The sequence below is a fragment of the Ictidomys tridecemlineatus genome, unplaced genomic scaffold (assembly GCF_052094955.1).
Source record: "Ictidomys tridecemlineatus isolate mIctTri1 unplaced genomic scaffold, mIctTri1.hap1 Scaffold_40, whole genome shotgun sequence".
NCBI lineage: Eukaryota > Metazoa > Chordata > Mammalia > Rodentia > Sciuridae > Ictidomys > Ictidomys tridecemlineatus.
Window position 1 is genome coordinate 770952 of NW_027522604.1, and position 72089 is coordinate 843040.

At 39.0% G+C, this 72089-nt stretch overlaps 3 pseudogenes; 1 reads left to right on the forward strand and 2 right to left on the reverse strand.

Annotated features, from left to right (window-relative positions):
- Nucleotides 1-17181: 17181 nt before the first annotated feature.
- Nucleotides 17182-21164, reverse strand: LOC144373457 (constitutive coactivator of PPAR-gamma-like protein 1 pseudogene; annotated as a pseudogene).
- A 7805-nt stretch (nt 21165-28969) lies between these two features.
- On the forward strand, nt 28970-29916 carry LOC144373462 (transcription factor JunD-like; annotated as a pseudogene).
- A 28366-nt stretch (nt 29917-58282) lies between these two features.
- On the reverse strand, nt 58283-58708 carry LOC101970732 (Golgi apparatus membrane protein TVP23 homolog B pseudogene; annotated as a pseudogene).
- Between the last annotated feature and the right edge of the window lie 13381 nt (nt 58709-72089).

Here is a 72089-nt window from a genome sequence, read left to right on the forward strand (position 1 = left end):
AAAAATAAAGGATTATTGCTGAGATATAAAAATGTACCCCTTTTAAAATAATTTTTAAAATATCTTAATTACTATCCTTGTAACTTTAAATAATTAAAGAAAATTAGTTTTACTCAATAGTAGTATATATAAAACATAACTGTACATTTGTCAATTGATGGAAGAAGTTTCTTTAGTCCAAATTTATTGTCATGGCATTGGTATCTGCATCATTTCTGTATGTCTTTTAACTGAGAAGTATTCTAATGATTTGAAAGTCTACCAGGACCAGTTTTATTCACTGAGAAGTAACACAAAAAAATCACATAATTTTAGTTTTGATTTCACAATTGATAGATCTGACATGCAAATTGTAATTTACATCTGAAATTATTTTAAGTCAAATTATTTTAAAATAACAGTATTTGTGGGTTACTGTGGCCCCATTAGCTTTGGATTAGGACAATGGACATACATATTATTTTGAACCAAATCTATTTTCTACATGAGTAACATTGGACAAGTTATTTACCCTTTCTTGTCTTGCTTTCATTGTCTGTGATGTAGATTATAGTATTGCCTATTATATAGACAATTTGACAATTTAAAAGGGCTAATATTTGTAGCACTATGGAAAGTAGCTAGATTAATATGCCTACTGAATAGAGCAACTGAAGTTCTCATCTATGATTTTGTATTTTATACTGTAAACTTAAATGACAACAAAATATTTTATTGAATAATACCATATGCTTAACAAATTACTTTGTTTTTATGCAAAAATACAATTATAGTTCTATAGAGATTTTCCCCTTTAGTAATAAATAATAATTCTCCAAGTATTACTGTTTGAAGCAGGTGTTTTATGAAGATTCTGAAAAATTTATTTATTATTATCTACCTAAATTATATACAATAACTAGAAATTACATGTTTCATGCAAAATTAAGATATATACTATCTTAAAGATGTTATTTGATATAAATAAATATAACATCAATGTTTATTTTCATTCCCATAAAATAACATTGTTTTGTAAAGCTAATATTTGATCAAAACATGCCAAGTTACAAATAAATTTATCTTCCTGAATGTAATCTTAGATTTTTACTCTAGGTCCATAACTATTTTTCTAGATTCCTTGGGGCAGGATGTGCTCAGCTGCATAAACTGTATATTATGTAACACCTCCAAGGAGGGTCTGAGGCTTGACTTTGCTATCAATTACAGTAGTTTTCTATGTCATTATGTATCAGCATCACCACTGAGTAGGTTAAATAAAGAATCTACAGTGTTCAGATCTGGTTTTGTTGTCATGAGTTATGAAAACCATTTCAGTTTTCTGAGCAGCTTGAATTTCATAATTACAGATAAGGACTTTGAGGAACACATCCGAACACACAATTGATAGGTTCCCAAATGCTGTTGTTAGGTGGGGGCTGAGCCTTGATGAGCCTTGATGAGCCTTGATGCTGGAATTTCAGAAGGCAGAAGTTAAGTCATTGTAGTGACAATGGGAGACATTAAAAGCCTTCTGGTTGACATTGATAAAGGGGGTTTCAACAGGTGGTGGAAATAAAATTTTATTGGGAAAAGATTACAAGTGGAGGGGGATAGTGAATAGAAACTAAGGGCAGTGAGGAGCCTGGCTGTAAGAACAATGAAAATCAGAGCATTGACAGCTGGGGCCAGGGAGGAGGCTTCCTTTTGTAGAAAGGCATCCCATCAGAGTTTTATGCTGATGGGAATGATCTAGCAGAGAGAATAGAGGCAGACACAGAGAATAAGCAGCTTGCACAGTGGCTGAGACTAAGCATCTAGAACCAAGTGAGGGGCTTGCTTTGGGTGGGAGTGTGGGCTGCACCCACTTGGGCACAGATGAGCCAAGCCCACCCATGGTCCTGGGAGGGTGCTTGTGAAGGAAGAGTCTCTGAACCTATTTCCTCCATGAAACAGGAAGCAGCAGCATCAGTAGAGAAGAAGATGAAGAGATGATTTTGGGATTTGAGGAGAGAAGTGAAGACGTGAAATCATTCCTGAGGAAAGTGAATATGTGGATTGTTCAGCCACTGGCAGCAACTTCACCGAGCAGCACTAGTGTGCACCTGCAGTTGGGAGGTCATGAGTTCAGTGATGCCAGCCAGTGGAGCCACAGGTTCTCCAGCCTTTGCTAGTTTCACCACAGAATGAAGAATTGGATTGTTAAAAGGAAATTAAGACAAAGGAAAAGAGGGATGAGTGAGTTGAAGGTATCTTCAAGAGACTGTCTACCATAGTGGGCCATGGACAAAAGCTGAGTAAATAGAAAAACAAGGAACAAGGTGGTGGGTCAAGAACAATGGAAATTTAACACAATCAAAAATTATCAGGATGGAAACTTGGCACACCCAAAAGTTGGGTGTCAAAAAGAATGAACAAGGACAAAGGCCGGCAGAGGGTGAGATACCTAAAATTGACATTAGCAATGGAAGATAATGATAATGAGAGGGTCCAGGATATGATAGAGGGAATGAGTGGGTCAGGCAAGGTGGAATTCAAAACCAATAAAGAAGAGCAGGTGAAGGAAAGGAGGGGCCAGATTTGGGGAAGAATCACTGATGTTTATATTGATTTCACTAGGAAGGTAAGGATTTAGGAAAAGTGCCTAAGTGGGAAAGGGGAAAGACCAGGGGATGGTCAAGCATGGCTTCAAGAACATGTGAATGATGATCCGGCTGAAAACATGGTATTCTGGAAGCCACGATTCTAGGGAGAATTTTTTTTTTGTGGGGTGGGGGTGTGGCAGGTAAAGTGATAGAGCAAAATCTGTAAGCAGCAGAGAAGCAATGACTGGTCCTGCCTCTTCTCTGGCCCCACAGGCTGAAGATCAAAGAAGTAAAAATAGCATAATTATGAGAAAATAGCCTCAAAATAAAAACCTTCTTCTCAGCAAAAGAAACAATCAACGAGGTGAAGAGGGAGCCTACCTTTTGGGAGCAAATTTTTGCCACATGCAAGTTTGATAGAGCACTAATCTCCAGGATCAGAACTCAAAAAAGCAAACAACCCAATCAATAAATGGGCTAAACAGCTGAACTGACACTTCTCAGAAGATAAGATGATACATAATCAATCAATAAATATATAAAAAAAGTTCAACATCTTTAGCAACTAGAGAAATGCAAATCAAAACTACTCTAAGATTTCATCTCATGCCAGTCAGAATGGCAGTTATCAAGAATACAAACAACAGTGTTGGTGAGGATGTGGAGGAAAAGACACACTCATACATTGCTGGTGGGACTGCACATTGGTGCAACCAAACTGGAAAGCAGTTTGGAGATTCCTTAGAAAACTTGGAATGGAACCACCATTTCACCAGGTATCCCACTCTTGGTTTATACCCAAAGGACTTACAAACAGCATACTATGGTAATGTGGCCACATTAATGTTTACAGCAGCTCAATTCACAATAGCTGAAATATGGAACTAACCTAGATTCCCTTCAATAGATGAATGGATAAAGAAACTGTGGTATATATACACAATGGAATATTATTCAGCATTAAAAAATAAAATTATGGCATTTGCAGGTAGAGAATATCATGCTAAGCAAAGTAAGCCAATCCCAAAAATCTAAAGGCCGAATGTTCTCTCTGATAAGTGGATGCTGATGCATAATGGGGGGAAAGAGCATGGGAAAAATGGAGAAAATTTGGGCACAGGGGAAGGTGGGGTAGGTTGGGGGTATGGGGGAAGGAAAGATGTTAGAATGAGATGGACATCACTACCCTAAGTGCATGTATGACTGCATATAAGGTGCAATGCTATATTGTGTACAATTAGAGAAATGAAAAGTTGTGATGCAATTATATACAATGAATCAAAATGTGTTCTGCTATCATATATACCTAATTAAGATTTAATTAAATAATTAATAAGAGAGAGAGAGAGAGAGAGAGAGAGAGAGAGAGAGAGAGAGAGAGAGAGAGAGAGAAACAATGTTGTGGGCAGCCAGAATGCAGAGAGCAGTGCTGAGTGAAATAAAAGGAAGAGAGGACTGAGGTCTTTCTAAGAGCATCTAAGGTTTCTCCAAGCCTTCATCTGGCCCTCCCTTTTCCAGGTCTCAATCCTGGAACTCTTGTGCAGAGAGAGGCTGTAAATTATTTAAGGGCTCAAAATTTGGAGCAAGACAGTCCGGTAACCAACCTTGGAACAGAGAAACAAACACTCTGGGACTTGGTTTCCTCATTGCTGCAATAGGGATAATAATAATGCTTTCATAAAGATAAAGCGAATCTTAGATTTCATCTCACTCCAATCAGAATGGCAGCTATTATGAAGACAAACAACAATAAGTGTTGGTGAGGATGTGGGAAAAATGGTACACTCATACACTGCGGGTGGGACTGCAAACTGGTGCAGCCAATAGGGAAAGTAATATGAAGATTTCTTGGAAAATTGGGAATGGAACCACAATTTGACCCAGCTATCCCTCTCCTCAGTCCTCCAAAGGACTTAAAAACAGCATACTAAAGGGACACAGCCACATCAATGTTACAGCAGCACAATTCACAATAGCTAAACTGTGGAACCAAATTAAATACCCTTCAGTAGATGAATGGATTAAAAAATGTGGCAGACGTACACAATGGAATATTGCTTAGCAATAAAAGAGAATAAAATCATGGCATTTTCAGGTAAATGGATGGAGTTAGAGAAGATTATGCTAAGTGAAGTTAGCCAATCCTAAGAAACGAAATGTTGAATGTTTTCTCTGAATATGCTTTGTATACAGAGAAATGAAAAACTGTGCTCTATATGTGCGATAAGAATTGTAATGCATTCCGCTGTCATATATAAATTAAAAAATTGTTTATAAAAAAGATAGAGTGAATCAAGAGAACACACAGAGCAGTCTCTAAGTGGTAATTTAATAGATCATGTGTTCAAAGAACACCAGGTGGCATCCTGAAGATTTGCATGGCTTCCAAGATAACAAGAAAGGGAACATTTTGGGAGGCCTTATGAAAAAAAGCAGCAGTCAAAATTTTCATTTGGTGTTAATATATATTCAAAGAATCAGTTTGTTTTGGTTTAGAAGGGTAACTTCTAAACTGGAGTTAAATGGAAACATAAAAGTTTAAATTTAGTGGCCAACCTCCCCTACCTCAGCCCCCATGGGCCTAGCTGTCTTGGTGAAACCCCTTCCAACCCCCCACCCATCCCACCTCCTGTCTCCAGTCTCCCCCATGTTTACAACCTTGCTCCACTCTGCTTCATGCTCTGTCCCTGAGCACAGATTGGTAAAATTCATTTAATCTGGCCCAGTGTCTCTGTGTGGTAGAAAACTGGATGATGTCTCTAGAGAACTAAATCCTGAGCTTGTAGAGTGTACCTTCATGGCATTTTAGAAAGAATCTATCTCTTTTCTTAACTACAATTAGAAATTAAGTGGCTCCCTTCATATTAAAGTCCAGGGAGTTGAAGAGATCATAAAGTTTCATACTTAACTGTTGTACTTAGGTTTTTATGTAGAAGAGCTTAAAAAAGCTAAATACTATGCTTTATAATCAATTTAGTGAATGTTCACTTATTAAATGCTTATTATGTGCCTAGCAGTTTGGGAGCTGAATTGCATAAGTAAGACTCTTCTTTTTCTTTTCCTTCTTTTCTTTCCCTCTTTCTTTCTCATTTCCTGAATATTAATGAAGCAAATATTTTGAATGCAGTATTTTTTTCTTTCACATTACTCTTACCAGTATCTAGCACATTATCTGCTATTAATGTTCAATAAATATTTAGCAAGTTGACTTTTTTCTTTTTGAACTACTTTTTTTCCCTCTTACAAACACATTAAATAAATTCAAAATTAACGGGATCCATATGTCTTCAATGTGAGACAGAAGAAAATCCAGGTAAATAGGAAGATTGATAGTAAAAAGAAGAAAAAACCACATAGATAGTAATGTTGAAGATGAAGAATAAAAGTTAGATTATAAATTCATAACTTCTATGCATCAACCTGCAATGATCAAGATGATTTCAGGAGGGTTGAAGCAAGTATTTTTTAAAATCTCTTTAAAACACATGGTGTTGGCATTAATATAGCACAGGTCTGGAAGACCTAGATATGGAGTAAGCCTCAAATGTTGCTTAATACACATGAAGTCTATGGATAACTAGTACTGTGTTTTGCAAAATAATTATTAGATCTGAGATATGTTTTTCTACTCAAATAAATTAATGTATTTCTAAACACCTTAAAATTAAATTTTAAGCCCTATGAAAATAAAATCATTGATATTCTAGAATAAGTGTGTGCTTTATATTTCTAGTTTTAAGAGAAATTTATTAGTCATGAGGTACAAATTTTGTATATTTTGGATATTAAGGCTTCTCTTTTGGATTTCTTTGACAGATTTACCACTATTAATCAATATTTTATACCCTTAAAATTTTCATGTTAGAGTATGTCTAAATTACTTAAGTTTGACTTTTCTTTGTTGTATTTTACATTTTTTGTATGATGTCCACAATAATCAAAATATGACAATATTAGGGCAATTTCTTTGCTCTTGGTCTTTGCATGTAAAAGAGTACCCTCTCTTTGATCTTCTTTGTTCTTCTTATCCTGCTTCATTTCCCATCATATGACCTAATGCCTATTAAATTTAAGTCACACATTTGTAAGTTGCCTGGTCTGTTTCTCTGGAAAGGAAGCATTTCCTAGCTTTATTTACTTGCATATCAGAAGTCATTTTGAACTTTAAAGAAAGGGAAACTTCTTAACAGGAAGTAAATTTAGTTTCTATAGGGACATTTAACCTACATTTTTAAATAATAAGATTTAGATTAATTATATGGCATGTTTAAAATCAAATAGCAATGCTAAGTTACAAAGCCAGTTCACCAGATCTATAATATTTATGGATATTATTCTTGTTTTAGTAAGGTGGTTTAGCTTCAAAGGAGCCTCAGGTTTTCGAGGCTTGATGAGCCTATTTACAAATTCACATTAAGATTTAACAAGTAATTTTAGGAAATTCATTACACAGCTATTGCAATGTCTAATTAAGATGGTTTAAAATAAGATTATATAGGATTATAAAAAATTTTGTTTACATTTATTTTTGTAAACATGTGATTATTTTTTATAACTCTTCATGTGCAGTAGGTATATATGCTTTCCCACTAACTGGCCAGACAAGCTACAGCTTGTCTGTAATAGGTGGTATCTGACAAACACAGGAAATCTTGAAGCATTCCCCAACACATCCCCCTCACTTTTATAAACACCCTTTCTTCTCTTGTTCAGGTGTTTTAATTTCTTTTTAAAAACTCTCTCAATTATGAATTTGAAAGTCAAAGAAAGATTAGGTGGAAAAATGTCCATTCCAACACAAAATACAACATTTTGCATGGAATTTAAGAGGTTTACAGAGCTCTTGATTCCCATCCAGAGACTGGCTAGGGGTCATGGATGTCATTTTAGTGTCTCCTGTTCTTTTATGTTAGTTTCTCCATAGTACCCTTGCAACTGCCTTCACTTTAACCAGCACTGAACCATTAGAGGTGTCAGTTACACATTCCAAAGTTGTTGAACCGTTTTGTACAATGCCATACTTGGAGGGGGGGGGGTTAAGGAAAAAAGTTTAATTGACATACATTATTTTTAAAAAATTCTCTAGGAAAATATTTCAGGTAAGTTTCTACGCATAAGACTCTCAAGTTTAATATAACATCTATTTAATTCTCTTTAAGAGTGACAATTCAGCCTGTCATGTTTCTATCATTCTGCATGAAAGGGAAAGTTGGCTACTTGCTAAAGATGGAGTATTGTAATAACAACAATTCAGAGAAAAATATGAACAATAGATAGTAGGGAAAAGTGTGTAAGTGATACGGGCAACAACTAAACATAGACAATAAGTTAATAAGCTGGCGAATAAGTTTTACCTTGCAGATGTCTAGTAACAGTCCTTACCTCCATCACTCCTTTAACAGATGCATATTGACAACAACCATATAGAAGCCCCAGTGGGAGAAAAAAAAAATGGATGCAGTCAGGCTCGAAAATCAAATTTTCTTTGAGGCATCTAGAATATCATTCAGCCTGCTAATGTTTAAGACTGCTAAATTATTGTACATGTTCATTACTATTTAAGTGGAAAGACTAATATTATAGGTTCAGACCCTACAGCCATTAAAAATTTATCTACAACACATTCTTATTCATCCAAATCAAGCTTAATTCTGTGTGAGCTAGTAGCAAAAACACAGGAAATCCTGTCTTGAATTAGAAAAAGGGAGAAATGTCGTTTCTAACAGAATTTACCACTGTTCTCTACATGTAATTCAGATGTGCACATATTTTTTTCTGCTCTAATGGAACATCAAGGTAGAACTTCACCACTTTCTTATATTCATAGGTATGTCTGAACCCATAACTTAAACACAAAGAAAAATAAAAGTGAAAGCAACTTTCTGAGACAAATATTTGAAAGCTCTTCATAGACTGCATGCCTGTAATCTCAATGACTCAGGAGGCTGAGACAGGAGGGTTGCAAGTTCAAAGCCAGCCTCAGTAACTTAATAAGGCCCTGAGCCACTTCAGGAGACCCTGTCTCAAAATTTTAAAAAATAAATAAATGAAAGAAGAATGGAGATGAGCCTTAGTAGATAAGCACCCTTGGTTTCAATCCCTAATACTACTACTAATAATAATGTTTTTTGAGGAAGGGATTAAATTAGGATTGCAGAAAATGATTCAATTAGAATTCCCCATTATTCAGCATTCCAAAAAGAATAAGAGCCTCCTCACTGAAGCTAGGAAGAACATAGAAGCAGTAAGATAGCCATTATTATGATTAAATAAAAACAAAATGAAAGCTTACATTTCTCTATTTTACATTTAAGAACTAAATATCTGCCAATGAATAAAGATAAAGGTCTAGTGGGTGTTATAAGTCTTATATTAAAAATAAAATTACCCTCATTGATAGGTGAAATTGATCTGGCATTTCACAGAAGAAGATAAATGGATTTTTAAAAATGTTTTTCTCCTTTTTATATAGGACACTTCAACTATTTATATAAAAAATTCATTCAAAAGGCCTAGGTTTATCATATTCAAGTGTTAAAGGCCAAAGACAAAGCATTTTCAAAACAGAACAAGAGAAACAACTTATCACATACACGGGATCCTCGAAAATATTTGTAGCTGATTTCTTATCCAAAACCAGGAGGGTCAAGAGCAAGAAATATTCAAAGTATTTAAAATGTCTGGAAATATCAGGTGTAGCAAAATTATCTTTCAAAAATAAAGATGAAATTAAAACATTCCCATATTTTAAAAAATATCCAAACTGAGAGAATTTACTGCTACCAGACCCAACCTACAAGAATTACCTGTGGTGGTGCATGCCTGTAATCCCAGTGGCTCAGGAGGCTGAGGCAGGAGGATCATGAGTTCAAAGCCAGCCTCAGCAAAAGTGAGGCCCTAAGCAACTCAGTGAGACCCTGTCTCTAAATAAAATACAAATTAGGGCTGGGGATGTGGCTCAGTGGTTGAGTGCTCCTGAGTTCAATCCCTGGTACCCCCTCCTCCAACAAAACAAAACAGTAAACAAATTAAACACTCTGATCAAAAGGCAAGGAGAACAATAATGGATAATAAAAACTATGACCCAGTATACACTACCTACAAGAGGCAGTTTAGATCCCAAGACAATTAAACAGTCACCCAATATGAGACAGAGTATTTTATCATGCAAATGGGTCAATCCATCAGGAAGACATAAAAATTATAAATATATGCACCTAAGAGAGCTTTACAAAATGTAGAGCACAACCTGTCAGAACTGAAGAAAAGAACAGACAATGTAACAATACTACTCTTATTTCCAATGAAAAGCTAGGCAGAAAAACTAAGCAGATGGACAAGGAGAAAGAAGACTTGAACAACAGTATAAGCCAACTAGTTCTAATATACACCCATAGAACTCTCCATCGTACCACAGCAGAAATATTCTTTTAAAATGTACATGGAACAATCTCTAAGATAAGACAATATTTTAGGTCAAAACATAGGTCCAATAAGTATAAAAAGATGGAAATTACACAAAGTATCTTTTTTGATGACAATGGAATGACTTTTAAATCCACAGTCAAGAGAGTATTTGAAAAGCAACTTGTGGAAATTAAGCAGTGCACTTCTGCATAGCAGAGAAGAAGTTACAAGGACACTGGAAGATGCTCTGAGTTGAATGAAAATGATGTGTTTAGTTTTCAAGTCTCCAAAGCTACGCCTAAAATAGTGATCGTGGACTTATTGTTGGAAATGCCTGTATTAAAGAACTTTAGGATTAATAATCCAGTTTTTTAACCCAGAAAAAAAAGAATAAACTACACCCACCACAAGCAGGAAAAAGAAATTAATCATGGTTTGAGCAGAAATGAAAGAAGGAGGACAGGAAAATGAGAAAATCACTGCAAAGCAAAAATTGGTTATTTGAAAATATCAACAAAATTGAAAAAAAACTTTAGCTTGACTAGTAGGCAGGAAGGAAAAACAGAGGGCACAAAAAAGGGCACCCCACTACTGACCTTCTTTCAGCCAAAGGAAAACAGGGAACACTCTAACAACTGTACCCAGCTAACCAGACCACCTGGCTGAAATGACAATCTCCTAAAACTGACTCAAGAAGAAACAAATTCTGGCTCAACACTAAGGAGACACTTTCGAATTTAAGAATTTTTAAATGTAAAATTAAAAAATTCCTATAAAGAAAAACTTAGACTCAAGTGAATTCTTCCAAACATTTAGAGAGAGAACCAATCCAAAACTTCCAAAGCATAGTTTTCCTCTTTCTTTTTTTGGACAAGTAGATGTAAAGAGAATATTTTCCAACTAATTTTATATAACTATTACTCTTAACCACAAACACCTAAGAAAAACATCACACACACGCACGCCAACAACAACCTAGAGAACAATGTCTTTTATAAGTATATATGCAAAAACTTCAGCAAAAATCCCAGCAAACTGAAATGTACAGCACCTAAAAAGAATCACATACTATAATCAAGCTAGGTTGATCCCAGGAAAGCAAGGTTTACCATTCAAAAATCATTGTACTAGACCATTATCAATAAAATAAAACAATCATCTCAGAAACACACACACACATAGAATACACACAAGACAGAATTCAATAGCTTTTTATAATAAAAATATTCAAAGAACTAGGGATAAGAAAGGAACTTATTCAACCTCATAAAGATCATCTTTGAAAAATCCACAATTAATATCACAATTAGCTGGGCTCAATGGCCCGCCCCTGTAATCCCAGCAGTTTGGGAGGCTGAGGCAGGATTAAAGCCAGCCTCAGCAATGGCAAGGCACTAAGCAAGTCAGTGAGACCCTGTCTCTAAATAAAATACAAAATAGGGCTGGGGGTGTGGCTCAGTTGTTAAACACCCCAGGGTTCAATCCATGGTACGTGCCCCCCCCAAAAAAATTATTGTAAATGGAATTCTTTTCTTGTTTGTTTGTTTAGTGCCTCGAAATTGCTGAGGGTGGCTTTGAACTCACAATCCTCCTGACTAAGCCTCCCAAGCTGCTGGAATTATAGGCATGTACCACTGCACCTGGTCCTAAAACTATTTCTAAAAAAATTTTGCATAACTGTCTAGAAACTGAAAAACCACCACCACAATTCACAGACTAGGAAATGTTATTTACAAATCATAGACCCGATGAGGTCTAATATTCTGAATATTCTAATATTCAGAATTGACAACTCATAACAAATATAGAATTATGAATGTGCTAATATTCAGAATTGATAACTCATAACAAAATAGAAAAATGAATAAATGACTTGAGTAGCTATTTTTCCAAAGAAGCACTGCACGATCCAATAAGCATCTAGAAAATTGTTCAACATCATGATTCATTTTGGAAATGTTAAGACTACCATGAGATTCTACTCTGTTCCCACTAGCGAAATCTAAAATAAAAAAGATAGCAAGTGTCCGCGAGCATGAGGAGAAACCAGAATCCCATACATTGCCAGCAGGTGTGTAAAATCCTGAAGCCACTTTGAAAAAAACAGTTTGACAGTTCTTTGGTCACACCTAGAGCTACCACAGGATCCAAAGATTTTATTCCCAGATTCAATTCCAAGAGAAGTCACATAACTAGTGCATGAATGTTCACACCAACATTAATCATAAAATCCCCAAAGTAAGCACCATCAAATATCCGCCATCTGATGCATAGATGAACAAAAACCTATATCCATACAGCAGGATGTCACTCAGTCACAGAAAAGGAACTGATGCTTTAAAACTATGCTCAGGGGTTGGGGCTGGGGCTGGGGCTCAGTGTAGAGCGCTCACCTAGCACGTGTGAGGCACTGGGTTTGATCCTCAGCACCATATTAAAAATAAACAAATAAAATAAAGGTGTTGTGCCCAATTATACCTGAAAAAATATTAAAAATAAAACAAAACTATGCTCATGGGTGGGGGCAGCTCAGGCCCCAGATCCAATCCCCCCACTGGGGGAGAAGACCCGGCAAAGTGAGAAAAGGAGAGTTCCTCAGGCCACAGTACTCATATTAACTGTCCAGAGCAGGCAAGTCACACACACCCATGGACTAGTGACCGCCATGGCTGGAGGCCAGGAGAAGAGGGAATGCCTGCTAAGGCGTGGGGTTGTGGTTTCTTTCAGAAATGATAAAAATGTTATAAATCAGCGATGACACAAATTTTGAAGACTCTAAATCCAAAGTTCACGTTTTTTTTTTTTTTTAATTTTTTTTTTTTAAAGAGAGAGTGAGAGAGGAGAGAGAGAGAGAGAGAATTTTTAATATTTATTTTTTAGTTCTCGGCGGACACAACATCTTTGTTGGTATGTGGTGCTGAGGATCGAACCCGGGCCGCACGCATGCCAGGCGAGCGCGCTACCGCTTGAGCCACATCCCCAGCCCCCAAAGTTCACGTTTTAAAGAGACACATTTTTATGACATGTAAAAATTATATTTATAATAAACACACACCTACACACACACACACACACACACACACACACAGATTTACGGAGCAACAATTCACATATACTTCAGCTTGCCCATTTGAAGTTCACAACTGAATGGCCTGTGGTGCATTCAGGAGTAGGTGTCGTCATGACCACAGTCAATTTTAAGATATCTTTGTCACCTCATGGAGAAGCACTTTGTAGCTACTCCCCTTCTCCCTCCATCTCTCCCCAGGCTGGAGCACCTCCTAGGGCACTTCCTACTACAGATCTCCCTGTCCTGGGACTTCTCTGTGACTGGGTCATAGAATCTGTGGTCCTTTGTCACTGACCACTTTCCCTTAGCTTATCATTTTCAAAGTTCATCCAGGCTGTGGGAGGGAGGGGGCAGGTGGCATTTTATGGCCTGATAATCTTCCAATGTCTAGCTATGCCACTTTCCTCTATTCATTCATCAACTGGTGGGCACTTGGGTGCTCATTTTTCAGCTATTATAAACATGTGTGGAGAGATTTCCATGAGATCTGCATTTGTCCCAGTAGAAGAACTGATCATAACTGTTTAAATGAGGAACTGCTACGGCTTCCTTCCAAAGGAACTGCCCAACTTGTACTGTCCCCCAGCAGTGAGGGGACGTGGGGGTTTCAGGTGAGTTCCCTCATTTGACAGCGCTGGCTCCTACCTGGCTCTACCTGCCATCTTAGAGGGTGTGAGCTGGTCGTGCTTTCATTTTTTTTTAAGGCGTGGGAGAGCGCACAGAGCTGGAAACTCTGATCTCCTGCCAAGTGTTTTCATGATTCCTATTAACACCAGATGGTTGGGGTTTTGATAGAGCGGGGGTGGGGAGAAGCCTGAACTGAATCGAGGGCATGGGCCTGAGAGAGGTGAAATCAACAACCACTCTAATCCAGAGCCTGCCAGTGCCTGAGGTCAGAGGCTGCTGCAGAAGTCCTCCATGGATGGTCCGTGGAAAAGGCTGCCTTGTGGCAGGAGCTGGAGGAAGTGGCAGACAGCTTTGCTCCAGGGAGCTGTGGAAAGAGATTAATGGTCCAGGGCTTCCTGAGCAATGGGCGATGAACCAGGGACTGCACAGCCATTCCGTGCCTAGGGAGCTGGAACTGAGCACAGCCTGGGACCCCGTGCAGAAGGCCCATAATAAGGACCAGCACAGTCTGGAGATCTGCTTCCATGTTTTCCAAGCTTACTTCTCCCTGGTCTGAACCAGGCAGGAGGGAGGCCAGGAGGCCACACTAAGCAGGGGTTTGTCCCAGTGGGGTGAACAGTGAACACATGGACAGAGGACATTCTTCTTTCACTCCTAGCAGGGAAATGGCTACTGTCAGAGCCCAAAAGTAGGTCCCAGACATGGCCCAGCAGAACCCCTGTACTTCTAGGTGGGCTTCCAGTTAGGACTGTCCCAGCCAGGATCTAGCAGCAGGAGAGATGTGCAACTGCCCAGCAGGGTCTGACGGGTGTGGAATCCTGTCCTCTCTCCTGTTCCAAGCAAATGCCAGGAACAACTCAAAATCCATCTTAATCTTTGCCCCCGTGTTCAAAGCCGAGTGGCTGTATCATTCCTGTCTGGGCTAGCCCGTGTATGTATGTGTGTGTGTGTGTGTGTGTGTGTGTGTGTGTGTGTGTCCGCACAAGCGCACGCAGCTGTTCAGCATTTTCTGTACTCTTTGCAACCACACTTGTATCCTGAGCACTCCTGATCAAAAAAAGATGACATTCTAACAACCAGTAGGAAGGAGGCATCTCTAGCTACCCCTGCAGATTTCAGGGGTTTGGCGAAACCGCCAGAGTGCAGGTGAACCTGGAGGGACTGGTTTTACTAGAGCGAATGTTCTCCCGACCCATCCTTCCTGCAGTGAGCCATCATATGGTGCATCAATTCCGAGTGACACCAGGCACCAGATCTCTCCTGAAACACGGGAAACATCTTCCTGTGACTGCTTATTCTGAGTGTCACTGAGCCCCTGCATGCTGCCCTCTGATTAAACGCACATACTCCAAGTGTCACAGGAGGCACCTCGTGGTAAATGCCATGTGTGATTTCAGCGGGAAGTAAACTGCATCCAGGGGCCAATCTGCAGCCATGGGCTGGGGTTTCCTGGGATCACAGCAATGACTTCCACAAGCAGGATGCCCCCCTGGCCCTTTTGGTTTTTTTTCTTTCTTAAATTCAAGTAAAAATGGTTTATTTTCACATTAAATCACTTTTTAAAATAATTTTTAACCATTGTTTAATTTCTTTATTTTTTATACTAAAAGTATAAAGATTTTTATTAAGCATTGTAAGTTGCATTCAATAGCCTCTGTTATGCCACACCAAAATCCATGGATAGTCAATCAGACCCAACAGCAGTTCATACTTCAAAATCTGTGATTTAGGGCTGAACTCCCTTCAATTTGCAGTAAGATCCTACTGAAGCCAGATTTAAAGATAGGTAGTTAGCATAGTTAGGTAAATACAAAATAAAAAATGAAGGCTGTGTTGACAATGGAGCCTGGGAAAGCAGAACAGCAATTGGGGAAATTGAAATGTTTATGTCCCCAAGGCCCAGAGCCCATTCTAAAGAAATGTTAATGAAGCAGCTCCCAGCAAACAAGGAGACGCTAATCAAAAGCAGCCCCAAGCCCTTCTGGCCAGATTACTCCTCCAGCCCATCTGACCCTCAACTTTTTGGTTTCTCCACCCACATTCTATCATTTCAAGGTAACAGAACAAGGGACAGAAATGCGGGAAAGCTGAAAGAAGACCTTAGCTGTAAAAAAGGTAAGATCTCCTCCCTTCCACAGATTCCACCTCTTGGGTCCCCTTCTTCCTCCAGGAGAAGTCTTTTCTGCTTAATAAAGCTTCTACTCTCCACTCTAAACTTGCCTTGGCGTGCTTCTCTGGTGTTATACTTCAGCATTGGGGAAGCAAAGACTCCTCATGGGTAAATAGTGGTGACACTGCTTAGCTCTTGCGGGCAGGTGTTGGGGAATTACACCTCATTTCTAATCACTAATGTGATGAAGAGCATAAGAATTATATGAAAATGATAAGAAGTGATTCTTATTTCCAAGTACATTGTTTGGAAACATTTAAAAAAACAACTTATAGAAGTATACCTGCTTCTACTAAATTCTTGATGGAAAATTTTTCAAGAAAAAGCAATTTGTTTCCTGCTACAGAAGGGGAGTGATTTGTTTTTTTGAGATCAAAGTTTTTGTTTCTTCACAGAATTTCATATTTTGCTAATATGAAGGCATAAAACAATAACAAAAAACAATAATGCATGCAGCAGTGAATACACCAGGGTAATGTTGATACTTGGAAATGACTAGATAATTTTGGGGGGATTTTAGAATAAATGCAACAGAGGTCAATAATCACAAAATTTTAATGTTAGAGCAAGATCAGTCAATGACTAAACAGAGTTAACATCTTTTATAGGCCCATTACTGATTATTAGCATTATTGTTTTGCAAATGGGTAAATACTGGTAAGAATGGAAGAAAGGACAATACCATGCATAATATGAACTACACACTTTAAAAATTATGGACAATGCAGAAGTTTAGCTCAAGTAGTATACTAATGGTCTACATCTGATTAAAAAACCACATAGTTCATTGATCACAGAGGCATGGTATTAATTATGAAGTTTCAGAACACATTGCGCTGATTTTGAAAGGTCATTTGCATGTACATTTAACTTGCTTGTAAAGTATTGTACTTTTTATGTAAAATTAGCAGAACAGCAATATTAATTTATAATTTTTTAGTTTCCATAGTTGCACTTTTTAACACAAAAGAACCACATCAACAATGATAAAATTTAAGTAAGAAAGAAAAACTGTGATTGTGTCTTATTTCTTTCATAATCATAAAAATCAAAGCCTTAAACAAAGCTTCATTGTGAAACAGTAATGCAAAATCAAATATAATGGCATACATATGGTGCCAAATGCTAAAAATTATATTTTAAGCTATATATAAAGACTGCCAAAATTTCTTTTCTTTATAGTTCAAGAAATACATCTATAAGCTTTGTCATAACCAGTTTAAACTTTGTGTGTACTTTATTTTAAATGCAAGAGTCAAATGCTCTTCATTTTCATTCTCTCTTTTTTGTTTTATTGTAGCATTTTGATTACAACTGGTTAAGACTCAACATGTGTTGTTTAAATCTCTGAAATCAAAGAGGGATCTGAATTTCAAAAGTCCTAATTTTTCTTTTACAGAAAGGACAAAATGTACATAACTGCAGGCTCTCTTTCTCTCCAGATATTCCTAAATCTTTACCCTTCCAGCATCCTTCACCCTCTATAAAAAATAAGTTTACTCTTCTTTATTTAAGATATCTGCCTCCAGAGCAGCCTCGCTGCAGCAGGTGCTATCTGTATTTAGTGCATTTCAAAGAGGATGTTTAGTGCCCATTTTAGTCATTGTTCAAGGCACTTTTGAGTGGCTGGGGGCCCTGGTGTCCCCTGCACTTTCATTCATCTGGGGTACTGGCTTGTCCTCGGCCATCACTGCATTTTCAGCCAGGGACCCGTGTGAAGACATGGCAAAGGACTTTGATTCCCCAGATTTTGACTTCAGCTCTTTGGCCACTTCTTCCTCTAAAGCAGCATAACGAGGTCTGCCCTGAATTGCTCCCTGGCTTTTACAACCTCAGCCATAGTGCCTTCCAACTCTACCAAACCTCTGTATTTCTAGGATGGAAATAACTCCTATTGGATGCCCTCTTGCTGTTCCTCCGACAGAGACCACTTGCAATGGGAAGGGCCCTCAGACTCCACAGCCCTGCCTGCTTCCTGCCCAGTGTCCAACCACAGTGCCAGCGATTTCTAGTTTCCCTCCCTGAGAAGGTATAGTTTGGACACCACCCTGGGACTTGCTAGTTTCACTGCTGTCAGTGCCTAAGAAGGCTCCACAGTGTTCTGATGCTGCCTCCACCCAGAAGGCATGGTAAGGGCCAGTTGCTATGGTTTTCCCATAAGGGCTGCCAAAGCCACAGACTCCTGCAAAGCCTCTGCCCCTGCCCTGAGACTTGGTTGGAGGAGATTGCCCCTTGTAAGCTGCCCATTCCTTCATGATCACTAGTGAGAATTCTGGTGGAAGTCTGTTATTTCTTAAAGCAAGTCTCTCAGTTTCCTTTCTGCTTTCTGCCAAACTAAACAGGACTCTGTAAACCTACTGATGAACTGGCCTATTGAAAAGAGAAGCCAGAAGCAGATGTTTGTTGGCTTCATCTTCAATAGAAACAGCAATTTTGATTTCACACTTCATCAGGATTTGGAAGATGTAAGGGTACATCAGCCCCTTCTTGTGCCTGTGCTTGGCCATTTTTAGCACCTCATGTGTAATGGGGGCAGGAGAGGTGTGGTGATGTCCATGTGGTCCATGGTGGGCATTTACAGAAGGCAGGGGATTGGTTGGAATGTGCACATCTGGCTCTCTTTGCCTTCCACTAGCTGGCTTCCTGAAGAGGCAGTGGAGGAACCTTCTACCTTTGCACTACCCTCATTGTCATTGTCTAATAATGATGATGTAGAAGAGCCAGGGAAGTAGGCAGAATCCACGTTTTTGTGGCTGCCACTCTGGGCTGGATTGATGTGCGAGGACCGCTCATAGAGCCGTGTGTGCTTCCCCTCGTGAGAAATGTTACTGTAGTTGTTCTGCTCTGTCAGGTTCTTCCCACTGGTATCCAGAGTGAGGGCCAGCTAAGTGAGAATGTATGGGTATACACCCTGTCCCAGAGCCCCCCAGGGCTGGGCTATTTCTTTATTTTTATTTGGTATCGATGATATAACCCAGAACCTTGCATGTACTAGGCAAGCATTTTCCCACTAAGCCACAAGCCCAGCCCATATTTAATCTTATTTTAATAAAAGTTTTTTTCTTTCTTTCTACCCACCCCCCCTTTTTTATTCACCCTGCAATCTATGTGACTAGAAAGGCCTAGAAAATAATAAAGTCTAATGTTAATTCTGATGTTTGGGGCACTGGGTTTTGACAAGATTCCCACCCCTTGCTCAGTTTTGCAGTATTCTTCTGTATACTTTGAATTCTTTATAAGAGCCTGTAGCATTTTCATTTAAAAAATGTGATCAATTTCCCAACTTACAGCACTATTTTTGAAAGTTTTAGGGAATGAAAGTATGAGAAAAGCATCTGGCATAGTGTGGTTTTGTGATTCTGAGAGGACACAAAACCTTTATGAGGTCACAAATGGTTTTCTTACCTAGAATGTGCTTTTCTTTGCTTTTTAGCAAATTTCTACTCATCCTTCAATACCTAGTTGAATGTGGAGAATTCATATTCCCAGCCAGTACCTATATCCAGCCAACTGGACCTCTTCTTTGAAGACTTAGAATCTGAGCAGCAACAAAGTAACAGCAGAATGACTTACAGTGTGCTCATATAGCAGCAGGCTCCAGGAAGGACTATAAAGGGGTTTTGGGCACTGAGATCACCTGGCAAAACCCAGCTCTAGTTTTATTGAACTTTGCTATCAGGTTCCCTTGACCTCCCCAGTGTTATCTAGTGCATATTTTAAAGCATCCAGATCAGTTTCTGCAGCTTGAAACCCAAGCCTCCAACTGCGCCCTGTCCTTACAGCATTGAGTCAGGCTGTCAGAATAAACCATAGTTATACAGAAGTCAGTATAAGGAGGCAATTTCTTTTGAAACTGAATCTTGAGAAAGATAGCCATGATCAGACACCTATGGTCCCTCATTCTGAGATGCCCAAGGCTGGCTGGAGAAGAGATCACAGATGACTCTTGTTTGCCAAGTGCCCTTCCTGTGCTGAAAGGGTAAGAAAGGGTGCTGAAGGCCACAGAGCTAAAGAAAATCTGAAGGCCATGTCCTTTGCAAACATCCTTTTTTAATTCTGGCTGGGCTGTTTCACATATAGGGCAGGGACCTTGCTAGTTGCTGGCCAATATCTCTCCTGAATCCATAATACACAGATAGTGCTGAAAACATGCTCACATTTATGCAAATAAAGTATTATCATCAGCTACATTTTGTAAATGGAGATAGTCTGACTCAGGTTAGCAAAGTGGTTCAAGGTCATCCACGTTTGGGGTCCAAACGTGACCAGAGCCCAAATGTAATTGTCCCTTAGACTCAGTGGTGTCACAATCATGGGCATCTCTGCAAGATTTCTTTCATTCATTTCAGATGAAGTTTTGGAGGAGCAGTGGAAAGGCCAGGTGACACAGGGTGGCTGGTGTAGGAGTGATCTTGATGGAAAAGCATAGCTAATAAAGAAAATCTGAGTCATTTGGTACACTAGTGGATGTTGGTGGAATTGAGCCAAGCCAGACAGCAAAGCTTCCACAGCTAGAGGAAAAAAACCTGCAATCCCAGAGAGTTAAATATGTCGGCGGAGGATGAGCCATGTGGACAGAATGCAGAGGATCAAATGGGTGGAGTGGGCGTCGCTCTGCAGAACAGTGCAGGTAAGAGGCCAGACGCTGGGTGGAGCCTATGAAGAAAAGTGGAGAGGACTTAGTGGGGCTTAATTGTTTGGCAGAGATGGTGATGCAGAGTCAGGCTGAGTGAGTGGAGCCCATCCCATAAGAACTGTGGGCGGGGAGAAGACAGAGGAAGCACGTGGGTAACAGCATCCCATTCAGGACCCCTTATGTGAGCGTAGCCTAGGAATAAGGTGCACAGTGGTGCGGGAGCAGAAGGCATGGTGGGTGCATCCACAGGAGGCAAAGGGAGTCAGGAGAGGCATCCAGGAATTCTGTTAGGAGTCACTGTTGACCCAGTGAGGAAGAAGGGTCTTTGCACTCTGAGATAGAAATGTGACCTGAGGGTCTGCTCCACAGGGGGCTTCAGTTTTCCCACTTACAACTGAGACAATGGAGGGAGGCTGAAGATTCCACAGCACAGCCTTTCTTGGTTCCTCCCTCTCATGAAATGCTGTGCACTTTCCATATTTTCAGGTTGGTTGGGTTCCATGGGGTTTCTGGGAGGGACCCTGGGGATATTACCTGAGACACTTTGTTTTGGGAGAACAACAATTTTTCCGGAATGTTCACAGAGACTTCTCTTGGTGTCTGCTCTGTACATACTGAGACCTGGAGGTCCCAAGAGGGTAAGCCTGGGATGCAGCCATCACTTGCTGGAGCCTGGCCTGGATTGCACATTCCACTGCACTGGCTCACAGGCAGGGGTTTCCTAGCACCTGGACAATGAAAAAAGCATTGTTGGGGTAGAAGGCCTTGACCCTTTCCAGAAGCGACTTTTAGAAACTCCGTACATCTGTAAAGTAGGACACAAAGTGACACCAGCTTCTCAGGCTGGAGTAAGGCCAAGCCTCAGCTTCATGATTCCCTAAAAGGCAGTTTGCATAGATGGGTAAGAGATCTATTTTTGAAAGTGTTATCATTTAGTTTTTTTAAAAAAATATTTATGTTTTAGTTGTAGATGAACACAGTGCATTTATTTTATTTTTATGTGGTGGTGAGGCTTGAACCCAGTGCCTCATGCATAATAGGCGAACACTCAACCTCTAGGCATAACCATAACCCTCATTTTTTTATTTTTGAGAGAGAGAGAGAGAAAATTTTTTTAATATTTATTTTTTAGTTTTCAGCAGACACAACATCTTTGTTTATATGTGGTGCTGAGGATTGAACCCGGGCCACATGCATGCCAGGTGATCGTGCTACTACTTGAGCCACTTTCCAGCCCTCATTTGGTTTTATACATGGTAACATAACCCCTTGCTTTTTAAAATAAAACTATTAACACCAGGCTTTGTTCTAGGCAAAGAGGACATGGGCATCAACAAAACAGCAAGGAACCTCTACTCCCATTCTTCTGGGGATTACCATTCCCCTGGTCTGACCTAAGAATTCAAGCAATAAAGAAACACGGAGTACTGACCTCTTTTAGGCATCTTATCTAAGGTTATCATCCATAAATGTTTTACCTTCTGAATTATTCTAAGACACTCCTAGCCATGTCATTTACCTGCCCCAATCCTATTCTACCTGTGAGATAAAGCCCTCCCTAAAATATATTCCATTTCTTGCTTCTCCAGTTGAATTTCCTCACCATTTATTGAGGTTTCAAGAATTCCTGTTTCATCTCTACTTGTACTTAGGGCTGTGCTTAACGTGGGTACTTTCATTGTTAGAAGTGTTAGCTTCTTATTAGACACTAGATGGCGCCAGAATTATACTTTTGATTTTTTTTCTAGCGTCCACCAGAGTATCTGCCTACTCATTGGCTGGCTTGGTTACTAATTTTAGAAAGCTCTTCAGTACTTGTTTTACAAGTAGCTTTTAAATTTTTTTAAAACAAATCTTCATTAGTTGTATGTATGAAATTAATCATCCAGCTATGGAAGGGAGGATTACACTGACCATCCAGTGTGTGTGTGTGTGTGTGTGTGTGTGTGTGTGTGTGTGTGTGAACATATACATTTATATACATATTTTGTTTTCAAAATTTTATTCAGAAGTGGGGTAAGAGATGCAATTCAGTCATGGCCTCTTCCTACTTCTGTTGTGCCTAGGATGTTTCAGGAGTCCTTACTAATATTGCAGATATTTCTTTCTCTTTTCTATGCTGTGATTATTGTAAGCCAATAAATAGAATAAATATATTTCAGTGATGCCAATGGTTATCTCACTTGTGGTTATCCATTGGGCATCTGTAGGCCTAAGTGAACAATCAGTGCTTTTTAGCAAAAACAGCTTATAAATCTCTTGATAGGAAGGATTTGTGGCCATTTAGCAGAACTTGTCCACATGGATATGATTTCCAATAGAATATGCATTATATAACATGATGGCATGACTTCATAACAGGAATAAAAGTGGTTAATCTGATTTATTTATTTATAAATATATATTTTATAGATATTTAATATATATAAATTGTATACTTATATGTTTATAATTTTGAATATATGTATCTCTCTCTCTCTCTCTCACACACGCACACACACACACACACAAATGTTTATAATATTGTCTTTAGAATAAGGGTTGGGGGATGAATTGGGGTGAGTGTAATGGTTAAAAGACCAAGGACAATTGCTAAACTTTAGCACTCTAGGGTAGTTGCTGATACCCAGTTCTGAATGGGGCAGAAAGACCACATGAGGCTAGTCTTGAGAAAGGCTTTTGCATTGATGTTTGTGATTTCTCTTAGATATCCACATGAACATGTCTGCAGGTAAGAGAAGAGGACTGGGAATAAAATGGATATTTGGGAGGCAGGGGAATGTGGAAAATACTGCCACGAGACTTATCAAAATCCTGGGTGTGGGTAAAGTTATAGAAGTACAGGGATCATTTCTCTGAGGTGGGGACACACCTATATTTAGCAATGAAAAAGAGAAGTCTATGAAAGAGGTGGAGAGTGAGGGCATCCAGTTAAAGAGATAGAAAACCAGGGAAATGTAATGACATGGATTTCTGGAAGAGATGATTCTAAAAAGTAAGTTTTTGTTAAAAAATCTACTAAAAAGTGAACTACAGGGTGACAAAGGAGGGACCTTTAGATTTGATGCCATTGTGGTTTCTGATGATCAAAGTGGAGCCCTTGTCCTCATGTGGTGAGAACTGAAGCCAAATGTGTGAGGAAAAATTAAGGTCATCATAGTGAAAGCAATAGCTGGAGATTGTTTTTTGAATTGTATACAATGAGACAAAGGGAGACTCAGCCAGGTGTTAACATTTATGGTCTCTGAGATGTGGGGACAGTTCATTTCTGCAAATGCTTGTTTGTGGCTGCGAAAATAATTTTTCTATTACCGTTTTTGCCACCTACATCTTAGAATCGATTTTTTAAAAAGTAATATGGAAGCCCAATAGTAATTTCTTGAGAGTAGGAAGAGTGCTGGTGCAGGACAAGGGATAAAAGTAGATGATAGATAATCAGATATGATCACTGTGTGTCATGCATTTGAAAATATTATGTTTGAATCCATTAACATGTGAAATATATATATTTGTTAATTAAAAACAAATTAAAACTAATTATTCTATTTGATTACTGAAAGATAGGCACTCAACATTGAGGGATAGAGTATCCTTATGGTTTGTTCTCTTCTTGTGAAAATGGTCATTGTCAGTTACCTGTAAAAAGAACTGATTAAATAATTTTTGAAGAAATAGTATGGATTTGAAATGCTTTGTTGCCACATCATAATGATGTTACCTGATGGTCACTGAAATATTTGAAGTGCCACAGTCCATTCATTGTCAAGGTAGTTTGTGTCAGGTTCATCCTTTGGGAATGTAATAATTTCCCTTATTCCTTTACTGTTTGTTGTATTCAAGTCACTGAGTCTGCCCACTCCTAAAAAGGCAAGAATACTAAGCTCCACATGAAGGAGGGGATGCTATTTTCCTGCATTGTTTTGAACTCTTCTATATGAAAGATTTCTCTGTTCCCGTCACATCACTTTTTATCAATAAAGCCAATTATTTTTATCACTAAATACATATTTATTTGTTGCTTTCACTCATATTTTACTATTAAAGTTGTTTATTTTATTGCTCATATTTTTCCAGCTTTCACTATTTCAGGATTTTTTATTTTATTTCATTTGTCGGCATCCACATGTGGAACACCTTGGGAGACTCTAATCCTACTCTTTCTTCTGTTCCTCCTTCTATGTTCATGTTCATTTTAAAATTTATCTTACCAGATCCTAGAATCAGCACTTTCTCCAGTGAAATATGCACCTTTTTACTGATATTGTTAGGGTAACTTGTGTAATTTGTCAGGCCCAATGTAAAATGAAAACTTAGAGTGCCTGTCTAAAAGCAGGTGACCTGTGCTATTGACATCATGCCACAGAAATCTATTTTTTTTCTTCTGTGATATCTTCACATGTCATGGTACATCTTGTCTGTCTTTTAATTGTCCTTCTTATTACAACATTTTAAACATTTATCTTTAAGTATGCCATAAGAATTCTAGATACAAACTTACAAGCAAGTCATACTGTAGAGCTTGCACATCCATGTTTTGTTCATTAATATCAAAGCAGTGAATATGTTACACAGAATCAGTGCAATTGTTTTTACTACACTTTGATAACTGTGGACAGTTTCTCCAACTGGTTTGCAAATGAGTTTGAAAGAACCAGTAGAAATGTGACTATGGATCACCCTGGTTTTCCTTTCCCTTCACATCCTCAGCTGGAGAGGTGGGATAACAAAGAGTACCTTGAGTGACAAGGCTGTTTTCTTTATGTATTTGAATCTAATTCTGGTGGACATTATTGTGTGGCCTCCCTGGGTTTCATCACCCTCCCTTTTTTTACGTACTTGTGGATAGGACATGGTCACATTGTACCCAACTTTCTCTTAGCTCCCATATTTTCTTGGCCCACTGGAATTCTGTGATTATGGGAATGAAAACTCAGTGTGCATGAGGTGGCCAAATGCAGTATACCTGTAGGTTACATTTATGTGCTGTGTTCATATCTGTTGTCGATTGCCTTCTTGGAATTTACTTTTGAAAAATAAGTAGTAAGGTAAAATCAATAAAAATTATGATAGAAGTAGCAGAATATTCAATCAAGTACAGGTCCACTTTGAGCAGGAATCCTGACTGTGTAGGAAGAGCATCATGGGGTTAGTCCCCGATTCCCTGCCTTCTACCTCCTCCTCTGTCTCTCTCCATCATCCTTCTCTCCCTCCCTCCCTTGCTTCTTTTATTCCTCCCTTGCACAATAGTAAGAACACTAAGTAGGATATATGTACTCTGAAAACATACTATTATAAAGTGTAAGTATATAATTATTCTGCAAATATCTAGAAGTTGTTTATCTTATGCAATTGGAATTTTATATCCATTGAAGATCAGCACCCCATTTTACCCTAACCACATTTTTTTTTAAAACAACATGCTACTCTGTGTTTACATTTTTTTTTGCCACTAGGGATTGAATCTACAGCACTTAACCACTAAGGCACATCCCCAGAGTTTAATTAATTTATTTATTTTAAATTTAGAGACAGGATTTTATTCAGTTTCTTTTGGCCTGGATAAGTTGATGAAGCTAGTTTTTAACTTGTGATTATCCTACCTCAGCTTCTGAAACCACTGGCATTAAAGTATGTCCCAATATCCCCAGCTTGCTTACTGGTTTTTTCTCAAGTTTTTTATTTTATTTTAATAGAGTCATAGGAATTTTCTTGTGTGTTTTAGACTTTACACATTTTTCAGGTGATGTGTAGGTAATTTCTCTCATTCCAACATTTGAGTCTTTTTTCTGTTCATGCTTTATTGTGCTGTGTAGAAGCTCTTGGCTTAATGAAATAATACTTGTCTGATTATGGTCCTGTCCCCTGTCCTTTTACTGTCATAGCCAAAGTACCATTTTCTAAAGCAGTGATGTAAAGTGTTTCTTCTGTGTTTTGTTTTTATTGCTCACAAACTTATGCTCTTCTTCCTTTTTATTTTAGATTGAAAAATAGCAACTTCATCTGCTTGTGTGATATACCATGATATTTTAATACATGTAACACTCTGTAGTGATCAAATCAGAGAAAGATCATATCTGTCACCTTAGTAGGATGGGAAGAGATTGGTAAATGGGACCCCAGTATTTTCTTTCTTCCCCATGTAAATATTGAGTGTCCTCAGCACCATCTGTTAAGAGACTATCCTTTATCCATTCTGTATTATTGGCCTCCTTCTCAAATATGAGTGTGAAGTGAGTGTCTGGGTTTATCCTTATTCTCTTTTCTGGGCATTGGTTTGTATGTTGCCTTCTATTTCAGTACAACAGTGTTTTAGTTCCTATAATGTGTAATTTGTTTTATTCTGTCTTTTTTGCATTTGTTACAATTAGCTATATATAACAGTATAATGCATTGACACAGTATATATAAATGAATTATACCTTCACATTTTTCTTGTTGTAGAATTTTATTGATGTAGAATTGCATCAGTCATGTAATTGTATAAGTGTGCAAGGTAATAATATCTGATCCATTCATGATCCTTCAAAATCTCATACCTCTTTTCCTCCCTTCACTTCCCTCTCTCTAATACAAAGTGCATTTTTTTCTTCCCTAGTACCCTCCATTATGAATTAGCATCTGAACACCAGATAAAATATCCAGCCTTTGGAAGTTTGCTATTGGTTTATTTAGCTTAGCATGGTATTCTCAAGTTCCATCCATTTGCCACCAAGTGGCATAATTTTATTCTTTTTAGGGTTGAGTAATATTCCATACACACACACACACACACACACACACACACATACAATATCTATCTATCTATCTATATCTATATCTATATCTATATCTATATCTATATCTATCTATATATATATATATATATATATAGTGATATATATTATCCATTCATCTGTTGAAGGGAAGGGTACCTAGGTTGTTTCCATAGTTTAGCTATTGTGAATTGACCTACTCTACATTGATGTGGCCACTAGCAATGTATGAGTGTACCTTTTCTCCCCCATTCTTATGAAAAAAAAATTATTGCTTGTATTCTTGATAATTGCCACTATGACTGCAGTGAAATGAAATATTGAAATAGCTTTGATTTTCATTTCTTATAATTGCTAAAGATGATGGTCTGTTGAATGTGTTTGTTGATCAATTATATTTCTTCTTCTGTGAAGTGTCTGTTCTGTTTCTTAGTCCATTTGTTGATGGGTTATGTCTCTTTTGGGGGATTGTTTGTTGAGTTCTTTATATATCTTGGAGATTACTGCTGTATTTGATGTGTGGTGGTAAAGATTTATTTTCCCATTCTGTAGGCTCTCCCTTCATGTTATAGATTGTTTCATTTGTGAAAAATAAGCTTCTTTCTTTGAATCCACCCATTTATTAATTCCTATTTTTACTTTTTGTATTTTAGGAATCTTGTTTAAGAAGTCAAGTCCTAAGCTAGCATGATGAGGATGTGGACCTTCTTTTTTTCCCTTAGTCACAGGGTTTCCATTCTCATTTCTAACTCTTTGATCTACTTTGAGTTGATTTTTGAGCACAGTGAGAGATAGAGGTTTAATTTCATCTTTCTACATATGGATTTCCAGTTTTCCCAGCACCAATTGTTGAAGAGGTTATCTTTTCTCCAATTTATGTTTTTGGCATCTTTTTCTAGTATGAGATTGGTCTACATGTCTCTTGGTACCTTGTTTAAATTTTTTTAACTATTTCTCTGTAGTATAGTTCAAGGTCTAGTATTGTGATGCCTACTGATTCACTCATTTTGTTGAGAATTGCTTTGACTATTGTGGCTCTTCTATTTTATTCAAATTAAGTTAATGCTTGCTTTTTCTAGTTTTATGAAGAATGTCATTGGAAGTTTAAAAGGAATTCCACTGAATCTGTATAATTACTTTGTTAGTATGGCTGTTTTGACTGTGATCATTCTGCCTATCCAAGCACCTGGAACATCTTTACATCTTCTAAGATCTTCAATCTGTATCTATAGTGTTCTGTAGTTTTCATTGTAGAGGTATTTTAACTCTTTTTAAGATTGATTCCCAAGTATTTTGTATTATTCTTTTTTTTTGAGGCCATTATTAATGGGGTGATTTTCCTAATTTCATTTTTACAGTGGATTCATTGTTAAAGTATAGAAGTGCATTTGGTTTATGGGTGTTTATTTTGCTAAATTTATTTATTAGTAAAAAAATTTTTCAGGTTATTTTTTTGTTATCTAAATATAGAAGCATGTCATTAGCAATTAGTGATAGTTTGAGTTCCTCTTTTCCTACTCATTTATCTTTAATTCTTTCTTCTAATTGTTTTGGATAGAGTTTCAAGGATGTTGTTGAATAGAAGTGGCAAAAAAGGGCATTTTTTTTTAATTTTAGAGGGAATGCTTTAATTTTTTCTCCCTTAAGAACAATGTTTCTGAGGAGCCACTGTGGGAGGTCCAGGCACAGCGACTCACCACTCCCACCTCCTACCAGTACTTTGAGGTGGGGGGGAGCCAGAGGATGGAAACACCCCTCTAAGGCAATGAGGCCCTGAGCCTGGACGGTAGCACCAGTGGCAATGGCAGCAACTTAGCGTCCCAGGGCTGCTTGTTTCCTGGGGCACCCCAGAAGGACACGCTGACACTGAGCCTGAGAAAGCAGGCATTACCGCTCCAGATAGCGGCTGCGCCACCTCAGCCTCCCTGGGCTGGATGGGCACCCCCAGGGCAGTGGCCCCCGGCCTCTGCCCTCCTCATCAGACCTGGAGCTACTCAAACTCACCTCTCCTGAGCTCGAGAGTCCCATAATCCAGTCCAAAGGGCTGGTCACCACCACAGGACAAGCATGCAGTTCCTCTACCCCAAGGTGGCAGCCAGGGAGGAGTTGGAGTTCACGAGATCTTTGTTAAGGCCCTGGAAGATTTGCACAAGCAGAATCAGCTTGGCGCCGGTCGGGCAGCCTCTGCTGCTGCACTGAAGAAAGACCCTCTGGCATGGCATCCAGCACATAGCCCCCTATTCACCCCACCTCCGTGAGCTGCCCACAAGGAGGCACCGCTCTAAGCTAACCTGAGCAACTAGCGGGTGGCTCGCAGGGGTGCTGGGTGCTGCCACTGTGGCCTTCACCGCCGATCCCATTCCCTTCACACTGCAGCTGCCCCCATAGCACTGGGTCCGCTGCGCCTGCTTCTGTGAGAGCCCGCTGCTGTGGCCCATTGAGGTGGACATGCAAGAGCCAGATCGAAAGCAGCTGGCCAAATGCATGGCAGCTTCCAAGTGACACAAACGCAAGCTGGAGTGCATCTCACACTTGGAGGAGAAAGTGAAGACGCTCAAGAGCCAGATCAGGAGCTGGAGTCCACTGCGAGCCTGCTGAGCCAACAAGTGGTGCAGCTCAAGCAGAAAGTTATCAGCCACGTCAACAGTGGCTGCCAGCTGTTGCCCCAGCACCAGGTGCCAGCATACTGAGCCCGAGCAGGGGGGCAGCGCCCCTGCTTGAGGAGCGGGCTCACAAGGGGCGAGGCATGGGCGCCCCAGACTTGGAGAGCATGTGGCCCTGGAGACCCTCTCCCCTAGAGTGCCCAGGACTTGGAGAGGGCGCGGCCCCAGGTATATCCCAGGGGGTACCCAGATCTCAGAGAGGGCGCCCTGGACTTCAATAAGCTGGACCCCCAGCTCCTTGGGGGCATGACACCACCCCCCTTCATCGAGCTGCCTCTGTCTGTGGCGCTGTGTTGCAGAAACCTGAGAGCCCCGAGAGCTGTCCCTTTATACACACCTTTGTGGAAGGGGCTCTGTTGGACACAGCCAGCAGCCTGCCTTTTCTTTTACTTTTTTTTTTTTTTGCCTTTGGAAGAAAGAAGAACAAAGTGTTCTGTTCTGCCCTATTTATATTTTTACTCGGGAACAAATGGTTGTGTATACGTATGTGTTTCCTTGTGTTTTTTTCAAGAAAGGGGAAGAAGAAGAAAAAAATTACTATGCCTTTTCCTAGCTCTGGCTACCCTCTTCTATCCTTCCGACCACCAGTCCCTTTTTGTTCTTTTGTTTTTGTCTTTATTTTTGTTTTGCTAGGAGTCTAAATTCTTATTTGTAATTCTTTGTTCGCCCTGTTTTTTGTTTTCACTGTCTCCTTATGCAAAAAAAAATATATAATAAATAAATAATACGAAGAAAAGAAAAAATAATGTTTCCCATGTGTTTACCATTGACAGCTTTTATAGTGTTAAGATATATGTCTACTATACATAGTTTTCTAGTGTTTTGATCATGTATGTAGTCAAATGCTTTTCCTGCATTTTTTAAAGATAATTTTCTGATTCTTGTCTTTACGTCTATTTACTTAAAAAATGTTTATTGATTTTCATGTGTTGAACCAACCCTGCATCCCTGGGACAAACCCCACTGATCATATTGCACTATCTTTTTAATATGATTTTGTATGCTGCTTGTCATAATTTTATTGAGAATTATTACATCTCTGTTTATCAGGAATACTGGCCTGAAATGTATTTTCCTCAATGTGTGTGTCTCGTTTGATATTAGTTGATATTAGTTTCGTAGAATGAGGTTATAAGGTTTTGCTATTTTCTATTTTATTAAATAATTTTAGAAGAATTGGTGTTCATTCTTTTTTCTACTTCTTGTAGAACTGGGTGGAGAATTCCTCTGATACTGGGTTTTTCTTAGTTGTTAGGCTTGTGATAAATCCTGGCTTGGGAGAATTAATGTAGTACATTCAAGACTTTGTACTTTGAAGGAGAAATGACTACCCTAACATTAGCCTGCTTTGACAAATGTTAGTCCTCAAATAACAATATTTTTTAAACTTTATTTTTACCCCCAGGAGAGGAGAGACACCTTCAAGACTCCTTTAAAAAAAATGTGTGTGTGTGTGTGTGTGTGTGTGTGTGTGTGTGTGTGTGTGTGTATCCAGAGTTTTGTGGTCACTTGGTAAAAATGCATTAAATAGCACAGCCGTGACTCCATTTTGGGTATGTTATTCAAGCTTTTTAGCTCACATATTAAATTTTGATCCATAAAACACTTAAAGTAGCTATAATTTCTATCAGAGTCTCTATATGGAAGTATGCAAAGATGGGATAAAATATTTAAACACTCTAACTCTCCAATGTTATCAAATTTATTTCTGATGGAATTTAACGTTATTCATACTCTTGACATAATGCTCCTTAAATAAATGTAAAAACCATTGAAATAAATAAAACACAAGAGGATCAGTCAAAGAAAGTGAAGGCCCCATGAGAGCAGGACGAAGATTATGAAATACTTCTGAATTAAAAGCTAAGTTCCATGAAAAGTGGAATCAACATTTTTCATGTGTGTGTATCAGGATAATTACTACACTAAAATATCTAGGTGTTTGTAAAGCAGGAAAATATAAGATGCTATTACAGTGTTAAGAAATAGGGAAATAAGAGGAGCACTAACATAAATATCATGCTGAATATAGCTCGACACCCAAATGTGAAGCCTAGAGGTGTTTTGTAGAAATCAACAAAGTTAAGCAAATATCATCAGTTCTCTTTCTGCTGAGTACAGAGTAGAAGGCAATAGTTTACACACATATTTTTAATAAATTCAATATAATGTTTCATTTCAAGGGAAAGGAATAAACCAGTCTGGGTAGAAGAAACTGTCAAGTTCAACTTGTTAAACTGTCTTTGACACATCTATGACCAAGAAAGAAAAATGACTATTTCCCATGAATAAATTCAGTAATAACAGAAAGTCTTTTCAAGCTACCCTTTGAATAATGCTGCAAAGTTCATTAACTCTGGTGCCTCTCACAGAATAGTTGTTACTGCAGTTTACCTGGAGTCTTTGATTTCCCAGTGCTGAAGTATAACACCAAAGAAGCAGGCCCAGGCAAGTGTAGAATGGAAAGTGGAAGCTTTATTAAGGACAGTAGAAAAGACTTCTCCCCAGAGGAAGAAGGGGACCCAAAAGGTGGAATCCATAGAAGAGCCAGGTCTTCCCTTTTTTATTGCTAAAGTCTTCTTTCAGTTTTACCACACTCATGTGTTTTTTTTTCCAAGGTGGAAAGGCCAAAAAGGTGGGAGATAGCCAGGCTGGAAGAGTAATCTGGTTAGGAAGGGCCTGGAGCAGCTTTGGGATTAGCAACTCCCTGTTTGCTTGGAGCTGTTTCATTAACATTTTCTTAGGATGGGCTCCAGGTCTAGAGGACATTAACATTTCAATTTCCCCAAGGCTGCTCTGGATTCCTGGACTCCATTCTATATAATGGCCTCCAATGAATTTAATCTTACTGGATATGGGAACGGATTTACCTAACTACACTAAGGACATATGTTTAATTCTGGCTTCACAGTCACTCAGTGCCTGAAAGACTCATGGGTTAAAAAAAAGTAGGTTCCCAGGGCTTTGAGTCTTCTTCAAAATAATTTTCCTGTACTTCCAAGTTTGACCATTCTGACATCAATATGTGGATTCAGATATTTGGGGCAAAGCTGTACTCTGATGATCCAATTACCTTTCTCCTTTAAAATTACAAAAACTTCTATAAAAAATACTTACTTTACCTGAACACCCAAAGTCCATTGTCATTCATTCAGTAAATTGAAATTGCCTTTAAAAAACAATTTTTATTTAAAGTTTTAAGTGAATAAAATTATCTTTTGATATTTGTGTGAAAAAAATCTTTGAAAGTTTAAATATTTTTCAGGAAGAAATAAAGTAACTTTCTCTAAATTATTATAAACTTCTTTTATTATAGAAAAGTCAGTAATGTCATAAAAATAATTTAGTTTTTATTGCTATTCTGCCACACCCAAGTCTGTGAGCTCCTCAGAATTTCCAATTCCAGATATATATTCACAGATTTTTTTTTTCCTCTTCTCCTCTCATTGTGTCTTATTTGGGGTGATAGTAATGTCAAGGCATTGTGGTGGATGACAGTGGAAGATTTTTATGTGGTACGTGTTTGCATACATATTAGACTCATTTTCTGTTTTGCCATTTGAAATATTGAATCTCTGAAACTAACCCATAATCTACTTGACTCTGACTACTTATCTTAAAATTGCAGGTAAACATTCCACAAACATGGAACTTTGCTGGCCTAATGACTACTTGACTATCTGCCTCTGACATTTGTGCACTAGAAATATAGCTTTGTGCTTTAGCTTCCTTTGCAGTGAGACCATGAAAGCTTGGTCTCAGTCTATGTGAACAGAGGGACATAGTTCCATATTTTCGAACAGGAGGCAGCAGAGCTGAATCCTCTCTTTGTAGGTAACTGTGGCCATTGGGGTATGAATGCCTCCCTGGGTGGATTGTGAAGCCTTTGGCTCACCCTCCAGTTTTAATGGCATTACTTGCAGATTCCCTAGAAAATTGGTGTTTGCTTTGATATACATAAAGGTCAACCGGAACACAGTGCTGGAGGGAGCTCTGTCACCTGGGGTGAGTAAGGGTCTGAAAAAAAAAAAACACAAACTGGGCTGCTCTGGAGATCACATGCACGCAAGGCTTTTCAAGGAGTGGCGAAAGGTCACAGGAATCCAGGCCCATTGGGGTCTCAAATAGGAGGTTCATGGGAGTCTTGGCTCTCAATTAGAGCTGAAAAGGCTTTAACAGCAAAATCATGTGAAATCCTGGCTGAGATTCACAGTGCTCTGGAGAAAGCCATCCTCAGCCTAGATCTCAGTTTCCAAAGGCTCCTCTAATGCCTGGCCTTAGAAAATCCCAACACAATTCATGGCAAGAGTTCTCTGAGATCAGTTCCAGAACTCAGTCTCTAATGGCATCACACCAGAGTTCAAGCTGAGGTGGACCCAGTCATCTTTTCCAACCACCACACAAAAGACCACTATTCTAACAAAAACACTCCCACATGGCTCTCATCTTCTTCCATACAGACACTCATCATAACATTCTGGCTGGGGGTTTCCATAGGGGGAGCAGTCTAAGATGGTGTGCAAAGTGAGCTCTCATGCCCATCATGTGCCAAATGTCATGGTGGCCTGGACACCCTTCCTGAGAAACAGGATAGATAAAATGGGCCTGTAGTTAATACTGCTCTGCTTCTCAAATTAGAGGCCTCCTGCCTGCCATGGGTAGATTCTTTATGCATACTGGATTCATGAAAGAAAAAAAAACACCTGTGTGCTAGTTACTGGAGGACTTGCAACATCTCATTTGACCCAGAGGATCCCTGTTCTTACTTCATAGGGGTCAGGGACCTGACCAGAGGAAGGCAAGAGACTTCATCCAATATTACACTTCTTTTTCAACATTTAAGATTTGGATGGACACATGGGATTTTTCTTGAGTTTCCTTGGGTGCCTAGAATGTAACTCACAGCCACACATAGGGCCAAGAGTCTGATTCAGACACAGCTTTTACAAAGCACTTTAACTAAAAGGTGCAGATTAGGCCTCTTCATTTTCATTTGAAACTATTTTCTTTTTTTTTAAAGAGAGAGTGAGAGAGGAAAGAGAGGAGAGAGAGAATTTTTAATATTTATTTTTTAGTTCTCAGCGGACACAACATCTTTTGTTGGTATGTGGTGCTGAGGATCAAACCCGGGCCGCACGCATGCCAGGCGAGTGCGCAGCCGCTTGAGCCACATCCCCAGCCCCTCAAACTATTTTCTTGAGGATTCCCAAAGGAGTGCCCAAAGGGAAACTCCTCCCTGACATTCAGGGGAACAGAACAATAGGGAGGAAAGAAGCCTGGAGACAAACTTTTTTTTAATTGAACACTGTGGCACTGACAGATCCTAATCATGCAACTTGGGTGGCTATCTATCCAAGCAGTGATTCTCCAGAGAGATGCTTACCAGTCATGTTAATTTGTGACTTTTCTGAAATGCTTGGCATTCCCTTCAGCAATCCAGTCCATGGCCATGTCACAGAGCTTGATGGTGGTACACATCTTGGACACAAAACCACGAACCCCTTCAGAGAGTGGCCAAAATTCAGGAAGAATACAGGAACTTAGGATCTTGGTAGGTGTTCCCCATCTGGAAGGCAAGCAGCAGTCCATTCATAAATTGGCCATGAGGAGTCCTGCAAAGATTTCCACTAGACAGGACACATTCAGGGCTGCATTCTTCTCTCTACTCTCTTTAACCACAAAACCATTTGGATTCACTGACATAGAAAGACTCACTAGTTAACAGTCCATTTCAAGCCAACAACAACAACAACAACAACAACAACAACAGTTTTTCCTTCATGTTCTCAGAACATGAGACAAAACGACAAATTGAAACACACACCCACTAAGACACACAAACTACCCCTGTATTTGGTCTGCATATATCCACTCTGTGCTCTGACTCGTGAGTGAAAATATGTTCCTCAGAAGTGGCCTGTCCTGTCTCAGCTCTGGTCTCCTTAGCCATCTCTGTGTAGTTGTCAGGAGCCAGCAATGAGCCAACACTTGTTTCTCAGGAAAGGCCCCTGTCCAGACCATTCAAGGCATTTGGCTATTCAACCATCACTAGGTGCCAAGAAAGAATGACTCTGGCCTTGGTACAGACAAACAAGTGAGCCCACTGGGACTGGAACTGCCTCTGGGTGCCTCGCCCCCTGGATCCCAAGTTCAGAGAGTTCCATCACCAAGGAAGTGAGGTGAGGTCACTTCCTTCAGGGAAGTGAATGAGGTCACTGCCTTGGCAACCACTTTGTCCTCACACTTGTTTCTAAGGGTCCCATGAGATGGAGGCTGCCCCACCTTCCTGTGACATTTTCACAAGTCATAAAGGTCTATATACCCGAGGAGTCTGGGATCAGCAACCCACAAAGATCTGATTGTGCCCATCTTCCCTGCATTGAAAAGAGGGAGGCTGATTCAGCCACATCCCTTCATCCTGACTGGGTTGTTGGCCATGGAAGATGACTTTAGACCTCACAGGTCCTACCTAGCTGCCTACATTTGCTCCAAGGATCATTTCTGCATCTACCTTTGAGCTTCTCAGCAGCTGTAGGATTCCCTTCATACCTGTATGACAAGATCAACTCAGGACCTACTGTTATGTGAAAATAGATGGAGGGAACAGAGTATGGTTAAGGGTCATATCAGGTTCGATTTGGGTTAGGAGTCATTCTGCTGGATGAATACGAGTATTGGGTAACTGGGATGTTTATAAGAATGTAAGGCGAAATGTAAGTATGAAAATAGAAAACTAGGTAAGATCTGAAGCACACAAGGGTGTTGGGCCCTTGACTTGGATAAGTGGTTTTGATTTATGTTCTGCAGAGGTGAATCCTCTAAATCCATATACAATGGCATAATATCTTGTACCTGGGACTATTAAATGTAAAAAGAACTTCCAGTGAAATTGAGATAGTAGGCAGGATTCCAGTGTAGGGTAAGGAAGAAGAGTGAGTTTAGGATTTGGACAAAAGGCCCTTTTTGCAATGGAATGAATTTCTATTAGAGTGTAAATGGGAATGTCAGCACACATGAAGAGTCAGTCAAAACAAGGCACTTAGAGAAATAGATATCAATAGGGATGTTAGGAGATCTGGAATGTACCAAATGAGTGACAAGATCAGGGATATTTTCAACAAGGTGGTGGTTGAATTACCCTATCCTAGGTAGACACAAGTGTATACTCACCATAGGATTGAAATTTGAAAAGAGTAGGCAACACAGATATAGATGATTTTAGTAATCCATGCTCTCATTAAAATTAGGCTTTGGTAGAAGAATAAGATAAGTGTGAATTTTGCATTTTGTGTCCAGAAGATGATGTGATGAGAGGAATACATGGAGCAGGTGACATGCGTATTTCTTCCACCATTTCTGGGAGCATGTTCTGAAACCCTATAATTTAGGGTTTCGGGATAAAAATAGGTGTACCCTGGTCTACGTATATAGAAATGATGCAGGAATAGAAGAAACGGTGAATAAAAAATATAACAGGTTACTATTTTAAATAATTGATTGAAATGATATTTCAAAAAATACATGAAATCTGGTATTAACATACAAACATTCAATCCAAGTAGTCATACATTCAGTGGTAATATTAGGGTTACTAATTATACCAAACTGTGTTTGAGTTTTGCTTCGAAAATGATGATGGAATTCAAAAGTAATGTGTTATAAAAGAACTCTCATGAAAAAGCAAGTAAAGCAACATGGAGAAATACATGGGTTCTGATACCTGGAGTGAATGAAAGTAAATCATATGCATATCAATTTGTGAATATTGGATGAAATGGTATCATTTCTGAAGAAAGAGGAATTTAACAATTTTGAATGACAATTACTTCAAAATACACATCTAGTCCCATATGAATAAACTTTCATTGATGTTAAACTGGGTCACTTACTGTAGAAATATTAGGGTTAGTACTCAATATTCACTGAAGTTCATTTTGAGTATTCAGAAATGAATATGTATGTCAAGAAAATGAATATTTCTGAGAAATATTTTGTGAAAAGTTGATTATGAATCCACACAGATGGACATGAAAGAATCAAGGTAGTATAAGTATATGACACATATATTTTATGTTTGCAAATCCATACTATATATTTAATATATTAAAATATAAGAGTAAGTATGCCAATCGAAATACTTAAGGGGATATATATCCTTCACATATGCACCCAAAATATTCATTTTCCTCTACATTGTTTCATGTATAAACTTGTTGAAGTATAAGCTCACCACAGCTTGAATTTTCAGTTAGCTCAGTGTATTGGGGGGCTGTCAGAGACCAGCTCCAACAGGGGGTCTCAGGAGACGAACGGATGGTGAGGAGTCGGCGAAGGAGGGGGTGGAGAAACAACACAGACACCAAAGTGAAGGTGTTGATCCCAATCTTTACTTGTGAAGTTGATCATATATACTTTTCATTTTGGCAGGCTTACAGTATTTTGTGGTTACAAAACAGGAATCATTATTCAAGCAAAACAAAATATTACGTAGCTACAATTAGAATAGAAGAATGTATCTTGGCTTATGCATAAGCAAGTATTTGTACTTTCAGTTTGAGTTTTGCTTTGAGCTGTTTCTGCTTAGTTAACTTTTAATAATAGTTACAAATGTCCCAAACTATTGGCCTATACCTTGACTATTCTTTCTTGACTTACTGACTGGAACCGGTGCCATGGTTATGGCAAGCAGTTGATTTGTTATTACTTTTAATCAAACAGGAGTAAGAGCACAAACCATTGTGCACAGGAACAAGAACAAGTTGCCCAGTACTAAGCACTAATCTATCTTCTTAACATTAATTTTTCTTCTCTAGATTTTAATTTAATTTCTCAAAAACTTCCTTGACAGGAATACAGGGAGTTTTTCTTTAGACATTAACAATTTACACTCCACAGCTGAATCATTGCATTTAGAGCAAACAGATCTATGCTTTAGAAGTAGTTGCATTAATTGGGAAAGTCATGATTTTTCCTTCGTACTTAATGGTCATATGAGAAATCAAAACTATACTTGTTAAAGGAATACAAAAACAAATCAGCCCATTCCCAGAAAAATACTGCGCTCCTCCAGAGGATGGACGCCTTGCACCATCCACCTCAGTAGGGCCTTGCCATTGCCTGAGTCAGGGGAGGGGCGCAGCAGGGGGCAGTGATCTCTTCATGAAATTTGTATTTTCCAAAGTCAGAGTACTCTCAAGAATATACCTGTGATGGCAGTAGGATTATATATGTGTATATAAAAATATACATTGTGACCCAGGTGACAGAGACAGGGAGTAAGGAAGTTACATATTTGTTAATTTTGAAACTTCATGGAGAAATAAAAGGAGAAAAATGCATGAGAGGTTTTATAATATGTATCTCTGATGAAGCAAAAGGCAAGTCCAAGTATACATCGTGCCTCCTATCAAATGCCTCTACTTCTATTCCTTTAGGAGTATTTTTATCAATGTTAAGATAAGTAGTCAGAGTCTAGTAGGTTATGGGTTAGTGTCAGAGATTCAATATTTCAAATGGCAAAACGGAAAATGGGTCTAATATATATGCGAACACGTGCCACATAAAAATCTTCCACTGTCATCCACCACAATGCCTTGACATTACTATCACCCCAAATAAGACACAATGAGAGGAGAAGAGGAAAAAAATGTGTGAATACATATCTGGAATTGGAAATTCTGAGGAGCTCAGAAACTTGGGTGTAGCAGAAGAGATCACAAATGTAGAGGACAGGGTAAACAAACCACAAACATGGAACTTTTCTGGCCTAATGACTTCTTGACCATCTGCTTCTGACATTTGTGCACTAGAAATATAGCTTTGTGCTTTAGCTTCATTTGCAGTGAGACCATGAAAGCTTGGTCTCTGTCTATGTGAACAGGAGGACATGGTTTCATATTTTCCAATACGAACAGGAGGCAGCAGAGCTGAATCCTCTCTTTGTAGGTAACTGTGGCCATTGGGGTATGAATGCCTCCCTGGGTGGATTGTGAAGCCTTTGGCTCACCCTCCAGTTTCAATGGCATTTCTTGCAGCTTCCCTGGAAAATTGGTTTTTGTTTTTGAAATACATAAAGGTCAACCGGGACAGGGTTCTGGAGGGAGCTCTGTCACGTGGGGTGAGTCAGGGTCTGAAGGAAAAAACACAAACTGGGCTGCTACCCCATATATCTTTCTCCCTTGAGCCTAGCAACTTGATTCTGAGCATTGCACCAAATCCTCTCCCCAGAAAAACATGCCTTTATATTTTAGGGTCTGCTGGCTGCACCTTGTAAGTCACATAACATTTGGAAGCCAATGACAGAAGCACAGGGGCCCACCACAGATGTTGTTGACACACTTGCACCCCATTGCTTCAGGCCCAGTTCCCTGCTGGCTCCTATTCCCTGGCATCTCTGTTCTTCAGTATGGTCAGGAATTCCACTAAGTCAAAAACAGCAGTTGCTGGTTCAGTCATGGTGAGCAACAGGAGATCTAAAGGTTCTCCAGGGATTTCTGGTCATGGGATTCTCAAAAACTTCATGGTATTGGCCTAGCCATATTTCAAGAATGAAGAAGTTTGCACTGTGGATTTTGATTCATTCAGGAGCCATTAAGTGTTGAGGAATCTCCTTTCAGTAAAAGCTCTGGAGATCGCATGCAGGCAAGGGTTTTCAAGGAGTGGCGTAAGGTCACAGGAATCTAGGCCCATTGGGGTCTAAAATATGAGGTTCATGTGAGTTTTGGCTCTGAAGTGTAGAGAATCAGATGTGACTGTGTTACTATTACTGTTCTTGATGGAGTCTGCCTGCAAAGGGGATATTCCGTCAAGGTATAGATAAGTAACAGAGGACATGCTTGAAAACGTGGTGTCTGCTGTCCTTGGGAGGACTTGCCTGCAAACGGGATATTCTGCCAAGTGGGCTAGGAGGGCGCTGAGAAAAATTTTATTATCTGTTCTTAACAAAGAGCAGAGCTCAACATACTTCGAGGTGAGAATAGATTAGCCATGAGAAGCGGGTCACTTCTGTGTAGATAGTAAAACTTCTGTATGCTATGTTTAATTAGCTGAAAGACCTGATTTATTGATGTTGGAAGGCTGTCTTCTTTGTTCACAATACTATAAAAAGATTGCTTGTACACAATAAAGAACTTTTTTTTTCTGCTGCTGCTTCACTTGCTCTGCTTCTTCTTCTTTCTTTTCCCATGCTGACCTGCAAGTGAATTACTGCAACATTTGGCATAGTCGGCAGGATCCAGCACTGAAAGGGTAAGCACCCCGGGTTAAGAAAACGAAAGGGGGACTTTCGGGATTAACAAAATATCAAAAGGTATCGCCCCAGGTTGAAAGAACCTTTAGGGGGACTTTCAGAACTAATAAATATTGAAAGGTATCGCCCCAGGTTGAAAGAGACTTTAGGGGGACTTTCTGAACTAACAAATATCGAAAGGTATCGCCCCAGGTTGAAAGAGACTTTAGGGGTCTTTCAGAACTAACATGGGAAACTCCCAATCCTTATAGGAACAATATGTGGAGTTACTACAGGGATTATTATATTCCATAGGTGTGAAAACATCACATAAAAGACTCAAGGAGTTATTTAAAATTATAGAATGTCATTATCACTGGTTCCATTATCAAACTAAGGTCCAGTTAAATTTAGGGGAATAAAAATTGGTTCAAAAAGAGCTCCATAAGGTGCATCAGGCTGGGAATGTTATTTCTTTGAAGATTTGGAGATTGTGTAGCACTATTACTCAAGCATTACAATTTTTAGAAAGCAATAATGAAAAGGGCTCTCTTTGTGAAAGACAAGTTAATACATCAGAATCTGATAATAAGGTTAACAAAACGGAGCCCAAGGAAGATATTTTTAATACTATAGATGACTCTCCTAAATCAGATCTGGGCGATGAGGAAGATTCAAAAAGTTCAGATAGTGACTCCAGTATGAAAAAAATTATGGAAGGCCTTTGTGGATAAAATGAAATTTAAAAAGCAAAGGTCCTCTCTTAAACCTACTGCTCCTTTTAATGCTTCTCTCTTTCCAATGACAGAGAATAGAGTTGATGTGGGTAGAGAACAACAACGTTTTTCATTTCCTCTTACTATGATACATGATGATGATGATGATCTTGCAGTCCCTCCTGGTTGTTTTGTTGATCCACCACATTTGTTTCCTATAACTAGACAACAAAACCTTCAAAATCCCCCAATGATTGATGTTCACTATACTATAAAGGATTTAAAAGCTACAGCCTTTCAATATGGCCCTCAGTCTCCTTTTGTGTTAGATATTTTAGAAAATTTGGGAACTTCTAAATTACTTATTCTTTTGGATTGGGAGGCATTAGCCAAAACAGTTTTGGAGGGATCTCCATGGTTACAATTGAGAAGTTGATGGGAAGATGAGGCACAAAAACAAGCTGGAGAGAGTGAAGTTCAAAATCCCCCGGGACCTATGGAGGATAAGTTAATGGGGGAAGGTAATTACTGTGCCTTTAGAGACAGGCTCAATATACAGATTCAGATCTTCCACAAGTTTGACAGGTTTTCTTAAGAGCTTAGAGATGTGTGATACCCACTGGTCAGGCACAACCTTCCTTTACTAAAACTATACAAGGGGCTACTGATTTACACTGATTTTCTTGCAAGACCGCATACTTTTATAATGAAGGCAATGGGTCAAGATCAAATAGCAAAAGTATTATTGGAAACATTAGCATTTGAAAATGCAAATCCTGAATGTAAGCATATTTTGGGGCCATTAAAATGGCAAAATGCCTCATTGAGTGAATATGTGAAAGCTTGTGCTGGAGTGGGAGGAATTGAACATCAAAGTTTCTGTTTTTGCTTCAGCCATGGCTGAAGCCCTTAAACCAAATAAATCAGGAACTTGTTTGAATTGTGGATAAGCAAGTCATTTTAAAAGGGATTGTAAAAAAATAAATAAAAATAAATAAATAAATGAATTTTAAGATACTTTCAAATTACTGGCCGGTCATTTTTCTAGGACTCTTGCTTTTTCCTACATTCTGTATTTTTTGAGCTCATAATTTTGTTCCTACAGCCCTAAGTTAATGTTTTTCTGATCAGTTCTATTTTTGATCAACTGTGGAATATTTAAATATTGCAATGGAAATTTCACCTAAAATAGCTACAAGGCCTTTATTGTGTTATGTGTGCACATTTATATTATATGTTGTATGTCTGTTTGTGTGTATGTCCATATATTATGTACATGATATAAAGATTGATATATATGTAAAGAGCACTCATAAAAATTAAAAAAAAATGGATCCAAATATTTTTAATTCACTGATTTAAATGGTTCAATTTAAATTGGGTAAACAGATAAAAAATAAGATGTCTTTAACATGTTAATGACTGTTGTGCTTTGGTTCTAGGACTTTTCTTCAACAACAACAACAAAAAATGGCTAACACGGTTCATTATACTTGTCTAATGTTTTGATAAAATAAGTAAATTAATTAGACATAAGATTATGTGTTTATGAGTATTTGTTAAATATCTGATTGATTTAGAAGGTTAATATGCTAAATGTTAAATATACCATTAAATGCTTTTAACTCCTTAAATTACATTAGATAACATTATTAATAATTTTTAAGTTGGTAAATAATATAAATAAATAAATAAATATTTTTTTAATCATCTCTAATATTTAGACACTATATTTTCATAATGTGGTAAACAAATGTGATTAATTGTGTACTACAAATAACAAAATATCTCTTATTAAAATGGAGTAATTTGCCAAAATTCAAAAATTTACAAGAATGATTTCAAAGCGTAAATAAAGAAGGGGTTAAAAAAAAATTAAAAGGTTCTAGGTATGGATTTAATAAAAAAAATTGTGTTTTTGGAAGTGAGTAAATAAAAGAATTTAAGCAAGTGATAAAGAAGGTCTATGTATGTTGGCTATATAGTTTTAAGTAAGTGATAAAGAAGGTCTGTGTACATTGGCTATATATGTAAATTTTTGAACAAATAATCTTGAAAAAAATAAGGATTATACAAATATGGTTAAATAACAACTGTTATTTTGCAATATTCTATTATGTTATTTCTTTAAGAGCTAAACTTAATTGATATAAAAACATCAATAGTAATTATGGTACCATTACTCTTCTTTGTATATTAAATGTGTTCATATTTTCCAGGTATATAAGTCATTAAGATAAAAGCTTAAAAAAATTATATCAAGCTGGTGTTCTCCAAAAGGTTGCATGGTAATTTTAGGTTTATAAAAATAACATATTGGAGATTTATTTATATACTTTAGTGTTCTATAACTGGGCCTATTATCAATAAGATATATAAAGTTTTGTGTTACTTTTTACACTGAGGTACAATTTAAATGTATTTTTTAAGTTAATGAGAGCCTTATCTACATAAAGGTTAATATTGTAAAACACAAGAACATTTTTCTATTTTTTTTAAGAAAAACTAAAAGGGGCTGGGGATGTGGCTCAAGCGGTAGCGCACTCGCCTGGCATGTGTGCGGCCCAGGTTTGATCCTCAGCACCACATAGCAACAAAGATGTTGTGTCCGCCGAGAACTAAAAAATAAATATTAAAAATTTTCTCTCTCTCCCCTCTCTCACTCTCTCTTTAAAAAAAAAAAACTAAAAGCTTTTAGCCTTTCTTTATTTCATGTTTTAGATGTGTTATATTGTGTTAGTTTTTACTCAAATAAACTTAAACAATTATTTATATAAAATTTATATTATAATATTTAAAAAATAAAAATAAACTTTAAAACTACAACACTTTACTTAAATTTTTAAAGAGCCCTACTTACTTAAGATAAGACTCTATGTCCTATCTGACTACATGTAAAAATAACAACAAAAATAGTAGGCCAAATTTCAGTATATTTTACTCATATTAGGACATAGAATCATTAGTCTATCCACTCTTTAACAAGCTGTGAATTGTGAGTGCACATGTGTGAATGTATATAAAATCTGTTCAGTCATACCGCACATGTTAATAGCAAACCACAGCAGGAGCTTCTGTAGAAGGCAGGCACATCACCTCATTTAGCAGATAAGAAAACAAAACTTGAAGCAATCAATGACCTGCCCACTGTCACCCATGAGGATCAAGGCTGGTAAGTCACACATAGGAGGCTGGCCCCAGGTAGGTCACTCTTACAAGGCTAGCCCTGGCTAGGTTACTCCTATGAGGCTGGACCTGGGTAAGTTACTCCTATGAGGCTGGCCTTGGGTAGGTAGCAGCCTGCCCCTTCCTCAGTCTTTGCTTCTGCTCTCCTCTGAGGAAAACCAGTGCTCTGTCTTTTTTGCAATTTCAACAGTTTAACCACTGTTTTCTGCTTTGAAGTTAAAGAGAGTGTTTGGGCTTCAGTCAACAGGCCTCTGCCCTGGCACTTGGAGTCTGACATCAAACCAGCATGATTCTGTATCCTGTTCTCATTGCTTTTTTGTTGATCTAATGCCAAATTCTGATTTTTTAGACTTCGTACTACAGAAGCAATCTTTGTAATATGCCCTCTTCAATTAAAGCAAAATTGCTTTCACCAAGAATTTTTAGTTTTTGAAAATTTCAATGGTGGTGAAGAATTTAGTCCATTTTTTTTTGGACTAAATCACTAAGTTCCAGGAACTTTCACATGTATTTTATTATGACAACCTCCAATCCACCTGTCACTTACATATCATTGTTATTATCATTTCCCATTTATAAGTTCACAAACTTTACTACACCTAAGTCCAAGGTCAGGCTGCTAACCAAGTTAACATAGCTATAGCTCGTGCCACAGAGTCAAGCGTGGCTAGCAAGGGCCAGCTGAACATGGCAGTGGCACCCACAGCTCCTTCTGCCAGGTCCAGTGTGGCATCGAATGCTTGCCCTGTAGCCTTGTCATGGGCATTAGGCCTTTCCACCCTCCCTCTGGGATTGTCCTGTCAGATTCCAAAGGCTCTGCCATCCATCTGCCACTGTATAGAGCTGGTCTATTTTGTTTCCTCTTTGGTGACAGGAGAGAGATGACACTGAGGATTTATTTAAGTAAGAGTGAGTTCTCCTGTCTTCAGAGGCTTTCCCGCGACATGCGCTCACACTCACTTCTGGAGGAGGACCTCTGTCCACAGAGGCCACGACTGCACACACATGGGTCAGCAGAGGCAAGACACCTCTGCTTGTCCCCCCCACCTGGAATATGTGACAGCCTACACCTAGGATGCTGCAACCTGAAGCTAACAGGAAGTCTGTCTCTGTCATGTCAGAGAATCTCCTGCAGACGGGACAGCCAAAGTTATGAATACACTGCAAGAGAAATTAGGAAAAACACTCCACTCACAATAGCCTCAATAATAAACAAATAAACAAATAAAGTTCTTGGAAATTGACCTAACAAAAGAGGTAAAGGACATCTATAATGAAAAGTATAGAATACTAAAGAAAGAAATTGAAGAAAACCTCAAAAGTTGGAAAGATCTCCCATGATTTTGGATAGGCAGAATTAATATAGTCCAAATGGCCAAACTACCAAAACTGTTATACAGATTCAATGCAATTCGTATTAAAATCCCAATGGCATTCTTCATAGGACTAGAAAAAGTAATCATAAAATTCATTTGGAAACATAAGGGACCCAGAATAGCCAAAGCAATCCTTAGCAAAAAGAGTAAAGCAGAAGGCATCACAATACCAGACCTTAAACTATATTACAGAACAACAGTCACAAAAATGGCATGGTATTGGTACAAAAATAGACATGTAGACCAATGGTACAAAATAGAAGGCACAGAGACAAAAACCACATAAATATGGTTATTTCATACTAGACAAAAGCATACATTGGAGAAAAGATAGACTCTTCAATAAATGGTGCTGGGAAAACTGGAAATACATACATAGCTAAATGAAATTAAGCCTCTATCTTTCACCCTGCACAAAAATCAACTCAAAGTAGATTAAAGACTTACACACCAGAATAGATACCTTTCACCTAATAGAAGAAAAAGTAGGCCCAAATTTTCATGATGGTGGCTTAAGACCTGATTTCCTTAAGAAGACTCCCAAAGTGCAAGCAGTAAAATCAAGAATCAATAAATGGCATGGATTTAAACTAAAACACATCTTCTCAGTAAAGAAAACAATCAATAATGTAATGAGAGAGCCTATAGAATGGGAGGAAGTCTTTACTACATGCACCTCAGATAGAGCACTAATCTCCAGGATATATATAAAGAACTCAAAAACTTAACACCCTAAAAAGAAATAATCCAATCAATAAATTGGCTAAGGAATTAAAAAGACACTTCACAGAAGAAGAAATATAATCCATTAACAAACAAATGAAAAAGAAATGTAAATCAAAACTACTATAAGATTTCATCTCAATCAGATGGCAATTATTAAGAATACAAGCAATAATAAGTGTTGGCAGAGATGTGGGGGAAAGGACACACTCATACATTGCTGGTGGAACTGCAAATTGGGGCAACCACTATGGAAAGCAGTATGGAGATTCCTCAGAAAACTCAGAATGGAACCACCATTTGACCCAGCTATCCCATTCTCCATTTTATACCTTAAGGACTTAAAATCAGCATACCACAGTGATGTGGCCACATCAGTGTTTATTGCAGCTCAATTCACAATGGCTAAACAATGAAACCAACCTAGATGCCCTTCAACCAATGAATGGATAAAGAGAAGTGATACATTTAAATGATTGAAAATAATTCAGCCATAAAGAAGAATGAAATTATGGCATTTGCAGATAAATGGATGGAACTAGAGAATATCATGCTAAGGGAAATGAGCCAATTCCTCCAAAACAAAAGCTGAACATTATCTCTAATAAGCATATACTGATTCATAGTGGGGTGGGGAGGTAGGGAAGAATGAAGAAACTTTGGTTTGTGTAGAGGACTGTGAAGGAAGGTTATGACTGCAGGGATGGAAAGGACAGTAGAATGAGTCATACATAATTACCCTATGTACGTCTATGATTATTCAACTGGAGTGACTCTGCACCATGTACAACCAGAAGAAAGAGAAAGTGTGCTTCATTTGTGTACAATATGTCAATATGCCACATATAACTAATTTGAACAAATAAAATAAATAAATAGATGAGGTAGAACCACAAGGCAGGGTAGTACACACCTGAAATCCCAATGACTCTAGAGGCTGAGGGAGAAGAGCTCAAATTTGAGGCCAACCTCATCAATGTAGCAAGATCTTTTTTCAAAATAAAAAAAAATTAAAAAGAACTGGGGATGTAGCTCTGTGAAAAATATCCCTGGGTAAAATCCCCAGTTAAAAAAAAAGAAAGGTAGCAGAATACAACAGTCACTAATATGGCATTATGTAAAAATGTGGATGTGTAACCGATGTGATTCAGCAACTTATATTTGGGGTAAAAATGGGAGTTCATAACCCACTAGAATCAAATGTATGAAAGATGATCTGTCATGAGCTTTGTAATGTTTTCAACAACCAATTAAAAAAAGAAAGAAAAATATGTGGGGTCTTTAAGAGGTAATAAACGCAATCAGAGCTTCATCCTTGTGTAGGGCTGATCCATATGAGAGCTTTGTTTTTGCGCAGGGTTGATCCATTTTAGAGCTTTGTCCTTGTGCACGGTTGATCCATGCATATCCTGAACAGATTAATGAGTTTATTGGTTAACTTCAGAAGGGTTGATCCATCTATACCATGAGCAGATTAATGGACTTATGGGCTATCTTGAGAGTGAGGCTGCTATAGAAACCAGCTATCTGGAGAATCCCAGTCCCTTCCCTCACTATATGATGTACTGAGCCACCTCAGTATTCTGCCAGCAAAAAGGACATCAATAGATTCAGCCCTTTAATCTTGGACCAGAACTTTGAGCCAAATAAACTGCTTTTCTTTATAAAACAAACAAACAAACAACATTTCATCTGAAACATGAATAAAATATAAAGGCTAAGAGAGGTCTTAACTTCTTTTTGGTGGAAAAAATGGCAAAATCATATTCCACATTTTCAGCCTTTAAACAAACCAGGCTCTGCTTATTACTTTCCAAAAATACATTTAAATTCTTATCCCAGTATAAAGAGTAACACAAAATTTTATATATAACTTATTGATAACAGGTTACCCTTATCCAGTTATAAAACATTAAATATCATAAATAAATATCAATCAAATTTGTTATTTCTATATAAATCTGAAAGAAACTATTGCTACAGACAGTTTTAGTTTAGAGAACATCATCTTGATAAAGGGCTCTACCAAGTCTTACATTTTAAAAGGCTTGTATTCTGTTAGAACATGAATATATCCAAAATATGAAAAAGCTAGTAATGGTTAATGTCACAATTAACTGTTTAACTTTTAAAGTAAAATTTAGAATCCATAGTGTATAAAAATTATAATCACAGGTTTGCATGTTATCAGGACTAGCAAAAGTGAAAGAATAGCTTTCAATCTCTTAAACATTTAGGAAACACTGTTAATAATCAGAAACAGACATATTCAAAACAGATATAAGCCAGGTTTTTAAATGGCAGTGTGGCACTTTTATGTCAGATACAATGTAGGAAAGAGAACACTTATTGGTTACTACACTGCCCAGAGTCCTCAGGAGTGGCTAGTGAGAATGTAGCCAGCAGCTCCCAGGAGGCTCTGGGGCAAGAGATGCAAAGGTTATGATGGCCTGTGTTACCCAAAATCCTACAGGACCTGCAGTTCCTACATCCCTCTGCATTGAGGGCAGCATGGACCAAATGACAGACTGCATGACCAGAGCCCTAAGGGACCTGCAGCTTACAGAGACCTCTGCAGTGAGGTCTGTGTGGGCAGAATGACAAACTGTGCTTCTCATATCTCTTGGGTGTCTGCTGTTCCCAGGAGATTCTGGGTTGAGGGCTTCAAAGGCAGAACACCAGGCTCAATGCAGGGTATGTCCTCACTGCCTATAACTCACAGAAGTTTCTATGATGAGAGAATTAGTACCTAGACTCTCCAGGGTACCAGGGAAAGCATGGGTCTTCAGTTCTTGTGGTCCTCCCAGTAGGGCTGTGCAGGCAAAAACTAGACTACATTATCCAGAATCCTCATGAGCTGTACCTTCCTCTGTGGTGATCAAATCATTAGCCTACATTACCTACAATCCTCAGGGGCTATAGCTCCCAGAACCATCTGTGGTGAATGGGCAAAATATGGGACTATGTTACCCACAAATCTTAGTTCTAGCATCTCCCAGGATCCTCTGTGATGAGAATTGTAGGAAACAGAACTTAACTATATGACCCAGAATCATTTAGAGACATGTTGTCTGGGTGAGCATGTGGCCTGCAACTCCTAGAGGCCTCCACAGCAAAGGCTGTTCATGCTAAAGGTCAGATTACACTACCCATAATTCCTGGGGATACCCTGATGACGGTGAAGCCTACAGTCCAAGAACCCTCCACAGTGAGTTCTGCATTACCAAAGTAAGCATGTGGCTTGCATTTATCCTGGCCCTCACAGGAGGCACGCAGGCAAAACACTGGCTAACATTACCCAGAATCCTCAGGAAATTGCAGCCCCAAAAATAGTCTGTGGTGAGGGCTGCAGGGTAGAGAGCTGAACTACACTACTCAGAATTCTTTGAGATGTCCAGGTGCCTGTGTGGCCTGCCACTTGGAGGCCTCCACAGTGAGAGCTGTGTGGGCTAAAGGCAAGAATACACTACCAGAATCCCCCAGGGCCTGCAGCTCCCAGACACCTACCTCTTGAGGACTGCATGGGCAAGATTTGTATTGCACCACCCACACTCCTCAGGGGTGTCCAGGCAGGCTTGTGGTGTGCTGATACTGGGAGCCTTGATGGTGAGGTTTACTTAGGTAGGATGGTCTGCACTGCCCAGAATAATCAATAGCCTGCAGCTCTAGACCTCTGAGGTCAGAAATGCTTGAGCAAAGTGGACTACAATACACAGAATTCCTGGGGCCTCAGAGCTGTTAAAAGCAACTATAGTGTGGGCTGCACCAACCCAGCACCAGGCTACAATGTCCATGATCCTGGGGGTTCTGAAGCACCCAGATGCCTCTGTAGTGAAGGTTGCATGGGATATGAGGGGAATTCTGCTACTTGCAGTTCCCCATAGGTTTCTGGAGTGAGGGCTACATGGGAAGAACACAAGTCTCCACTGCTAGGGTCTTCCAGGGCACTTGAGATAGCATGTGGCACACAGCTCTGATGATCCTGCCTGGTGAGGGCTGTGTGGGCAGAACACCAAATTAGACTGTCAAGAATCTCTGGGAATAACTGCAACTCCCAGAGGCATTCATGGTGAGAGCTGGGAAACAAGGAAAGATAATTCAATCTAGAATGCCCCAGGACAAGGGGTGAACCCTGCAGCTCCCAGAGGCTGCTGGGGGGTCGTGTGAGCTCAGGGTCCCACAACCTTGAAAGCAGTCAACATGGGCTGGGATTTCACTGCTTTTCTTAAAACCCATGACGTTAAAATTCGGCAGTCCTTGGCTACATCACTCAGTCAGTCAGTCACTTGTCTACACTTCGCAGAGGCCTCTGTGTTGACCTGCTTTTGGCCTTCTGCCCTTGGGCACAAGAGTGAAGTGTCCAGGGTCTCCCTGCAGGTGCTCATGTCTGTGCCTCTGCCTGCCTGGCCCCTGGCTACACCAGTGCATGGCCTGGTTGAGCCCAGGGACCCGGGTCTCAGTCTCTTGGCCTCCCTTTTGTCTTCTCCTGAGATTCCACTTCGGGTGATGGCACAAATAAACACAGCCAAACATAGTTAAAGAAGTGGGAATAGATCCTATTCAGTAATAGCTGAGGATACAGAAAGGCGCTGAGAGAAATAAGAAAAACTAGCCACCCTACTACCACTGCAGGTTAGCAGAAGCCTGCACTAGGCGTGGCCATTAGGGAGTGGTGCCTGTGTGCATGAGCAGAGTCTGGAACTGGGCATGGCCATCAGGGAATGGTGCCCCTGTGTATGAGCCGATTCTCATACTGGGCGGAGAAGCAGGGGACAGTGGCTCACATTCCATCTTTGTCCTTCCTTCTCCCGGGTGAGGACTAGAGCTCTTAGGAAAAACTGCGAGCATGCTGGGTCAACCACCAGGGAGCGACAGACCGGCCTCCAGGATACACACAGCTTGAGGGTACTATGGGTCATGTGTGTGGGGATGTGGAGCTCCTCCTCAGACCTGCTTTGGCTCTGAGGAGGTCCTCCTAGCTCGAGGCCACTGGGTCCTCCATGTGTGTCAGGTCTCAGGAGATACTCCCAGGTCGGGGACACTGGGTCCTCCATGTGCCTCATGTCTGAGGAGGCCCTCCCAGCTTGGGGACGCTGGGTCCTCCTTGTGCCTGGGGTCTGAGGAGATAATCCCAGCTCAGAAACACTGGGTCCTCTGTGTGCCTCATGTCTGAGGAGGTCGCCACAGCTCGGGGACCCTGGGTCCTCCGTGTGGGGCTCGGGTCTGAGGAGGCCCTCCCAGCTCCTCTGGGACCCTAGGTCCTGGGTGTGCCTCGGGTCTGAGAAGGCCCTCCCAGCTCGAGGCCGCTGGGTCCTCTGTGTGCCTCATGTCTGAGGAGGCCCTCCCAGCTCAGGGACCGTGGGTCCTCCGTGTGCCTCATGTCTGAGGAGGCCCTCCCAGCTCCGGGACCCTGAGTCCTCTGTGTGCCTCGGGTCTGAGGAGGTCCTCCCAGCACGGGTACCCTGGGTCCTCCGTGTGCCTCATGTCTGAGGAGGCCCTCACTGTTCGGGGACCCTGGGTCCTCCGTGCGTGTCAGGTCTGAGGAGATCCTCCCAGCTCCGAGACCCTGGGTCCTGGGTGTGCCTCGGGTCTAAGGAGTTCCTCCCAGCTTGGGGACCCAGGGTCCTCTGTGTGCCTTGGGTCTGAGGAGGTACTCCAAGCTCCGGGACCCTGGGTCCTTGGTGTGCCTGGTGTCTGAGAAGGTCCTCCCAGCCCAGGGACCCTGGGTCCTCCGCCTAGTATGGCCTAGAGCATTTTTATGCATTATCATGTTTCTAATTTCTTTTTTTCACTTCAATACATATTTATTCAACTAAAACAAAACATCTTTAAACATATTTTAACAATGTACAAATACATTCACAATATAATCTGCTGATTAAAAGACTCCAACAAAGTTTTCAGTATCTCAACAGAATTTACAACTGCCTACAATAATTTGTAGATTGGTTTAGTTTACAGCAGAGTCTGGCACTGGGCATGGCCATCAGGAAATGGTGCCCTGTGTATGAGCAGAGTCTCACACTGGGCGGGGTAGCAGGGGACAGTGGGTCACGTTCCATCTTTGCCCTTCCTTCTTCAGGGTGAGGACTAGAGCTCTTGTCTCAGGAAAAATTGCGAGCATGCTGGGTCAACCACCAGGGAGTGACAAACCGGCCTCCAGGATACACACAGCTTGAGGGTACTATGGGTCATGTGTGTGGGGATGTGGAGCTCCTCCTCAGACCTGCTTCAGCTCTGAGGAGGTCCTCCTAGCTCGAGGCCGCTGGGTCCTCCATGTGTGTCAGGGCTGAGGAGATACTCCCAGATGGGGACCCTAGGTCCTCCGTGTGTGCCTCGGGTCTTAGGAGATACTCCCAGGTCGGGATGCTGGGTCCTCCATGTGCCTCATGTCTGAGGAGGCCGTCCCAGCTCGGGGACGCTGGGTCCTCCTTGTGCCTGTGGTCTGAGGAGATACTCCCAGCTCAGGGACACTGGGTCCTCCGTGTGCCTCATGTCTGAGGAGGCCTTCCTAGCTCCTCTGGGACCCTAGGTCCTGGGTGTGTGTCGGATCTGAGAAGGCCCTCCCAGCTCGAGGCTGCTGAGTCCTCTGTGTGCCTCGGGTCTGAGGAGGTCCTCCCAGCTTGGGGACCCTGGGTCCTTCATGTGCCTGGAGTCTGAGGAGATACTCCCAGCTCAGGGACGCTAGGTCCTTCATCTACATCAAGTCTGAGGAGGTCGTCACAGCGCGGGGACCCTGGGTCCTCCGTGTGCCTCGTGTCTGAGGAGGCCCTCCCAGTTCAGGGACCCTGGGTCCTCCGTGTGTGTCAGGTCTGAGTAGGTCCTCCCAGCTCAGGGACCCTGGGTTCTTCGTGTGCATGGGGTCTGAGTAGGTCCTCCCAGGTCCGGGACCCTGTGTCCTGGCTGTGCCTTGGGTCTGAAGAGATCCCCCAGCTGCCGGACCCTGGATCCTTTGTGTGCCTGGGGTCTGAGGAGATACACCCAGCTCGGAGACGCTGAGTCATCTGTGTGTCTGGGGTCTGAGGAGTTCCTCCCAGCTCCGGGACCCTGGGTCCTTGGTGTGCCTGGTTTCTGAGAAGGTCCTCCCAGCCCAGGGACCCTGGGTCCTCCTTGCACCTTGGATCTGAGGAGATATTCCCAGCTTGGATACACTGGGTCCTCAGTGTGCCTGGGATCTGAGGAGATAATCCCAGCTCAGGGAACCTGGGTATGCCATGTACCTGGAGTCTCCCAGCTCAGGGACCCTGGGTCCTCCATGTGCCTCCTGTCTGAAGCAATACTCCACCAGCTAGGCACCATAGGTTCTCTGAGCACCTCTGGTCTGAGGAGGTAACTCCTAACTTGGGTACCCTGGTGGGTCATATGTATGGGATGGAGAGTTGCCTTCTCAGCAGACTCAAGCATACTCCCACCTTGGAGACAATGTGGTTCATGTGTATGGGGACTTGGAGCTTTCTCTTAGAGCAGACTCAGGAATACTCCCAACTTGGGGACACTTTGTATTGTGTCTACAGGGACTTTAGGGTCCCTTCTCTTTAGCCTCAGTGAGACTCACAGCTTGGGGACACTATGGAACAAGGCTATAACTCCTTTCTAAGACCAGCTGTGGGTCAAGGCTATTGGGACACCTAGAGCTCCATTCTTTTCAGACCATCCTCAGGCAGATAACTGACTTGCAGACACTGTGGGTCACGTGTGTAGGGTCATCCAGAGCTCCCTTCTCCTCACTGCAACCTCAGAGGGATGCCTCGCTTGGGGACACTTAGTCATATCTACAGGGATGCTCTTCTCAGACTAGCCTTAGAGAGATCCTGGCTTGAGGATTCTGTGGGTCATGTCTATAGGCATGCCTAGAGCAGCCTCAGAGAGATCTTCCAGAAACTTCTGGATAAATAGGTGGCAGGTGAGGAAAAGGGAAGTGTGAAGAGAAAGCAGATTCACTCCCTGCACCCATTTGAGAGCTGAGGAGGGAGGCTTACTCTCCTTCATTATTTCAGCAAGGTTTACTTTGGGGAAATATCCCTTCAAGAGGCTCTGATTACTTGTCATCAAAACACAGCTACTTGGATGATTTCTGGCACAGGGGGAGGAGGAATTGTTCTAACTGCTTATTTTTACTGTGTTAAAGCAGGAAAAATATTAAAAAATGGAAAAGTAGATGTATGAAACTCACAAGGTTATTTAAGTTTAAATATGTTATTTCTAATAAGCCAGAATTTGTGAAAAAATAGTTCATGGATTTTATGGAACTAAATTAATCAAAATTTTGATTAAGAATACATTTTGTTTTTGATTGAGCAAGTCAGTTTATTTGGCAGTGCATTTGTAATGGTATACTCTGTTGACATTCTACATCTGCTGAAATATCTTGACTATATAATGCTTTGGTATTATACCACAAAGTTAATTGAGGAAATTAATTTTAATTAATTGAAGTATTTATTTTAAGTAATGATTTCATTCTTTCCTCCTAGATCATGAACATTTTAAGTAAATCCAGAATTTGTTAAAAGTCAGTTAACACTCAACCGTGGACCCCTAAGTTCCTTGGTTTTGTCCCAATGGGAGATCTGTAAGCATCATTTTAAACTTTTTAAGCTGATTGATCATTCATAGTTTTCTTACTTTAGTCTTTTATTAATGTGTTTTTTTTTAACTAGGAAATTACCCATTCCCTCTAGGTTTCCAATTTTATGTAGTAGGTTTCTGCAGTTTGATTTTTAATTTCTTCTCTAACTTTGAACTTCTGCTATTTTTATCAACAATATTTTTAAATATACTTTTTAGTTTACCTTATTTTAATTGAATTATCTTGTTTGACAGTTCTCATTCTCTCAAAAAGTTTTAATTATCTTTTTCTTATTAAGGTCTTTGGGACAGTGTGTGTAACTTGGTGGCAGAGAACTTGCTTAACATGTGAGAGTCCCTGGGTTCCATTTCAGCACCACACATAGACAATATGTCTTTGACAGGACCCAAGTGTCAGGGGAATTGTTCAAAATATTATGTATTTACACACACACACACAGATCTTTTCCAAATTGGGTTGAAATTATTCTAAGAAAATTTGCTAATCAATTTTATAGAAAGAAAGAGGATGGTGATATTTTAAAATTTCAGCTATTGATATTACATGATATTCCAGCTTAAAACCACTGAAATAATTACAGTGTTTAAGAGAAAAGTCAATAGATTCTTTTAAAAAAACAGATACATTTACCAAAAATAGACTTTTTTAAACAGACATTTTCTACTTTTTCAAATTTAGAAAGCATATTAGAATATCTTATTATTAAAGTCTTACATTCATCAAGTAGTTAGTTTCTCTTACTCCTTGCAAGCAAGGGAATTGACCTTCTAATAAGCATGCTTTATATATTGTCAGAAGTTCTTTTTGGAGAACTCTATTAATGTGTCTCATATATTCATAATATCATTTAAAAGCATACCAGTGACCTTTTGATTTCATCAATTTTAATTTCTTTTGAAATAATGTGTGTATATATTAGTACTTACTAAATATTACTTTGTGTAGGAAATGGCCTGATTTCATTTTATATAAATGCTGGTGCTCTATGTGCTTCAAAGGTAGTTTTTAGAATAGAGTTGAGTATAACTCATATTTTGAAATCATTAAAAAAGTACATACACTTTTTACCATATTTTAAAAAGTAATATAAGTGGAGATTAGACATGTTAATATCATGAGCTGAAAAAAATTAAATATAGTTGAATTATTTTGGGGTGTTCAACATAATAGTTCCCACCCTCTTCTATAAATTCCCCATTTATCTCATATTATATGCTTGGTTTGGAGTTATTCTTTTAAATTTATTTATGGTGATGAGAATTAAGCTGATAACCTTGACTATGTTAGGCAAGCAATGAATTTTAGCCCTTTTAAAATATTATGTTGAGACGGGATTTTGCTAAGTTCCTGAAGTATTGAGGCTGGCTTCAAAATTTGTGATCCTCCTGCTTCAGTCTCCAAAATAGCTGTGATTACAGTTCAAAGTGCCTAGTATGGCCTAGAGCATTTTTATGCATTATCATGTTTCTAATTTTTTTTTCACTCCAATACACATTTATTCAACTAAAACGAAACATCTTTAAACATATTTTAACAATGCACAAATACATTCACAATATAATCTACTGATTAAAAGACTCCAACAAAGTTTCCAGTATCTCAACAGAATTTACAACTGCCTACAATAATTTGTAGATTGGTTTAGTTTACACTTAAATATATTGCCTTGTTTAAGAAAAATTATTAATACAAATGTATGATTTACAATATCCCCATTATAGCAAGAAAAAATAGATTCATAAAATGTATTTAGGCATTTATTATGCCAAGTATTTAAATGATTATTTTTACTATGATATAAGAATAATATTCATTTAGTACTAAAAGATTGTATTAGTCCAGAGACCACTGAAGAGTTTCCAGGAAGTTCTAAAATAAAATATGACTATCCTTTCTATGAAATAAATAGAACAGCAGCAATCCCTGGGTATCCCTTAAACATAAACTATAAAGATTCCATTTATTAGTTAAGCCTTAAGTATAAAAATAAAAGAAAATTTTAAAAACTAGTTAACACTACCAGCCTGAATTTGTTTTTCACTTGTGCATGTCTAACATAAGCAATTTCAACATGATGTATATATTTAAAATTAACATTTTTTCTAACTTTTTAACTCATACACAAGCCAAGTGTTTACTCTTAATCATGGAATCAACTTATTTCTGAAAATAACCTATAGAAATAGTATGTAAACACACATACCTTTGAGATAGATTAAGAACATCCTATATTCTATGGATCAAAATGCAAATATCTCTGTAACATATGTAAACTAACACATTAATTTGGGATATACAGATACATTACTGTATGCATACATATGTACACCATAAAATAATTTCTGACAATGTTCTTAATAATATCATAATTCCCAGCCTCAACTACTAGACAAAAAAAATTAAAACTTTGTTTAAAAAAAGAAAACAGTCTTTATAGTAACTTTGCAAGTGAAAACAAAACAAACAAACAAAAATCAATGCTCCTTTTTACCCTGGACTTAGCTCTAAACAATTCATAATCAAGAATCTCTTCAGCCATTCCCCAATATCACAGAAAATATAATTTTCTCTCTATTTAAGAAGTCTGTTCATTTCTGGTGTTTTGTCTTAAAAACTGCATTCCAAGATACCAGGTAGCCATGCTGGTTAAATTATTCCGGCTGCCCACTTGCACCTAATGTAACCATACAGGTTGGCACCCTGTAGCACCACACTCATGATAACCATGCCAACCATTTTACTCTGAGGGAGAAGAGAGCACTAAAGGCAAATATCACCCACAGCACTGGACAGGCAATTAGTCCTAACCAAAAGATTCTTTATTCAACTTTTGAAACAGTTTTATTCTCCTGAGGAGATGCCTTCCTGGACTCAAACACCCAATGACTCTTTCCATCCTCATCAATATGATTCCACCACCCAAGGCCTACCATCAGTCTCTACCTGTGGCCTTCTTCACTGCCCAAAAGTCACGTGACAACAACAAGATAATTGTCACCATACAAGCAATAAAGCTGCTGCTGAGCAATTCACAGAGAAGATAGACTATAATGGCACAGACTCAGAAGAACAAATGGAAAAATGATGCTGCTGGATGTTGGATTTTAGATTTTCTTGGTCTATTAGTTGTCTCTTCTTCTGCATCAAACAATGAAACATCTTCAGTGTCATCATTGCTGTCCTGAGTGCAAGGCTCTGCCAGCGTCTCCTATTCCTACATGATTGCAGGGTACCCCTACAGGGCAGGTCACAAGGGAGCTGAAGAGGTGCCCGGAGGCTGCACCCCTTTCACTTCCTCGCGTGCATGATGTGCAAGATGGGCCGAGGAAAAAGAACACCTGCACCCCACCCACCACACAGAGCATTTCTACAGCCCAACATCGGATCCGCCCAGCGCTGGGCGTTGGTTGAGGATGGGCTTCTCCTCTCCACACCCCCAAGCTTTCCGAGCTCGGGGATTCCAGGGTCACTCCTCCTATGAGGGCCTCGGAGCACCCAGATCACCTCCACAACAACTACCCTTGGTCCTCCATCCTTTCCGCCCACTCAGCTCTTCCTCAAGACAGACAGCCAGAGGGGACACAACACAACCACCCCTGTGTCTGGCTCACTCCACAAACCCTGCAGGAGGGACCCTTCCACCCGACAAGCCTAGGCCACCTGCTCTCTGTGCCCACAGCCCCTCACCTCATGTTTCTAATTTCTTAATAATTTTCTTATCTATATTATAGCCATTTTCTCCTTCTAAATGGTCATCAAAGTCTTTCTTATTGTTCTGAGAGGATATTTAATGTGAATATACTTTATGATGTGACACATCTGCTCACAATAGGCTATTTCTATTGTAAGAGTATTTTGATTCTGATATTTTGATAGTATAATGTGAATTTACTTTATGATATGACACATCTGGTCACAATAGGCTATTTCTATTGTAAGAGTATTTTGATTCTTAACTGTTTTTCAGGCTTAACATTTTCCTAAGAGTGGTGATTGTTCACTTTCTATTTGATTACAAAAATAAGGCACTGATTAAAAAAAAATTGTGGTGCTAGGGATCAAACCCAGGGCCTCCTGAATTCTGGATAAGGTATGCCACCACTGAGCTACATCCCAGCCCCATAGATTCTTTGTTTTTATTAGCTTTATGACTAGCTATATCAATGAGAAACTTACATAGAAATTCAACTACATTTCAAAACATTCAAGAGTTTGGGCATCCAATATTTGTATGATTTCTAAAATATAATTTCCCCGTAAAACACGAGAATATCTAAGATCACTCATAAACCATGCTTCCATTGATGTTTCTCTAGTTTTACCACTTCTTAAGAACATCATGGAGGAAACTGACTTTGATATTCTTTTAAATTTTTCTTTTTTTAGAAAGCATCATAAGTTATTGTCACAAATTCTGTTTACATTTTTCGTTTAAATATTTTTCCTAGTGGCAAATATTTGATTCTATTACTGTTGAAGGGTATACATAGAAACAAACAAAAGATAAGACTTCCTTGGGATCAATGATTCATTCACAATGAATCAATCTGCTCTTGTAACATATTTTTTATCATGACTCTTTTGAAAAAGTTCAACCATGACTTGAAATAGTGTCTCTAAAATGTAGATTTTTTTCTCTAAAATTTTGAAATTTTTAGAGAGAAAATCCAGAACCTAGCAATAGCAAAATAAATAATGATAAATAAGTTTAAACATATTATTACTTTAACATAAAACATATAAAATAAGTATTTATCTTACATTATGTTAGTTTGACACATTTTTGTTATAAATGCTCTTATCAAAATGCAGAACTAGTTAAGAATGTCAATTATTAGTAATTGACATTCTGAGTAATTAAATGAGCAGGTGTTTGTAAAATATAGCCATGTCTTAAGATTTTATTTTAGAGTAGTTTTATGTTTCCACAGAAATTGCAAAGAAAATGCAGAGATCTACTATGTAACTTCTACCCAGTTTTTTTTCTCTTATGACTTATGTGAGCTATCTCAGATGTGTTAACTTCATACATGATTTTTCATGATAAACAGATACTGATATGCTCTTATTAACTAATGTCTGTGTTTCCTTTGAATTCTCAGTACAGCCTCTTTCAGTTACAGGACCCCATCCAAGATCCCACAAGACAGTCATACTGTCTCTATAGGCTTTTCTTTGTAGCGACAGTTTCTCTGACCTTCCTTTCTCTGATGCCCTTGATGTTTGAGGAGGACCTGACAGTTGAGGAGTACCTATCAGGTACTTTTTAGATTTTCAGTTGATGTTTTTCTCATATGTAGACAGGTTAAGGATTGGGGAAAGCAGATTACAGATGAAGTGCTATTCTTCATTTCATATCCTCAAGGTGCTCACCTGACTGATATAGTGTTTGCCAGATTTCTCACTGTGAAGTTATGTTTCTCTACATGTACACATTATATATATTGTTTTGTAGTAAGTCACTATGCAGAGCCCCCTCTTAAGGAGTGTGAAGTTAGGTCTAACTCCTTGAGGGCCAAATGTCCACCTCAATTACTTGAAATTCTGCATAAGAGGTTTTTATTTAGCCTCTTTTGTTTATCTATTTAGTCATTTATTTGTAAATAAATGAGAATCTGGATATTTACTCCAAGATTTTGTTTGTTATCCAACTCTATAGTACTTGTTGCTTACTTCATTCCTGCTTGAAGCCTTTGGGAATAGCTTTGACCATTCTTTCCACTGAGAGTTCTTTCTATTGTTTCCTGTTTTCTTTTAACAGGAAAGAATAGTATAATACCCTCAATTAGGCCTTTTACACTTATAAAACATTTCACTGAGGCTTTAAGTGCAATATAATATTCTTATGAAGACTCTAACATATATAGTATGCACTGAAATAATATAAGTTTGTTATCAATAAATATCATTAATGATACAACTGGCTGATATCACATACAAATTGAGACCCCTAGAAAATAACATGTCTAACCTTCAAACTCATAAGATATCCTCACAGAGAACTAGAAAAAATATAATATCTTCATTGAGGCATTTGATACATATATGAAATCCTTGTGGAAGCCTATGTCACATAAAAATATTCTCAATAAGATCTCTAAAACTCACATAAAAACTAAGTTCTTTGACATCTATAATATTTTCAATGAGTCCTCTACACATATAATCAATGAGGGCTCTGACACATAATGTCCTCACAGAGGTTTCTAACATGCTCAATATCATTACTGAGGCCTGTGTCAGTCATAAAATATACATGAGGGCCTTTGACAAATAAGGAAAAACCACATTGAGGCCTCTGAAACACAATAATATTTTTATTCAGAGCTCTCACTAAACACATGAAACTATTTAAAAAGGCATTGTCTTCACTGAGGGCTCTGACATATAATATATTACTGACGAACTCTTTTGACAACTATGATATTCTCAGAGAAGACTCTAAAACATATGATATCATAAGTCCTTCGACACAAGTCCCATTGTCACTAAAGATTCAAATGCATTTAGTATTCTCACTGAGGCATGTGACCCTAATGGTATCCTCACTGAGGCTGTTGACAATAATGAAGTATTGGTACTGAGACATCTGACTCAGGAATACCTTGCTGAGGTGGCTGGTGCATTTAAAATACTCCCTGAACCATCTGAGAGGAATAATATACTCCCCGAGGCCTCTAACTTCCTGAGGTCTTTGAAATATTTAATATCTACATTGACACCTACAGTATCTATAAGAGTCATACTGAGGTCTCTAATACTAATAATAAAGTATTGGAGACATTTGAGATGTACAATTGGATAACAGAGGTCTCTTGCACTTAGAATGTCTTCTTGATGTCTCTGGCACTGCCATCATGTACTCACAGAGGTCCCTTTCTATAGGAGAAAACTGAGGCCTCTGACAAATATAGTAAGTTTACTGCCGACTCTACAAAATATAATGTCAAAGGTGAAGCCTGTGACAAACACTTTATATTGTCACTGAGGAATCTTCCACATATCGTCATTAAGGCCACTGACATGAACAGGATATCTGTACTGTGACCTTGATCCCATTCAATGGGATGGGTTGGTGAAGCCTCAGATACTCTGGTAATACCCTGGCACTGGACTCTGACACTTAATATCCATATGAAGCCTCTGACACATAAAATAACCACACTCAGGCCTTGGATATTTTTATAATAGCCTCAGAAAGATTTCTGACACTCATATCACATCCTCAGTGAGTCTTCCTCTAACGCCAAGATGAATCCTCCATAATGACATTCTTACTGAGGACTCTGAAATGGATATCATCCTCATACAGGACAGTGAGATCAATATAATATCCACCCTGAGGCTTCTGTCATTCAGAAATATCCTAATCAAGGCTTCTGACACTCAAGGAATATCACACTGAGTGCTCTGGGGCACCAGAACTCCACACAGATTTAGACCCTCTAGAGTCATCCAAAAGTACTGAGGCCTCTGTAGGTAACATGAGGTACAATGAGTCCTCAGAGACATATATGTCTCATTGAGGTCTCTGACACATATAAAATTCCCACTGAGGATTCCATCCTATGTACAGTATGGAATGAGTCATTTGACCCTGTATTTTCCTCACTGACCTCTGAGAGAGATTCTATTCTCAGTGAGGCCTCTTACACATATTAGATCATCACAAAGGCCTGTGGTATTCATTTCATAATCTCACTGAGGCCTTCCACACTGATATTCTCTCTATCCTGAAAACTTCATCACATACAATGTCCTCACTGGGTACCCTGGCACTGCCATCATTATTCTCAAGGAGGCCTCTGATGAATAGAATTTCCTCACTGAGAACTCTGAGCCCTAAAATATATTCAGTGAGGAAAAATCCTCAGGAAGTCCTCTAATATTCAGAAGTTTTCTTCACCTCACAGTCATATAAAATAGTAAGTGAGGATTCTGACACTTATAATATCTACCCTGAGGCCTCTGATACAAATATTTAACAATCCTAATTGAGGCCTGTGGTGATAACAAAATAAACTCAGTGAAGTCTGACACATATCACATCCTCACCGGGGCCTCTGACCTTGACAGAATATCTTCAGTATGTCCCCTAACAAATGTATTATTCTCACTCAGGCTTTTGATCCTCAAAGAACTTTTACATATAATATGCTAACAGAGTCCTTTTCTTATTACAGCACATATATGTCCTGACTCAGACCTATGGCACTTAAGAAACATTCTTATGGAGGTCTCTGACACTCATGTAATATCCTTAGTGAGTCTTTCTCTGACACATCGGATACTCACTGAGGATTTCTTGATTATCTGGCATTTCTTGATTATCTCACTGAGTCCATAAACACTCTTATTCTATTTATTGAGAATTCTTAAGTGTACAAAATCTTCACTCTGATCTCTATCACTTATATCCTCTCCTTCCTTGTTCCTCTGACAGTTGCACAACTTATTCATAGAGATTTGTGGAACTCAAAAAATATCCTCAATCCTCTTGGCCATCAGTGTATATATCCGCAAGAGCTCAGGCACACCAAAGAGCCTCACTGACAAAGACCCCTATTGTCTAAAATATTAAAAAATCACTGAAGTACCGTCCTATCAACACAGACCCTTCTGACACTTTTAAGTATCCCCTTGAAGTCTCTGACACAGACAATAACTCCACAGAGGACTCTGACTTGGACATAATGTTTTCACAGTGTCCTGGATCACATGTATTATTTTTCACTGAGGCTTCTGACTATCAGTTCATAGCCTTGCTCTGGACTCTGACAGTAAATATCCACATGAAGAGTATAATGTATATGATAGGATTACAGAGGCCTCCTACTCTTACCATAGTTACACTGGACTCTGACCCCTGCAATATCCTCATTTGGGCTATGCTATTTATATAGAATTCTCCTGTGTGTCTCTTACCCTGATAGGATATCCTCCATGCCCCCTCTGACATTCATATCCCATACTCACTGAGGCATCTGACATTCATATACAATCACACTGAAGGTACGTTCACCCCTAATCAACTTCTTGAGGACTCTGAAACTTAAAATGTCCCCACTCACAGCTCCAAGAATCAGAATCACATGATATCTTTCCTGAGGTCTTTGAAATCCATATAATAAAATCCTAAAGTATTCTGATGTATAGAAAGTCTTTTCTTGTCCTCTGACACTAACCTAGTATATTCATTGAGTCCTGTGATAATAACATTGTAGTCTCACTGAGGCTTCTGAAATAAATGAAATCTTCATTCAGAGTTCTCATACCTTCTACTCACACTAAGGCCTCTAACACCTGGTATCTTCCCTGGGGCCTCTGACAAACAATATTTTCCCTTAGCCCTTCAACAAGCAAACTATCCTCAGCTAGGCCTCAGACACATTTTGAATGTCCTCCCTGAGGGCACATTCAATGCCTCTTCCCTCAGGCTTCTAATGCTCATGTAATATCAACACTGAGGCCTGTAGCCCATATACTTGCTGAGGCCTCTGACATACAAAATATTATCTCTGAAGATTCAGATGCATGTAATATTCTCAGGCCTCTGACATATCCTCCATTGTCACTAAGACTTCTGACTCAATGAGGTCTGTGACCTTAATAGTGTCCTCACTGAAGCCTCTGACAGCATTGAAGTATCAATGCTGAATCTACTGACTCAGTTAAAAGCCTCACTGAAGGTTCAGGAACATTTAATATCCTACCTTAAACCTCTGGCAGATATAATATACTGTTTTAGGCCTCTAACTCCCTGAGGACTTGACACATACAGTATCTACATTGCAACCTACAGGACCTATAAGAGGCTTACTGAGTCCCCTAATATTAATGATGTAGTATTGGAGACATCTGACACATGTAATTGACTAAAAGAAGTCTCTTCCACTTAGAATCTTTTTGACAGCCATCATATACTTATGGAGGCCTCTTTCCATAGGAAAAACCTAAGGCCTCTGACAGGTATAGTAAATTTACTACAGCCTCTATGAAGTATAATATCCAATGTGAGGCCTGTGACAAAAACATCACATTCTCACTGAAGCCTTGGATACATATCACACCTACAATATTCTCACAGAGGCCTATGTCAAATACAGTGTTATCACTGAAGTTTCTGACACATAAGATATACTGATTGTGGTCTTGGACACTTTTATAATAGCCTGAAGCAGGTATCTGATACTCATATCAAATCCTCAATGTATCCTTTCTGAAACTCCCATGATTCCTCCCTGAGGCCTCTGACATTCACATCATATAGCACTGAGTCCAATCACACTGGTGACATACTACCTGAGGACTCTGCAGTGGATATCATCCTCATGCAGGACAATGAAATGAATATAATATCCACCTTAGGCTTCTCAAGCTCAGATAATGACCTCAATGAGACCTCTAACACTTAAGTACTATCTTACCAAGTGCTCTGGGGTACCTGATGTCTGCACAGATTAATGCTCTGATAGATATTCAAAGTATAACTGAGACCTCCAAAGGTTACATAGCATGTACAATGAGTCCTCTGACACATGCATGTGTCTCATTGAGGTCTCTGACACATATGAAATCCCCACAGAGGGCTCCAATTTTTGTAGAGGAGGGACTGAGTCATTTGAGCCAATATTTTCCTCACTGACCAGTCTGAGAAAAATTGTCTTCTCAGTAAATCCTCTTCCATGCAATATGTAGTCATTAAGACCTCTGATACTCATTTCATAATCTCACTGAGGCCTTTCACACTGATGTTCTTTCAACCCTGAAAACTCCATCACTTACAGTGTCCTCACTGGGTACCTTGGCACTCCCACCATTATTCTCAATGAGACATCTGACACATAGAAGTTCTTCAGTGGAGGGCTGGGGTTGTGGCTCAGTGATAGAGCACTCTCCTTACACATGTGAGACCCTGGGTTTGATCCTCAGCATCATATAAAAATAAATAAACAAAATAAAGTTAGTGTGTCCTGTATAACTAAAAAAAATATTTAAAAAAACACTTACTCACTAGAAATTTCATCTCTAAAATATACTTACTAAGGAAACTATTCTCAATAAACCTCTCCTAGTCAGACAATTTTCTTCACTAAGGACCTTCATAGTCACATAACAGAGTGTGTGAGGCTATGATACCTACATTCTCTACCCCTAGTCTCTAACATGTATACTCAACTCTCTGAGGCCTCTTAAGAGAAAATACCCTGGTTGAGACCTATAGTAATAGCAAAATAATTTCAATGAAGACTTTGACACCTATCACATCCTTATTAAGGCCTCTGACTTTGACCAAATATCTTCAGTACATCTTCTGAAAAATTTATCAATCTCAGTGAGGATTCAGACACTCAGGTGATAGCCTCCCTCTGAACTCTGACACTAAATGTCCATATGAAGGCACTGTCACATATAATAGGCTAACACAGGTCTCTTCCTATTAAAGCACATATATGTCCTCACTCAGGCCTGCAGCACTCATGGAACATTCTCATAGAGGTCCCTGACACTCAGGAAATATCCTCAATGATTCCTCCTCTGACACTCAATTTGTGTACTTATTGAGGGCTCTGAAATTCCTTGATCATCTACAGAATTCATAAATTTTTCTTTCACATGTATAATAAACTTACTCAGGGCTCTGACACTCATGTCCTCTCCTTTCAGTTGCCTCTGACACTTACATCACATATTCACAGAGGCTTGCTGTATGTAGATAATATTCTCCCTCAACCTTCTGTCTGTCCCTCAGTTAATATCTCAATGAGAGCTCAGGCACAACTAAGAGCCTCACTGGCAGAGGTCCTAATTGTCTAGTCATATTTAAAAATCATGGAGGGCTCAGACAGTATCATTCTGTCAACACAGACTCCTCTGACATTTTAAGTGTCTCCTTGAGGTCTATGACACAGACACTCTCCATGCAGGACTCTCACCCAAGCAGTACAAATGCTCAGGCCTTTGACACAATTATATCACCAGTGAGGGGTGTGACACTGATGTAGCCTCTTCCTAGATGACTCTAACACTCATAATGTTCTCACTGAGTAGCCTGGCACTCCTGTCACATCCTATGTGAGACTTCTTATACAGGATTTCTTCCCTGAGATCTTTGAGGCATAGATTAAACATTCTAAGATCTCAAACACATTCAATGCCTCCAACTAAGCCTCTTGCAGTCAGATATTTTCCTCACTGAGGATGTTCATAGTCATGTAATAGTGTGATTGAGGGATCTGAAATATATTATATACATTGAGTTCTTGGACATATGTATTCAACTCACTGAGAACTCAGAGACAATACCCTAGCTGAGTCCTGTGGCAATCATTGATTAATCTCAATAAAGCCCTTGACACATCCTCAATGAGGCCTGTAGCTGGATAATATTTTATTATTGATTTTTTGGGTCACATATGTGATTCTTGCTGAAACTTGCTGAAACTCAACTAATAGCCTCACTCTGGAATTAACTTTCCACATCAAGTATCAAAGGCATATACTGTATTTGCAAAGGCCTCTTACTCTTACCATTGGCACACTAATGACTATGACCCATGTAATATCCTTGTTCTGATGGTGACTACTCAAATAGAACCCTCCTGGTGGTCTTATCCCTGATAGGATATTCATTATAGGTCCTCCTCTGACATTTGCATCCTATACACACTGCAGTCTCTAATATTCATATTTTATTTCATTGATTATACAGACACCTGTAAGCAACTTCCTAAAGAAGCTCTAAAATATCCTCACTCACAGCATTTAGAATTGTGATATTTTCTCAGAGAGTTCTGAAACCCATATAATAGACTCATAGAAGATTTCAATGCATAAAATTTCCTCATGTGGCTGCTGATACTAATAGATTTTATTCACTGAGTCCTGGGATACTCCATCATAATCCCCCCTGAGGTTTATGAAATCTTCACTCAGGTTCTTATATGTTCTACCCACACTGAAGCCTCTGACTCATGGTATCCTCACAGTGGCCTCAGGAAAACATATTTTCTCTTACCCCTTTAAAATGCAATCTATCCTCTGCTGAGACCTCTAACAACAATGAAGTACCAGTGTTGAGTCCTCTGACTCAGTTAATAGCCTCAATGAGATTTTGGGCTCATGCAATATCTTTCTGAAGACTCTGACATATATAATATACTCCCTGAGTCCTCTGAATCCCTGAGGTCCTCTCACACTTTTAAGTGTCTCCTTGAGGTCTCTGACACAGACTGTAGCTCCTCTTGGGACTTTCACCCAAGCAGCACAAATGCCAAGGCCTTCAACACAGTAATGCCCTCACTGAAGTATGTGACATTAGTATACCTTCTTCCCTGAGGACTCTAACACAATTAATGTTGTCGCTCAGTAGCCTCCCATTCCTGTTTTATCCTCTGTGAGGCCTCTGACACATAGGATTTCTTTCCTGAGACCTTTGAGTCATAGATTGAACATACTGAGATCTCAAACACAGGCAATGCCTTCAACAAGGCCCCTTGCAGTCAGATATTTTTCTCATATAAGGATTTTATAGTCATATAACAGTGTGATTGAGGGCTCTAATACATATACTACTCACACTCAAGTAATAGCCTTTCTCTGGATTCTGACACATAATATCCTCCTGTAGACTCTAACACATTTACTATGCTTACTGAAGTCTCTAACAAACAATAAGGGCTTCAGTGAGGACTGAAACTTCTGATATACATAATATTCTTAGGGCTTTCACATTTATATAAAATTCTAATTGAGTTCTCTCATATTCATATAATGTCCTCAGTGAAGCTCCATCTATGTAAAAGATGTAATGCCTCACTGAGGCATTTTATAGAATATACTCATTGAGGTCTGTAACACTCATATAATATTTTCACTGATTCCTCTGACACTCATGTAATGAGGCCTCTGTCATCTATAATGTCCTCACTCAGTGCTCTGACATATAATATGCAATTTAAGGCCCTTACCTATATAATATCCTCTCTGATGCCTGTGGCACTCATATGATATCTTCACTTAGGTTTATAACAAATATCATGTTCACATGAGGCCTCTAACCCATATAATGATCTCACTGAGGCCTCTGTTTAATGCACTATCCACATTAAAACCTCTAAAGAATACAACCTTCTCACTGAGGTTTCTGACACATATAATGTGCTCACTGAGTTCTCTAACACATATAACATCCTCTCTCAGTTCTATATCTCATGTAATATCCACACTGAGTCCTGTGACACTAATATAGTATCTTCATTGTAGCCTTTACCAGATACACTATATTCACTGAGGCTCTGAAAAGACCTGTGGCACACATATAATATTCTTTTTTTTACACATAATATTCTTACTGATGCCTTTGACATTTTCACACTGAGTTATCTGACACATTTGATATCCATGCTGATATCTTTAAAATTTATATCATCACTTAGTCCTCTGACACATATAAGGGGACATATAATATCCTCAGTGAGTCCTCTTATTATATGTTAACTAAATGGACTAAAATATATATTGGCTTCACTGAGGCCTCTGACACTCATATAATATCACCACTGAGATTCTGACAAACGTAATATGATCAGTGATGACTCTAATGCATATAATATGCTCACTGAGTTATCTGACACTTATGTAATATTCTTTAATTTTTTATTTTTTAGTTGTAGTTGGACACAAAGGTATTGTACCTTTATTTTTTGTGTATTTTTATGTGGTGCTGAGGATTGAACCCAGGGCCTCACATATGCTAGGCAAGGGCTCTACTGCTGAACCACAACCCCAGCCCCAAATGTAATATTCTTAATGATGTGGATGAGACATATATATCCACACAAAACCCTTTGACATTCATGTAATATTCTCATTTAGGCCTCTGAAATATATAATAACCTCACCAAGTTCTCTTTTTTAAATTTTTTTTCTTTTTTTTATTATTGGTTGTTCAAAACATTACAAAGCTCGTGACATATCACATTTTATACATTTGATTTATACCCCGTATACACATTGCAGAATCACATCAGTTACACATCCACGTCACCAAGTTCTCTTGACACTCATAATATTCTCACTGAAATCTCTGATACTCATATAATATCATCAATTAAGACTATAACACATATATTTTTATTAGTTTCTCATGGCAATACAATGATCTTGACATAACATATATTATCCTCATTGAGTTTGCTGGATATTCATATAACAATCTCACTGAGGCTTCTGGCAAAAATAATACCTTAATTGAGTCATCTGAGTGATATAATATACTCATTGATTCATCTAACTCAAAATGACCTATTGAAGACTTTGACACTCAATAATATTCTCAATAACTTGAATACATTGGTATAGACTTGTAATCCCAATGACTCAGGAGCATGAGTCAGGAAGATTGCAAGTTTGAATCCAGCCTCAAAAATTTGGTGAAGCTCTGTCTCAAAATAAAAATATAAAAAGAGCTGAGGATGTATCTCAGTGGTAAAGTACTCCTTGGTTCAATCCCCAGAACACACACACACACACACACACACACACACACACACACACACACACACACACATACACACACACACACACACACATACACACATATATAATATATTTGCATAAATATATATTTGCATGCATTATATATATAATTTATATAAAGTTGTATATATATTCTCACTGCAGCTTATGACATATATAATATACTCACTCAGACCTCTGACATTCATATAATATTCTCAATGAGTACTCTAACAAATATCCTCAATTTACCTTTAATAGTTATCATATTCTACAGTTGGGCCTCTGATACTCAATAATAATCTCACTGGGGTCTCTGACAAATATAGTATTCTCACAGTGGCTTCAAATACTCAGATATTGTCCCCAGTCAGGTATTTGACACACATAATATTCACACTGAAGCCTCCAAAACATATAATATCCTCACTGAAATCTCTAGCACATATAGTGTTATTACTGAGACCTGTGATACTAATATAGTATCTTCAACGAGACCTGATACACTAATATAATATTTTATTCAGTACTCTACCACTAATATAATATCTAAACTGAAACCTATGACCTATATAATATCCTCACTAAGGCCTGTAACGCAGATTATATCCTCATTGAATCCTCTGCCACTCATGACACATACAATGTCCTCACAAAGGCATCTAGTCCTAATATAATAGTTGATCTTTTGTCCTTTTTTTTTGTACTAGATATTGAATCCAGGGTCACTTAACCATTAAGCTACATGCCAGCCCTTTTATTTATTTATTTATTTTTGAGACAGGGTGTCCCTAAGTTGCTTAAGGCCTCACTTAGTTGCTGAGGCTGGTGTTGAACTTGCCATCCTCCTGCCTCAGGCTTAT